Raw genomic sequence first — 72,089 nt, 5'->3', positions numbered from 1 at the left:
GGCATTGATCGCGTCCCTACTGAAGGAAATGATCTTTCCCCTCACTCTTGTTTGGTAATGAAATGTCACTCCCTCCTCCAACTGAAGAGCATTGGCGTAGAATTCACGCATAATGTCATAGTTGATCTCTAGCTCCGGTTCACAAATTTTGTTCCACTTTCTTCTTTCAAAGTTTGCCACCAGCTTCCTATAAGTTCCACCCGGTGACAAACGAATGAATCTTTCCGGTTGAATGGTCCTTTTAATCAATTTTTCAAATTGTTCCTTGTGCTCATCACTAGTGAATCGTCGCACGGATCTTGAAGGACCGGAGCTCGTTGTTTTGGTACGTTTTGACATCTGTAATAAAATCAGAAACAACCACACAATAGCCATGAGTGAAGTTAGCATCGATAATTCAAAAAGAAATAAAACTGAAATTTTCTAGTTCGCGGCGCGATGGCCCGTTTGCAGCGTGAACCCTGCGAACCAGAAAATCTCAGCAGCCTCTAGGGTTCCTTCTGCTCAAAAAATTTATCAACAATGATACCACAAACCCTTACCCAATCCTAATTCGAATCCTCTCTAAACATGCAAGGTGATATTCAGCAATTAAATCATTATCTAACAAAACCTAGTTCACCTTAATGAGGAACAAAAAAGGAAAAGGAAGAGAGATTACACATACCTTTGTTAAGAAAAGGAGATTGACTTGATTCTTGTTAAAAAGTTTGGGATTTTTCAAATGGAGAGGGTTAATTTTGAATTTGGAAGTGGGATAGTGACAATGGTGAAGAGAATTGTGAAGTTGCAAAATATGGGGAAATAGAAATAACACAAAAACAGAACTTAAAAGGGACTGCCATGCTCAGTTCGTGGGGAGAACTTTGTTCGCGGCGCCAACGTGATTTTTCCATTCAGTTCGCGAGGCGAAGGCTGTTCGCGGGGCGAACTGAAGGAAGTTTTCTTCTTCTTTTTTAAATTGTTTGGGCATTGGACAGAACTCCTTTTTCACAAGAAAACCCAGAACAGAATAAAATTAACAACTGAATTGACAAAAATTTAAATGCAAACTTACAACGTTGGGTTGCCTCCCAATAAGCGCTTTGTTTAACATCGTTTTGAGCTCGACGGTTCAATGATCTTCACGGTCCGGTTAGGGAAATGACACAGACATCTCTATTCACTTCTCCACTGTGGTAGACTTTTAGTCTTTTCCCATTCACTGTCCAACTTTCCTGTGACTTTGGGTCCTCAACCACGATGGCTCCATAGTTTCGCACCTCCTTTACAACAAACGGTCCCGACCACTTGGGCTTTAGCTTACCGGGAAACAACTTCAATCTTGAATAAGAAGCATCATTTGTCCAACTTTGAACTCTTTGTGACGGACCTTTCCATCATGGTACGTTTTCACTTTCTCCTTGTACAGTTTATTTGAGTGGTAAGCAGTGTTCCGTGATTTCTCCAATTCATGGAGCTGTCCTTTTCTTTTCTCTCCAGCTAGAGTGGAGTCAAAGTTCAAGAATTTGAGAGCCCATAGTGCTCTATGCTCCATTTCCACCGGGAGATGACAAGTCTTCCCATAAACCATTTGAAATGGAGTTAGTCCAATAGGAGCTTTGTATGCGGTACGATACGCCCACAAAGCTTCATCCAATTTTGATGACCAATCTTTTCTTGAACTCGAAACCGTTTTTTCAAGGATCCTCTTCACTTCTCTATTAGAAACTTCCGTTTGACCATTCGCTTGTGGATGGTAAGGAGTAGTCACCTTATGCTTTACACCATAATGTTCTAAAACTTTTTCCAAAGGTGTATTGCAAAAATGTGATCCCCCATCGCTTATCAACACCCGAGGCACACCAAAACGTGAAAATATGTTTTTCTTTAAAAAAATTATCACCGTTTTGGAATCGGCCTTAGGTGAAGTGATTGCTTCCATCCATTTTGACACATAGTCAATGGCTACGAGGATATATTCATTAGAGAAGGAAGAGGGGAATGGGCCAACGAAATCAATGCCCCAACAATCAAAAACTTCTACTTCCAACATGTTGGTTAGAGGCATTTCATCCCGTTTGCCTATCCATCCACTTCGTTGGCATGTGTCACAACTCTTTGCGTGTTTATGTGCGTCTTTAAACAAAGACGGCCAATAAAAGCCCGCTTGGAGGACTTTAGTGGCTGTTCGCAAACCGCTATAATAACCTCCATACGGAGAGTTATGACAATGCCAAAGGATGTCTTTTGACTCTTCAAGTGTCACACACCTTCTTAAAATACTGTCCACACCCACTTTGAACAAATACGGATCATCCCACACATAGTACTTTGCATCCGCTAAGAATTTCTTTCTTTGATTACTAGTGAGGTCTTCCGGTGTCAAACCGGTTGCCTTATAATTAGCAAAATCGGCAAACCAAGGCCTCACTTGAATCGCATAAAGCTTTTCGTTCGGAAATTCTTCCCTTACTTCTTCTTCTTTATTTGTAATTTCCACATTAACCAAACGGGACAAATGATCCGCTACCAAGTTTTTGGAACCTTTTTTATCCCGGATTTCCAAATCAAATTCTTGTAATAACAAAATCCAACGAATTAATCTTTGTTTTGGAATCCGGCTTGGTTAGCAAATACTTGATTGTCGAGTGGTCGGTGTAAACTATAACTTTGGACCCGATCAAATAAGCTCTAAACTTTTCCAATGCATACACAATAGCTAGTAACTCCTTTTCGGTTGTCGCATAATTGACTTGCGCCTCATTTAAAACTTTACTAGCATAGTGGATGGCATGAAAAAAATTTGCTCTTCTTTGACCCAAAACCGCACCAACCGCATAATCGCTTGCATCACACATAAATTCAAAATCAAGTGTCCAATTTGGTGCAACGATTATGGGTGCGGTGACTAACTTTTCTTTCAACTCAAGGAATGCTTTTAGACACGACTCATCGAAAAGAAATTGCGTACCTTTGTTGAGCAAATTACTCAAGGGCTTTGCTATCTTTGAGAAGTCCTTGATGAATCTTCGATAAAATCTGGCATGTCCAAGAAAGCTTCTTATTCCTTTTATGTTTGTTGGAGGTGGTAACTTTTCAATGACTTCCACCTTTGCTCTATCAACTTCTAGCCCTTCGGAAGAGATTTTGTGACCAAGAACAACACCTTCGGTGACCATAAAATTGCATTTCTCCCAATTGAGCACTAAGTTTGTTTCCACACATCTTTCCAAAACCACATCAAGATTTTTCAAGCACAAATCAAAGGACGACCCATAAACGGAGAAGTCATCCATAAACACCTCAATGCATTCTTCGATCAAATTCGAGAATATTGCTTGCATACACCATTGAAATGTTGCCGGTGCATTACATAATCCAAAAGGCATTCTTCGGTAAGCAAAAATCCCGAAAGGACATGTAAAAGTCGTCTTCTCATGATCCTCCGGATTGACCGAAATTTGGTTGTAACCCGAATAACCATCCAAGAAACAATAGAATTTTTTGCCGGCCAACCTTTCCAACATTTAGTCCATGAAAGGTAGCGGGAAGTGATCTTTCCTTGTAGCTTGATTTAGCCTCCTATAGTCAATACACATCCTCCACCCGGTTACCGTTCTAGTTGGAATTAACTCATTTTTATCATTTTTGATAACCGTCATACCACCCTTTTTTGGAACTACTTGCATCGGACTCACCCATTCACTATCGGAGATAGGATAAATCATTTCGGCTTCCAAGAGTTTGACAACTTCTTTTCTCACCACTTCTTTCATTGATGGGTTTAAGCGCCTTTGAGGTTGTGCAACGGGTTTGAAATTTTCTTCCATCATGATCTTATGCATACAATAGGCCGTACTAATACCCTTTAAATCGGATAATACCCACCCTATTGCACCTTCATTCTTTTTCAGCACTTGTATCAATTTATGCTCCTCTTTTATGGACAAGGTATTGCTAATGATCACCGGTTTAGTATAATCATCACCAAGGAACACATATTTCAAGTGTGAAGGTAGCATTTTCAACTCTAATTTTGGCTCTTCCACTTTATTTTTCACATCCAAGTCTTCATTTGTCTCCTCATGATAAGCAATCTCTCCACAATATTCCAATTCATGCAAAATTGCTTCAATCTCTTTTTCTTCATTTTCAGTTAAAACATTGTAAGCTCCGATAAAAGATCTCTCTAATGGATTAGAAACATGAACTTGGTTTTCAACCTCCACTATTTCCTCCTCGGTGGCATCGATTCGGAAAGAATCATGCTTGTCATTAGGATGCTTCATGGCCTCAAAAAGATTGAAAGTTACCTCTTCATCTTGCACTCTTACTTTCATGAGTCCATCATCAATGCCAATCATCATTCAGGATGTTTTCATGAATGGTCTTCCAAGAATTAAAGGAACATCACGATCCTCATCCATGTCCACTATCACAAAATCTACCGGAAATAAGAATTTGTCCACCTTCACTAGCATATCTCGAGCAACTCCATATGGTGAAGTGGTAGACTTATCGGCTAGTTGTAAAGTCATCCTTGTAGATTTAATCTCAACATTCCCCAATCTTTTAACAATGGATAAGGGGATTAAATTGATGCCAGATCCCAAGTTGATCAAACCATTTCCAATGTAAGTGCCTCCAATGGTTACCGGTAAAACAACTCGGCCCGGATCGGATTCCTTCCTTGGGAGAGTTTTTTGGATTATGGCGCTACAACGTGCATCAAGCAAGATTGTCTCGTCTTCCACATATCTCCTTTTCTTTGTGAGAATATCCTTCATGAACTTTGCATATCTTGGCATTTTCTCTAATGCGTCGGCAAATGGAATATTTATTTGAAGTTGCTTAAATATATCCATAAACCGTGCATAGTGTCTAGCATTATCCTTCTTTGATGGTGCGTGCGGATAAGGTAGATGTTGAGTTGGAATGGCACTCACTCCTTTGTCTCCTTTTTTCTTCTTTCTTGGCTCTGCTTCTTTCTTCTCATCCACTTCACCCTCCTGTTCTGCTGATCCCTTTTATTTCTGCTCTTTTCGCGGCGCGAAAGGTGATCGCGACGCGAATTGAACAGTTTCTGTCTCTTTCTCCTTTTCACACTCCACGTCCTCATTTTCAGGTATAACATCCATATCATTCTCTAATGTAATCTCCTCACTTTTTCCACTTGTCAACTCTTTACCGCTTCTAGTACCAATTGCTTTACAATACTCCTTTGGATTGGTTTGAGTGTTAGCGGAAAAGGAAGAGCCCGCGTGTTGTTCCGACAATTGCTTCGTAAGTTGGCCTACTTGATTCTCTAAATTTTTGATAGTTGCCTCGTTACTCTTTTGGTTTGCCATGGAGGCTTGCATGAATTGTGTGATAGTGTCTTCTAGCTTTGAACTTCCGCCTTGCGATTGTTGTCCTTGAGAATTTGGATGTTGATAAGGACTTTGTTGCTGAAAATTTTGGTTGTTGAACCTTGATGGTTAATAGCCTTGATTGTTCCTTTGATATGAGTTGTTGTGGGGTGGAGGTTGCCTTTGATAACCTTGATTTTGGTTGTTCACATAACTCACTTCTTCTAATGGAGGACAATAACTGGTTGGATGATCTCCTTGACATAGTTCACAACATGCTACTTGATGTCTAGCTTGAGATCCTTGAATTTCCTTCATTTGTTGTGGAAGTTTGGACATTTGTTGAGTGAGAAACTCCACTTGTTGAGAAAGTAGCTTGTTTTGGGCAAGAATAGCATAATTGGTGTTTGATTCAAGAACTCCCGGTTTCCTTTGTGAAGGACTACGATCATGTTGACTTTGACGATCATTGAGTGCCATCCGGTAAATAATGACTTTCGCCTTTTCCGCATTCTTTGACATAAGAAAGCCACCCGCGGTAGCATCCAAAAGTGTCTTGTGAGTTTATTGGAGCCCATTTAGAAAAATATGGATTTGAGTGAGTTCATCAAAACCATGGCCTTTGCATTTTCTCAACATTGACTTGAATCTTTCCCAAGCCTCATTTAGAGACTCGTTGCTCCCTTGAGTGAATACCGCAATAGCCGTTTTGGCTTCCATGAATCGGGATTGAGGAAAATATCTTTCTAGAAACTTTTCTTCTAATAAATTCCAATCCGTCATCACTCTTGGTGCTTGATCAAGATACCACTCTTTTGCCTTTCCCACTAAGGAGTGTGGGAACATTCTCTTGAATAATGCTTCTTCACCCGCTTCCTCTATTCCCATAGAACCCGCAATCTCATAGAATTTGATGAGATGGGTATACGGATCTTCATGGTCCATTCCGGTGAATGGATTTACATAAAGGAGTTGTAGGATTCCGGTCTTCATCTCCGTGTTCCTTCCACCGCGAGCAAATTGGGAATTCCGCCTTGGACTATTAGCGGACATTTCGGTAGGAGTTTCATCCGCCATGTTTCCTTCACAAGTTTCTACACCCACTTCTTCGATTTGAACAAGTGAATAAGTAGATACCTCTTCTCTCTGGTTCCTCTCTTCGGCTAGTTTCCTTCTTCTTCGTGTTTTGCTATTGAGCTTTCGAAGTGTTCTTTCAATTTCGGGATCGAATTGAAATTGCTCCTCGATAGCCTTTCCTCGCATGCAGTAGAATCTGCAAAACTAACAAACCAAGTGAAACACAAGAGTGATAGTAATAAAAAAAAACTTAGAACAATAAATTATTGCAATGCTTGTAATATCGAACACCAATCCCCGGCAACGGCGCCAATTTGTTGAAAAGTATATTTCCAGCAAATATTTTAATATTGTATCCATAGAGATTGGTTGTTATTACCGCCGTTCTATAATTCAAATTGTTATAAGTTTAAAATGTAACCAAGTTATTTTGTTTGAATAGTTATCTTTTGAGTAAAATGACACTAAGACAATAAAAATAGTTTTAATCAAGTATAAAAGGCTTGGCAAGATTGGAGTTCACTATCCAAATTTCTTATGTTTCCTTAATGACAACTATATGGACTTAAAATTATTGATGATATTCAAGTATCCTCTTAATATCATTTATTTCTAAATGATATTGTGATAATTACTATATTAATAGTTAAATAATTCTCTACCTAACTATCAATATAGCAATCTTTAATGTTTGATACAAAAGAAGAGTAGTGTATAAATCTATTTCTACAACTCATTCACTACTTGAAAGCATATTTTAAGTCAAGACTTGAATAATCTTTCTCAACAACAACTCAAATCTGAATATTCAAAATAGGGCAAAAATATCATTCATTACATCAATAACCTTTTGTCACATGCAAGAGTCAAATGGAATACATAAACAAATAGGAATAGCTACTACCTCCAATCTTGACAAAGTGGGGTTTAGCTCCTCATCATCATTTTTTACAGCAAAGTGAAATACCAAAGTAAACTCTGTTTTTCTTCTACAACTTATGAATCACCCTTCCTTTTTTTCCATTCTGTTTTTTAAAGAGTTCATCATTTCCTTAAATGTTCATTTTGGTCTAAAACTGAAAAGCACTCTAAAAATGATACAAAACTGTCACACTAAAGTTGGGTTAAAAACAGAACAATTGGCCCAAACCAAATGCTTGCTGTTTTCGCAAGGTTCGCGGCGCCAACCCTGGTCGCGGTGCGAACTGAAGCAATTTCAGCTTCTTTGCCTTACAAGCTTCATTTAAACATTTCTCCCAAATTTTGTTCTTCAAATGCTTCCAAATTGCCATTGAAAGTTCTTCCAAATTATTCTTATACACTCCAATGCTCTCTTGTTCAAAAACTCTACAAAACTAATAAATACGTGAAATATCTACTCAAAACATAATCAATTAAACTTAATTGCATTTTTACTAAATTGTGAGGATAAAAGTGTGTAATTCAATAAGAAAATGGTAAAAGGGATCAATAAAAATATATGAAAAGTAGTGCTAATTGGTCCGTAACACACAACAAATAAAAAAAGGGTGAGAAATTGTTCATATAATAAATTGTGTATAATAATTAAGAGAGTAGTATCTATACACACAAATCACATTCATTCACAATCACATTCTCACCATAACAAATGCGTAAGCACAACATAATTACAATGCAATGAGGCCCGACAATATTACATGATGCATATGGTACCAATTCTCATCAATGGTTCATCATACGAACCTGGATCCCCCTTCGGAATCCCGAACTCCCCCTTCTCAGTTTCGGATAAGTCTTTCATCCCCCTTTGGACCTATAACTTATCTCATTCAACATATCAACAATGAATTCATGGCATGGTAATAATGCAATTAACATAATAATTATAATAATATTTAGTGATCCACAATCTACCACACAAATTCAACCATGCATAATGTAATCCACCCTTCTGGGCTACCATCAATATAATCAAACAAACCCTTCAATCATTCACAACACATCAAATAATTTGTCAATACGGATATCGTCCATATTCGTCACATCATACACTTTTTTCCCACCTACTACCGACCTCTGAGAAAATCGTTAGAAATATTTTACCCCTTGAACAAAGTTATAACTCTCTGTTTCAGATATCCAGTGTTTCAAACTCCATCCCAAAATAATTTACGGGTTGAAAGTTATGATCAAAATCGTGCAGGAATGCGTTACAAAAAAGTTGTTGTTTTTCTGAAATTTTCAGCATGATTTTTATCTTCTTCAACCCTAAAACGTCCATGAAACCATCATCAAAAATATTATATCACTGAAAAAAGCTATATCCTTCTATTTCATCTACCAAACACTTCAAACTTCGTCTCAAAATGATTTACGAGTTGAAAGTTATGATCAAAATATTGCAAAGAGGCGTTACTAAAAAGTGGTTATTTTTTTGAAATTTCCAACATGATTTTCATCTTCTCCAACCCCAAAACGTCCATGAAATCATTACCAAAAATACTTCATGGTTTTAAACTCAATCATAAATATACCAATATAAATCACTATTTATATTCTATAATCACACCAATAAATTCATAATTTCATATCATACCATCGTTATAATCATCATCTCAAACCCTTAACCTACAACAAACGTAAAATTCAGAAAAAATTCAAAATTCACCATCAAAAGATATGAATTGTTATAGCCACAACAATTATAATTTATTCCTCACAATTATGATCAAAAATCAACAACAATCATAACATGGCACATAAGACCAACCTAAGAGGGTAAGGACCTATCACTACCATCTCATGAATAGACACCCTTATTAGGCAAACTATCCAATAAAATAAAGATAAAAGCAATATTATCTCTATATTATTATTTTTATTTTAAATAAATATTAACTTATTTATTATTACTACTAAATTAATTTAATTAAATATAATAGTAATACTATTAATCTCATTGTATCCAACACCCCCTTACTTCTCGTTAATTACTACCACACCCCTCACTTAAAATTCTAATATTCTAGGGACACTACCCCATACCCAAGGCCTCCCTACTACCTCGATCATTCAAAACACATACAATATAATTAAATTATTCTATAGATTTTGATCATTAAAATGGGGTGTTACAGTATGTGCTGAAAGATGGACGTTGAATCTGGATATGCATTTCCAAACAAAGTTAAGTGTAGTTCAGATGTGCATATTCAAATTATACTATTGGTATGAATTTTAACATTATTAATTTGTTATTTGTTGTAATAGATTTTGGTGTAAACCCTATAGGCCAATACTTTTGGTACTTGTATCGAATTATTTATTAATAATAAAAGGTTTTTTCTTTATTATGTTTGTTTAATAAAGTCCCTAGAATAACTAGTCCGTTTAATGTATCAAGTGTGACTTAATCATGAGATCTCATTAAACATAAGGACATTGTTCTTAAAGTATCTGTAGTCGAGCTTTGTTCTGAAGTGGGATAACCTTAAAGCATTAAGACTATTATGTATATAGATTGATGATCACATCTCATGGGTCATGGATAAGGAGTTATCAAGTCTTAAACATAGGTATGAATATTAGGAGTAATATTTATACTGGATTGACCCACTATGAGAATACTACATAGAATATTATGCAAAGTGTCATAAGTTATTCTCATGGTGATAGTGGTGTATACCACCATTCGACTTGGAACCACTATGGACCCTAGATGTAGAGTCGAGTGTTTTATTATTGATCAAACATTGTGCGTAACTGGATGACTATAAAGATAGTTGATGGGTGTAACACCTCAAAATTTGCCCTCTTCTCTTGGGACTAGCTTAACATATTGCATATCATTTTTTAGGTCATTAGTCATTGCATCTTGGCATATCATGTGGCAACATCAATCAAGTCATCCTCCAAGTCTTGGTCAGAAGATAAGAGGTTGAGATTCAAGCTGAGGGTTTTCATTGGACTGATCACTAGCCATCTGAGGGTTGTGCATCAATTAGGGTTTCATGGTTCCTCAAGGAGATTGAGCTTCATCTTGGTAGAAATGGTACATCATCATCATCATGGTTTTGTCATCACCAGGAGATTCCTTATGCTTGATCAGATATCTTGGGATTAGGGTTTTGACCTCTGGTCAATCCTAATCATCTGCATTGTGCCAATCAGGACTTGGCAAGGAGATGAGGTTTTCAAGGGATATGGGGATCATCATGTGGTTATATTGAGCTTATGAAAGCTAGGGTTTCATGGTTGAGCCATTTCATCAGGAGTTTGAAGCTCAAGTTGATCAGTACACAACCAATTCATCTATCAGTCAGAAAAGTCAACTGTGCTTGAATTGATGGATTTGGAGGTGGGAGAGGGCAAGAGACACTTCATTCATGTCCAAACAAGTTTCATTTGACATTTCAAACATCAAGAATGAAGAAAATAAAGTCAGATGGAAACTTTCCAAAAATAGAAAGTGACTTGTAATTGAAAACTGCCAAAAATGGAAAGTTTTGCACCTCAAAATTACGTGTCCAAAAATGCTTCAAATGAAATTTTTTTCAACATGAAAGTTGTAGATCTTTCTCTCACCTTTCCAAAAAGTCCAAGAACACTCATTTCTCATGTGTGGTTGGCAAGTTATGATCAAATCATTTTCCAAAAATGTTGAAATTCAAAAGGTGCTATAACTTTTGAATGGAAAGGCAAAATTGGGTGATTCTTTTTTGAGCAAACCACATTTGACATGTACTATCACATTGCATCATCACATTTCATCAAAAATCATCATAGCAAAAGTCCATTTTTCAAGTGTTCATTTTAAAAATTGGTGGGAAAAAAGGTGATTTTCAAAAATACATGTGATTTCCATACAAAACCTTTTCCAACACGTCATAAACATCAAATATGACTTGCTCCAACTGGTTTTGTACTGTTGCATTGGCTGAATTAGAAAAGGGCATTTTGGCCAATTATGCATAAACCTCATTTTGCTAATTCACTTCCAATTTGCCTAATTGTGATTAACACTTGGATTAAGACATGGTATAAGATGATAATCATAACAGAAAATAATAATCACATTTCATTTCTCAGATCTAACAAACTTCTCATCCAAAATTCTCTCAATTCTCTCAAATCTTCTCAAAACTTTTTCTGATTTTTCCTCAAATTTCTTGATTGTTCTTGCTTGCTTCTTGTTCTAACATTCATATGCAAGCATTGTTGTGTTGAATTGCAGCGAAATTGTGCATAATCCAGGCCAAAGTTGCAGCTGTTGAAGCAAGTTCACTCACATGGCAGTTGGAAATCCAAGGAGAATCGTGCATTGCTGAGCCATTTCTTTGCATCCCTACACCTTCTTCATCCCTGTAGAAGTACTGTTTCACATTTTCAGACCTCAAGAAGCTCAATTACAGTTCTGCATAATCAACAAGGTGAAAATTCGATGATCCTAATTCCTGAAATAATGATATGGATCTTGTAGGTCTTAGTGTGTAGATCATGCAGAACTTTAGATCTTGAATTTCCATGTTGATTTGAGTGAGTTATTGCGATTTGAATTTTGCTATGCTAAACTGTTTTGGCTCGATCCATGAAGTATGCTTAGAATTAGGTTGAATGCTTGTTGGATTCATGATGTGTGTGGAACGCTGGTCGTTTTGGTATGCGGCACGATAATTTCTGGAACATTTTGTTCATATGCATGATGAACATGATGAGTTCATGAAGAACGTTAGGTTTTTGTGTTCCCAGGCCTGTTTGATCTTTCTCCCCGTGTTTTGCATGCGCGTTTGTGTTTATTTCACATGCATTCGTCCACATGTCCGTTTCTGGTTGGTGGCTGCGTTTCTTTAATGAAACGCAGCGTTTGGCTGTGGCGGTAACATTCAAATCTTCTCAGTATTTACAAAACTGCCACTGCGTTCATTTTAATTCATTTAATTATGGAATATTTATTTCATTTCATCACCAAACTTCAAAAATTCACAATTACTTCATGGATGATCCAATTTGAGTGAGGATTTTTGTGTTCATCTCCAAATTCTCTCTAGTTTTTTTTAGGTATGATAATCAAAGTTTTGCCTGATTGATTTTTGACTTTGCCTAATGCCTTTGATCATGTATGCTTCATGTATATGTTTTACCATTTCCTTCATGAAATAATGATGCCTTATCCGAAATGTGTGAAATTTTACATGCATGTTCTTGACTCTTTCCTGGTGATTTTGATGTATAGTTTGATAATTTTGAGTTTCTGGATTGATAGATATGATGTGATCAAGTTGAGTGTGACAATGTGTGTCACACTATGTTATGTCCACTTCTTGAATTTTGTTTCCATGCTTATTGAATTCCATTTGCCCTGAATTTTTGCATGTGATTCCATCTGTATGTTAGGTTTAACCATGATTTTTTGTAGGATTTGTTGATCCATTTCCTATTTGATTGGGATTTTTGTTTGCTGTTTAGTCATTTTTAGGTTTTTTCTTGAGTGATCAACTTACATGCCTTATGAAATTCCCATGCCTTATCACATGAAGCTGAAACTTTGTGGATTTATTCTTAACATGTTTAATTTCATTTTGGCTTTGGTGTGATTCATTTATCTTATGCCATTTCTGTTTTACACTTGCCTAAAGTTGACACATGATTTGTGGCCTTATTTGAAGTTGTATTTGCATACCATGACTTCATGATTTTAATTTCCCTACTTCCACTTGTCCAAATAGCATGAAATTTGATATGCTACTCATTCAATATGTTCTGTTTAGGCTTGAATTTTTGTGGAATTTATTGAGCTGTTTTGATATTGATTTGATTGTGATCATTCTGTTTGCTCTAATGTGTTTCCAAAGTGCATAGTTTGGCATGTTTTGTATATGAAATGGATTTGGTGCATAGTTTTGATGTGAAACCAATTGGATTCTATTCTTGTTTGATAAATCTTGATTTTGGATAATTTTCACTTGCTGTTTTGGATTTTTCACCTCCTTTTGACCCTAGGCTTGTCCTAGTGGTCTTGTATCTCATGTTTGAGTTTGCTTTTCAGGTTAGGAAGCAAATGCTTTAAGGAGATTAATGCAAGTTGATTGAGTTTGGTTGATTGTTATGAACTAACTTGTTCTATTTTGTAGGATGCTTAGCTCACTTGCTTTGGACTTGTGCTTTGCACATGTGATTGATTGTGTTGACTGTTGATTCTTATCTTGTCTGTTTTGACTCTGTGATTGGTATACTGACTGTATTTGATTGATTTCAGGTACTTTAGTCGCTAATAGTTCTTTGAGAACTTGCTGTGCTGCTGCTTGGTTGTATAAACCAATTGAGGTAGACTCTCTTGTCTCCATGTAGTCTGGAAGACCTGGCTTGTTATTTAGCCAGGCAACTGTCTGAAGTCCTCCTTAAGAGGCGATGTTTGTGATTGTTTAACTTTGTCCCCAAGCAGGAAAAGACCTTGATTAAGGCAATTGGCAGAACCCAAGGGATGTGCAATCCATCCCCTGCTATTCTTGTTGAGTCGTCCCTCTGCTCACACCACTGTGTTGATGCATTGGGACATTAACCCAAGATCCATGTACAGTTGTACAGTTGAGTCAGAGTCACGAGTGTAGAAGGGTTCCCACTTTCTGAATCCACACTCCTTTGTCTGAAGCTCTCCCTGGCCAGGGATAAGAGCTGTGAGGCACACCCCTCACTTCCATTTCATCTGGCTTCACCCTGACTCTCAATGTCAGGGTTAAGAGCTAATATCACCTGACACAATTGTGTTGCTTTTGCAACTTAACCCTTGATTGAGCCCACCTTGTCTGGATATAGTGTGTGCTAATTGCGAATGCTTGCTTTGTTTTGATTATGCTTGCATGTTTTGCTTTGCCTATTTAGGATTAGCTTGCTGCCTGTGCAAGTTAGGATAGAAACCATAACATAGGGCAATGATGCATGATAACATCTAGGCTCGAGTACAGCTCCCTAGTAGTGTGTCTCCCTTTGTATCTGGTTAGAATTTCTTTCCCTGTGAGGGGAACTACGTCGCCGTGATCCTCATACCAGATGAGGTACGTAGGCAGGAGACCGTGCGAGGTCTCTCCGGGCACTTTTTTTCTTTTTGTGTGTGTTTGCTTGACAGCTGCTAGGCTCGAGTTCCCGACTCCTTAGTAGCTTGTTGTTTGTTTCTTCTTGTGTGTCAGGATATGGATGTAAGCCCAGCGATTGGCTGTCCGTATCCTGAGTGTGTTTGTTTGGTTCGGAAGCCGATGTAAGTCCAGCAATTGGCGTTCGGGTTCCATGTTTGCCTTTTTGTGTGTGTTTTGTTCGGCGTGCGTGAGCAGAACTACGGCAGCTCTGATTCTCGTTCCAGACGAGATACGTAGGCATAGGATGCGATGTCCTAGAGAGCCCTCTCCCCTCTTCCTCCTCCTGTGTTGTATGTGTGTGTGATGTTTGTTTTAGTAACCTTAACCTATCTTTTAGAGTGTGGATCCCGTCGAGTACGACGGATGCGTAGGGGTGCTAACACCTTCCCTTCGCATAACCGACTCCCTTACCCTTTCTCTCTGGTCGCGAGACCATGCTTTTCCCAGGTTTACTCTGAGCATTTCCTTTCCCTCTTTGGGATAAATAACGCACGGTGGCGGCTCTGTGTTGTTTTTGTTTCAGCCCGCCGGTTGTTTTTCGCGGATGCGACAATGGGTACTCCACGAAGAATGCTAAGGGACATGACTGACCTAGATGGAATTTTCCCATTCTGCGTAACAGGATAAATGTCTAAGGATCCAATATTGAACTAGACAAGGATGACACAGTCTATGCCTTGTGTTCAATATAGACATAAGGGCAAAAAGGGTAATTATACACACAAGTATTATCACAAAAGGATTTTTCATATCACATGACATTTTCGTGTCTTGAGTAGCAGTGATGTGTTGCTAGATATTGTTCACTATTTATTATGTTAAATACGCGATTTAATATAATTTTCAATGTCGCGAAAACCTACACGATCACACACAAAAGGACGGATTGATGAGAGATATAATAAATAAGGAACACCGTAAGGTATGATGCACTTAAGTGAATTGTAGAACATCGTAAGGTACGGTGCACTTAAGTAGAATAGTGGTAAGGTACCACGCGCTTAAGTGATTTTTGGTATATCATAAGATATGGGTAACATACACTTGAGTGGGATTTTTAGCTTGTAGCCCACACAAGTGGTTCTATAAATAGAACCCTTGTGTAAAAGCATTTCATTAGATGAAATTTAGCATATATATATATATATATATATATATATATATATATATATATATATATATATATATATATATATATATATATATATATATATATATATATATATATATATATATATATTTAGCATATATATATATATATATATATATATATATATATATATATATATATATCACTTAAAGCTTTCATTCATAGCAGCTAGCACTGAGACTAAAGGAATTCGTTCGTGTGGACTGAGTAGAGGCGTTGTCACCATTCAACGCTCATGATCACTCCTAAGATTTGCATCAAAGGTTTCAATCACCACAAGAGGTAACGATTTCTATCACTGATCATGCCCATTTGTAAGGATCATTAAAGAAGAATTTTTTTAATTTCCATTGCATTTTGGATCGCAATTCTCCTTCAGTGGTATCAGAGCCACTTATGAAACCATGTATCTGATAGGGGTTTATTTTCTGTATTTTCTGTATTAATACGATTAAAAGACATAATAAATTAAATAATAAACGAGTAATTAAAGTTGGCATCATGTGTGTACAATTTGGATGATTGATGTTGACTATGCTTCATAACACGATGTTAGTATGGTGAAGCAGCGATACATCAATCGTCCATAGGTTACACAAATGAGATCGATCAATTTATATATATGATATAATTAATTCTAATGCAAAATATGGTATATATGATATATTATTTCTATTTCATTCATTCAAACACTTAATGAGTGTTTTCCTTTGAGCGGTCAATGGTCATTTGCTTCGGAATCCGATATTAGTATGGTGACACAATGACGTGTTGGTCAATCATACTGAATTAACAATAGAGGTGTGTTTGACGGTGTGAAATTGTTGCATTAGGGTTCATGACGGTACAAGGGTTGTATTGTCAAAGAGTTATACGATTAGGGTTGTGACTGCACAAGAGTTGTGCTTTAAACTATCAAGTGTTGATGTGAAAAACAGCGTCGGTTTCAAATGAATTGTTCATTAAAATTTTATGCTGGGGCGGTGCCCCTACAACCCTGCAGGGGGCGATGCCCCCTTGAGTCCGTTGACCGGGCAGCGGAACCCCCAGCTAACTCTGCGCAGTGTGATCAATCTTCGAAATTTAATTTGGTTTATTTAACTAATAGAATTTAAATTAATAATAATAATAATAATAATGTGTTTATTATTATTGTCTTATGGTGATCAGTTATGGCTTCAGTGTTCCTTTATTTTGTTTTTTGGGATTTTAAAATACGGCATGTGTGTCGTGCCTCTCTTTTAATCTCTTAATGTAACTTCTTTTCTCATCTCACTTCTTCGTATGTAAAACGAGTTTATTTTATGTAATGCAATGTTATGAAGAAAGAGAAGAATACAATATCAAAGGAGGACAACCTTGACGATCTTGCTTGGAGAAACTTATATTGTTATTAGGTTAGCTTAGGTTCTCTCATTGGCTTGGGAGAACAATTGTGTTAGGGGCCATAACTATTTCATTTTGTATGTATGTTGATGCATGTGAGAGACGATTTATATGAAAAATAAGCCGGTGAGATAAAAATAATTGCAAATTCCCTCAAATTAAATATTAAGTTTATGCTTTCCAAGTTTTAGCACTCATCAACATTAATATCGAATAATGTTGGTTTTGCCTACGCGGGGTGCATGTTCTATATTAGTAAGGTGCGATGGGATAATTGTAATATCCAATTTATAAAATAATGGGTCAAACTTAACTAAACAAATTATAATAAGATTATATATGTTTAGAAGCAAGAGTCAGAAATGATCCATATGATGGATTGGAATAAGGACTTATTTACCCAACTAAAATATTCGAGAGTTGTATTAGATACAATTGGAAGGAGTTCCTATCTAATTAAACTAGTTTTGTGTAATCCACCTACGCAGGCTTAAAACAAAGTGAAATGTGGATCTCGACCCACTAGAAAATCTTCCAACGGGATTTTCCGAGTCAAATGGTGAGGGTCATTTATTTTGAGTAAAATAGTGGGAGCATATTTAATTAAAGGCCTAATTAAATATGTTATTTTTATGATACTTATATTTTCATATTTTTTCATGTAGATTACCATGATAGAAAACACCTCTAACAACATTTTGCGATCAATCCTTGATAAGGAAAAATTGTCTGGGATAAATTTTCTGGATTGACACTGAAATATGAGGATTATCCTCAAGCATGATAAAAAGCTATATGTCTTGGAGGAACATGTTCCTAAAGAGGAACCTTCTAGTTCTGCACCTAAGGCAGAAATAGATGCTTATAAGAAGCATGTCGATGATGCCAGTGAAGTTGCTTGTCTCATGCTAGCTACCATGAACTCGAAGTTGCAAAAGCAACATGAGAACATGACAGTGTTCGATATGATTGGACACCTGGAGATGCTCTATCAAGAGAAGGCAAGGAATGAAAGGTTTGAAGTTTCAAAATCTATTTTTCAAGGAAAGTTAGATGTCGGAGCCTCTGTAGGTCCCCATGTGCTCAAGATGATTGGGTATGTGGAGAACCTTGAGAGGTTGGGTTTTCCCCTCGGAAAGGAACTTGCGATTGATTTAATTTTGCAATTGTTGCTAGAGAGCTTCAGTCAGTTTGTCCTTAATTTCAACATGAATAATATGGACAAAACTCTTCCTGAACTTCTAGGCATGTTAAGAACTGCTGAGTAGAACCTGAAGTCAAAAGGGAAGTCCATTTTGATGATCGGAAATGGAAAAAAGCAGAACAAAAGACCCACCAAGAAGGGTGGTAAAAGGAAAGGCAAGGAAGTTGCCAAACCCAAACCCATCGCTCCTTCTTTGAAGCCTAGTGGAGGCATAACAAAGGATGGCACCTGCTTCCATTGCGGTAAGACCGGACACTCTAAGAGAAACTGCCCAAAGTACCTAGAAGATGAGAAGAATGGAGTAGAGACTTCAACTTCAAGTATTTTTGTTATTGAAATTAATCTATCTACTTTTGTGTCATGGGTATTAGATACTAGATGCGGTTCTCACATTTGTAACAATGTGCAGGGGCTAAAAAGGAGTAGAGATTTGGCAAAAGGTGAAGTTGATCTACGAGTTGGCAATGGAGCAAAGGTTGCTTCTTTAGTCGTAGGAACTTATGTATTGACTTTACCTAGTGGTTTAATAATTCAGTTAGAGAACTGTTATTATGTACCTGTAATTAGCAGGAATATTATTTCCATTTCTTGTTTGGACAAGTTTGGTTTTTCATTCATAATAAAGAACAATTGTTGCTTCATTTATTTGAATGATATATTTTATGCTACTGCACAAATGAACAATGGACTATATGTCCTTGATCTTGAAATGCCTATTTATAACATTAATACTAAAAGGATAAAACCGAATGAGTTAAATCCAACTTGCCTTTGGTGTTGTCGATTAGGCCACATAAATGAGAAACGCATTTCCAAACTCCATAAAGATGGACTTTTGGACTCTTTTGATTATGAATCATATGAGACATGTAGATCTTGTTTAATTGGAAAGATGACAAAGTCTCCATTCGCGGGAAAAGGTGAAAGAGTTAATGATCTTTTGGCCCTCATACATACTAATGTATGTGGACCACTGAACATACCAGTCATAGGAGGTTTTCAGTACTTCATCACATTTACTAATGATTTCAATAGATATGGTTATGTGTATTTAATGAAACACAAATCAGAGTCCTTTGAAAAGTTCAAGGAATTCAAGAATGAAGTACAAAAGCCAACTAGGTAAGAATATTAAAACTCTTCGATCAGATCGAGGTGGTGAATATTTAAGCCTAGAGTTTGATGACAATCTGAAAGAGTGTGGGATTTTATCCCAACTTACTCCTCCTGGAACACCCCAATGGAACGGTGTATCTGAGAGAAGAAATCAAACCTTGTTAGAAATGGTCCGATCCATGATGAGTCACGCCTATCTTCCAAAGTCCTTTTGGGGACATGCACTATTGACAGCAGCTTACACATTTAACCGTGTTCCATCCAAAAAGGTTGAGAAGACACTATATGAGATATGGAGTGGTAAGAAACCACATATGTCTTATATGAAGATTTGGGGTTGCGAAGTTTATGTGAAATGACAAATTTCAACTAAGCTTGAGTCCAAATCTGATAAATGCTTATTTGTGGGGTATCCTAAAGAAACAAGAGGGTATTACTTCTACAATCTTTATTAGGGCAAAGTGTTTGTCACTCGAACTAGAGTCTTCCTAGAAAAGGATTTTATATCCAAAGGAATCAGTGGGAGGAAAGTAGAGCTTAAAGAAATTAAAGAATCACAAAGCATTGATACACCTATGGAGGAATTAGAACAGGAAACACAAGTAGTTGTGGAAGAGCGACCTGCTCAAGTATAACAAGACCAGCGTAGGTCAAGCAGGATACGTCACCTACCTAAGAGATATGGATATCTCATAACTGATCAAGGTTATGTATTACTCATGGATCAAGATGAGCCTGTGACCTACCAAGAGGCCATAACTGGTCCTGAGTCTGAGAAGTGGCTAGAAGCCATGAAATCTGAAATGGATTCCATGTACACAAACCAGGTTTGGACCTTGGTAGAGCCTCTTGTAGGAGTTAACCCTATAGGATGCAAGTGGGTCTTCAAAAAGAAGACTGACATGGATGGTAAGGTACATACCTATAAGGCAAGACTGGTTGCAAAAGGATATAAACAAATTCATGGGGTTGACTATGATGAAACCTTTTCACTAGTTGCAATGCTTAAATATGTTCGGATTTTACTTGATATTGTTGCATATCATGATTATGAAATATGGAAGATGGATGTCAAAATTGTTTTCCGTAATGGGAATCTTCTTGAGGATGTGTACATGACATAGCCTGAAGGATTTGACATACCAGGAGAAACTCAAAAGATATGCAAGTTATAAAGATCAATCTATGGATTGAAGCAAGCTTCCAGAAGCTGGAATCTTCGTTTTGATAAAACAGTAAAACAATATGGATTCATCAAGAATGAAGATGAGCCTTGTGTCTACAAGAAGGTTAATAGGAGCATAATCGTCTTCCTGGTATTATATGTATATGACATATTACTCATTGGAAACGATGTCCTTATTCTGTAACAAGTAAATACTTGGTTGGGGATATGCTTTTCTATGAAGGACCTAGGTGAAGCAGCCTATATATTAGGAATCAGAATCTATAGAGATAGATCACAAAAACTGCTTGGCCTAAGTCAGAGTACATGCATAGACAAAGTGATGAGACGCTTTAATATGTATGATTCCAAAAAAGGATTTATACCTATGCAACATGGCATGTGTCTATCAAAAACACAATCCTCTTCAACTAAGGAAGAAAGGGATCGCATGAATAAGATTCCATATGCATCTGAAATAGGATTTATCATGTATGTCATGTTATGTACTCGACCAGATGTCTCATATGCTTTAAGTGTAACGAGTAGGTACCAATATGATCCCGGTGATGCTCATTGGGTAGCTGTCAAGAATATCCTTAAGTATTCGAGAAGGACTAAGGACTAATTCTTGATATATGGAGGTCAGGAAGAGCTTGTTGTAATTAGATACACTGATGTTAGCTTCCAGACAAATAAGGATGACTTTAGATCGCAATCTGGTTATGTGTTCTGCTTAAACGGTGGAACTGTGAGCTGGAAAATTTCAAAGGAAGATACAGTTGCTAATTCTAAAACCGAGGACGAGTATATTGTTGCCTAAAGTGCAGCAAAGGAAGTTGTTTGGATCAAAAAGTTCATTAGTGAACTTGGCATAATTCCTAGCATTGTGTACCCCCATTGATCTCTATCTGATAACAATGGTGCTATCGCATAAGCTAAGGAGCCTAGATCTCACCAACGATCCAAACACATACTTAGGCGTTATCACCTCATTTGAGAGATAATAGATAGAGGAGATGTGAAAATATGCAAAGTACCTACACTTGACAATATTGTTGACCCACTGACAAAGCCTCTTGCACAACAAAAGCATGATGACCATACTAGATCTATGGGCATTAGGGGTATGCCTGATTGGATCTAGTGCTAGTGGGAGATTGATGGTGTAAGCCCTAGAGGCAAATACTTTTGGTACTTATATCGAATTATTCATTAATAATAAAAGGTTTTTTCTTTATTATGTTTGTTTAATAAAGTCCCTAGAATAGCTAGTCTGTTTAATGTATCAAGTGTGACTTAATCATGAGATCCCATTAAACATCAGGACATTGTTCTTAAAGTATCCGTAGTCGAGCTTTGTTGTGAAGTGGGATAACCTTAAAGCATTAAGACTATTATGTATATATAGTGATGATCACATCTCATGTATAATGGTTAAGGAGTTATCAAGTCTTAAACATAGGTATGAATATTAGGAGTAATATTTATACTGGATTGACACGCTATGAGAATACTGCATAAAATGTTATAAAACGTGTCATAAGTTATTATCATGGTGATAGTGGTGTATACCACCCTTCGACCTGAAACCACTATGGACCTTAGATGTAGAGTCAAGTGTTTTATTGTTGATCAAACATTGTTCGTAACTGGATGGCCATAAAGACAGTTGATGGGTACTCCACGAAGCATATTTAGGGGGACATGAGTGACCTAGATGGAATTTACCCATCTTGCGTAACAGGATAAATGTCTAACGGCCCAATATTGAACTGGATGAGGATGACACAGTTTATGCCTTGTGTTCAATATAGACATAAGGGCAAAAAGGGTAATTGTACACACAAGTATTATCACAAAAGGATTTGTCATATCACATGACATTTTCATGTCTTGGGTAGTAGTGATGTGTTGCTAGATACCGCTCACTATTTATTATGTTAAATACGTGATTTAATATAATTGTCAATATCGTGAAAACCTACAGGGTCACACACAAAAGGACGGATTTATGAGAGATATAGTAAATAAGGAATACCATAAGGTATGGTGCACTTAAGTGAATTGTAGAACATCGTAAGGTACGGTACACTTAAGTAGAATACGAAATATGGTAAGGTAACAGGCGCTTAAGTGATTTTTGGTATATCATAAGATATGGGCCATATACACTTAAGTGGATTTTTTAGCTTACAACCCACACAAGTGGTTCTATAAATAGAACCCTTGTGCAGAAGCATTTCATTAGATGAAATTCCGTCTCTCTCTCTCTCTCTCTCTCTCTCTCTCTCTCTCTCTCTCTCTCTCTCTCTCTCTCTCTCTCTCTCTCTCTCTCTCTCTCTCTCTCTCTTCTCTCTCTCTCTCTCTCACACACACGCACACACACACCGTAGCAGCTAGCACTGAGACTGAAGGAATCCAATCGTGTGGACTGAGTAGAGGCGTTGTCACCATTCAACGCTCGTGATCACTCCTAAGATTTGCATCAAAGGTTTCAATCGCCACAAGAGGTAACGATTTCTATCACTGATCATGCCCATTCTTAAGGATCACTAAAGGAAAAAAAAATCCCGTTGTGTTTTTTATCGCAATTCTCCTTTAATAGAATGATTCACCCGGATATGTTTCCCAAGACTATTGTGAATGTGGATGTTAAATCGGTCGAAGTGAAGTATGATGTTAAACCGGGTGAAGTGAATGATGATGTTCAACCGGATGAAGTGAATGATGATGTTAAACCGGATGCTCGACCGATTGTTGTCGAGGTAGATGTTCGTGCAAATTTTACAAATAATGAAGTGTTTATTGTTCATGAACATATGCTACAATGGGTCCGTAGGGAAGGCATAAAATTGGGCTTTGGAATTGTAATTGGAAGTTCCGACAATGGTTCGGATAGAAGACAGGCATTTGTAACAATGATATGTGAAAGAAGTGGCATGTACCAACCAAAGATTAGGCAGTTGAAACGAGATGACACTGGATCGAGGAAATGTGAGTGTCGATTTAAATTGCGCGAATATGGTATGGAGGATGAGACACAGAAATTTAATGTGATTTTCGATAAACATAATCATGCCTTGCATGATAAGTTAGTTTGTCATCCCATTGTATGTCGCCTTGTGCTAGAGGAGAGGGAACTTGTTTCGGACATGACATTAAACATGGTTATGCCGAAAAACTTACCCGCATATTTGAAACGGAAAAGACCTTTAAATGTTTCAAACATTTAGAAAATATACAACGTGCATGCTCGAGATAACAAGGTCGTAAGACGACCAAGATCTGATATGCACAAACTCTTGAAGCTTTAGGATGATGACCACTATGTTTTGAGATACAGATTTGTGAGGATAAAGTCACCATTCGATATATATTTTGGAGTCATCCTGTCTCCTTCAAGTTGTTCAATACATTTCCCTCCATGCTCATAATTGACTCAACATACAAAACAAACAAGTATAGACTTCCACTCCTAGAAATTGTTGGTGTTACTTCTACGGAGATGACTTATTCATTCGGTTTTGCATTTTTGGAATCCAAAAAAGAGGACAACGTTACATGGGCTTTGGAAATGTGCAAGACTATGTTAAAGGACCAAAAAACATGTCATAAGTCATAATCACTTATCACAACACCGCATTGATGAATTCGGTTACAACTGTGTTTCCTACATTGTCTGCATTACTTTGCAAGTATCACATAACCAAAAGTGTGAGAAGTCAATTAAAACCTCTGATTGGCACAAAACAAGTCAAACTTGAAGATGGAAAACTTGTCAAACCTCTGGTGTAGTGGTGGAAAATATAAAAAATGCATGGGATTCTATAATATATTCTTCCACGAAAGCATTATATGTCGACTCTGTTCTAAAGTTCATAAGTGTGTGTGTGTGTGTGTGTGTGTGTGTGTGTGTGTGTGTGTGTGTGTGTGTTTTTGTGTGATATAGATTTGCTTAAATATGTTGAGGGCATTATTATGGATCAGGTAAAAGAGAAGATTGTTTGTGCATGGACCGATCAGGGTTCGACACTTTGGAAATACAACAACAACCAGAGTTGAATCTGCACATACTAGACTGAAGAATTGGTTGCAAAATAGTAAAGGTGAATTTTATCGAGATTGGGACACCATGGACCAAATGATATGAAACCACCATGATGAGATACAAACATCTTTTATTCGTAGCATTACTATGTTAGAACACCGCTTTAAATATGGCATCCTTTATTCATAATTGGTTAGCAACGTATCTTGGGAGGCTTTGAATTTAATTTTTCACGAAGCCAAGCGAGTGGATAAAACATGTTCAGATAGTTCAAAGTGTGGATGTACATATAGGAAGACTTACGGTATTCCATGTGCTTGTTTAATTTCAAAGAAGCTGAAGCTTGAAAAATCAATTTGTATGGACGAAGTTTGCACTCACTGGATAAGGCTCTATTTTGATGATGATGGTGTGACAAAGGATGATAAATCAAACATATCTATCATGACCGAGTGGAAAGTGATCCAATGGAGATTCATAAAAACTGATGACATCATAAAACAACGAATTTGAAACCACCATCGAAACTGGTTAAAACAAAGGGTGCACCTAAAAAGGTAAAACTGACTCAAAGTGACAACTACATGATACGGACTCCTTCATATTTTGAATATGTTGACTCACATTTTTCAAATTCTTTGACTCCAAAATCCCAAAAAAAAGTGTTCTCATGGGTGCTCGCTTTAGCAAACCATCTCCTCCACCGCCGTTACCAAAAATCAAATTCATTGAAGAGATGTCATTTTTTATGCACAAATACATCGAGAGGATTGTAAATGTTGAAAGTGACAGCAATTGTGGTTTTCGAATTGTTTCGAGTTTACTTAGTGAAGGAGAGGAGGACCACCAATTTGTATGTCATCATCTTATACAAGAGATGACAATGCATATGGAACCATGCACACATTTATAAAGGAACAAAGAAAATTACGATACAATTCTCAATGCTCTTGTTCCTTGTCTTAGTGATCCATCTTTGTTTGACAAATGGATGTGCTTTTTAGATATGAGACATCTTATAACAGTTGCTTATGATAGGGTGTGCATTGATTTAACACAATATAGTTTCTTAAAAACATTCTTTACACTTCAGAGTAAGCCACCTCAAAATCCATCTAAACGCAATATGTGTTTTGTTTGGCTATCAACAAAATAACATTTTATTTAGGTTTATTTGAAACTGGGGTGTCCTATACCAAAGACATCACTGAAGTCAACGACACATGTCACACGAGATGCTGAAACATGGTTGAATCACTTTTTTGAAAGAATGGAAAAGTTCACCAAATTAAGCGACATTGAACGAGAAGCAAATAAGGAAAGATCGAAGAATGAGCCACCAATAAATTTAGATATTGACATATGTTTTGATGCACTTTAGTTGTAATCTAAAAATGTAACATGATTTTTTTTTAAATATCGCACTGCATAATATTATAAAATTGGATGGTATTTTTTGAACAATTTTTGTTTTTGAAATTCTTTTCTACATAATCAATTGGTTTTGTTCTACATAATTTTTGGATGGTTCCAGAGATGCATCTCCGAACACATTCTAATTATTAAAAAAACAAAAACAAAACAGAGGATCATGCGAAGTTGCATCTTCAGATAGACCCTTACTTTTTGAAAGAAAAAAAAAGACGGATCCGGATATGTATCTCTGAAGTATTTCATGCAGGTATGATCATGTTTGTAAAATTATTATTGCTCTAAAACTTTTATAAATAACGTCTCTCATTCCATTTTATTTACACAAACCATAATGACTACATATCCCGTCTTGAATTTGTGTTTTTCAATGGCACAAAATCCTTCATTTCAATTTCAGATCTACGAGGACATACTTCTCGTCGATCTGAAAACCAAAATGAATACTCTCTTGCGATATCCAGAACATCGGAGAGTCGTCAAACTCGAGTATCATTCATCCTTGATTGACAACGAAGAGAAGATACGGTTCACTGTGCTTGAACAGAAGACGAATGATGATTTAAAGGTTATGTGGAGTACCTTTTATCATTATTCAACAAAGGATCTGATTGAAGTGGATGCGACGATTCAAAGATCAGCTAAAGAAATTATAAAAATGTTGCAACATCCTGAATCACCTATTATTTTGATGTTAATTTATGTTGATTTTTCATTCTTCCATATTCTTTTCCTGTTTGAACTACCAGAATATATTCCGGAGATGTATCTCCAAAAAATATATAAACTAATGAACTAAAAGGGATTACAAAGATGCATCTCCAAATCAATCGTTTGTACATAGAGATATGCATCTCTGAATCAAATTTTAACAGAATTAAAGATTTCTCGCCATTTTTGTCTTAGTTGTGTATGAAAAATGTACGTCAGAAGATATCTCCAGACACTAAGGACATTTTAATCTTTTTACGGTGGTGGAGGAGAACCCCTAAGAATGGAAAGAGCAATTCCCTTAAAATTGGACGGCAAACCCGTGTGTTACGACATCTTATACGTTTGAGTGAAAAACTCCTATCATTTTCTTTCGATAGGTCTTTCCATTTATTTTCTCATGAATTAAATTAGGACAACATTGATTCTCCTACCATTTACCCTTATAATAGAAACTCTAAGACTTAAGATTACTTTATTTATTTCATGTTGCATCATGTCCTCATCACAACGTTATAAGAATCATCACCAACATTATAAGAATCATATAAGACATCTAGATGACTATAACAAACCTGACTTAACTTTAACACAAACTTGCTTAAACATATTTATCAACATCAGATTTAAAACATCTACATGAGCACTCAACCAACAACATCAAATTCCTTGTATATTGGATTGACAAAAACCGACTACACCATACATGCAGCCTTTACACACGTTAGAATCAAGTCTAGATTCTCTTTAGTGATTTTTTCACTGAAGACAGGAAAGAGATAATCTCCACCATTCAAATTTATTTTTAATAATTTGATTAATATAAAGTAAAAACAAAAAATAAATGGTTTAGATTTCCCTGTAACACATTTCCATGGTAGAGGATCCTTCTATTAGAATCTGGCCTGGCTAGCACCCTGGACTTGGGGACAGTCGACCCTCTTTCATTTGTGACTTTTTAAAAATGATTTTTTCAAAACCATTTGACCGAGTCAAACTATTTGACAACTCAACAAAATGATTTTTCTTTTCTCTATTATATTTGCTAGAAAGGCGATGGAAAATTTAATCTATCTTTCCAACATGTTGAAATCACAAAGCCAGTAATAAATGTGACTAAGAACTTGATGCATGTTTGATTCTATTATAATGAAATCCCATGTTAACATTAACACAACCAACTGGATAAGTTGCACAAAATAAACCCGTCAAACAAGAGAGTTGGTACATCAAAAGTGTTTGTTTGTTTCTCCAGTCTTCTGACCTGACCATCCATCCATATCAGCTGAACTTGACTACCCACTAAAACTCTGTACAAAATGCAAAAATGAGAAAAGAATGAAGGATTGATTGCTCGGGACTTCAACAGAAATCACTTACCCCAATCATCATTCTTCTCCCCCCATATTATATCATTCATTCACACCATAAACAAAAGCCAAGAATGATTTGCCGCTTGACATATATATTGCCAAGAATGTTCACTGATAACCAAGGTAAGCTATTCATTCACCAAATATATATCACTAGGATACAAAACCAACCTCAGCATCTATCTTCCCCTTGCAGGGGAGGGGTCTACTGAATAGCTAGGCGTCTCTGCGATGCCTCGTTCGAGGAGATGCTTCCGCGTAGTTGCCCCGAACAGTCCCCTTCATCAACTCTTTCACCTTGATATCTTGAAGATTGCATACCATTGTTGTTATTATGGTAGGAGACACCACCGTTTTCATTTGATCCTCTTGCATCTTGTCGCATGTTGGGAGAATTCCAGGTTTCCGCAGAGTCTGAAGGCAAGGGTTCTGAACCAGATGAACTAATTGACTGTGATGACAGGACTGGACCAGAGCCATTATCCTTTCCTGAGTTGTTTGAGCCTTCGCCATCAGTTTTCTTTGCAAACCGTCCTCCTGTGCCTCTTGCCCTTCTCATAGCATGCTGATGTCTAGATTCATGAAGATATGGCTGCAAATAATAGATGTCAGCATAACCTAGCTACAAGTAGAACCATGTTCTATGTCATTCGAAACATTTCTTGACACATGCAAGTTAAAAAACTGGTGAAAATAAGCAACTTAGCTTGATTTTCCTTTATCATTCTATATGAAGCTGACTATATATAACGACAAAATTGGAGCGGAATCCACCAAACGTTGATGTAGTAAAACCATTTTAGAAGCCTAATTTAAAATACCAGGTTTATTGACATTTGTGCACCAATATAATTTCCACAGCCTAATTCTAGCAGACAAGGATAAAATCCTAACTTCCTTGTGCCTCCAACAGCAGATCCGTCTAAACAATAAACTAGATGTTGTTGCTTGTTTTAAGTGGGCGATTGCTATTCATGAAGGTATTGACATAATTCTAATGGAATAGAGAGAACTGACACTGACTTTTGCTGTTGACAATTCAGCACAATGATGAATACAACAGACATCATCTCTTGTTTCTCTTCATAGACAACAGCGCATAGATCACACACAAAGACTTCTTAATGCATGCACACTGATTTATTTATAAAAAAAAATCCAGACTAAAGACTAAGCAACCATCAGATGGCATCATGTAAAAGGTGGAGAGAAGTCTTTCTCCATATAAAAAGATAAATAACCCAAAGGATAGAAAAATATCATAAAGAAGCATAAGAGTTTGCCTCTTGCGAATTTATACCTTTCTAGATTTTATGAGCTTCCTTTCAAGCTCTGCTTTAGCACGAGCTTGTCTTCGCCTCAGAATTCCTTGGTATTGCTTGGCATTCACATAAACAGGTTCCTGAGTCATCTCGAGGGGCAAAGGCATTCTGGGATGAGGCATTCCTATAAAAGGATGATATGCCTAATGGTAAAAAAAAAGTGGTTAATTATCACACTATCCTAATATCGAAATTGCTTTAATCAAGACAGAAGAACAACACGGTAAGAACCTTTAATCAAGTAACATATTAATGTCACGTACCAACTGCTGGTGACCATAAGCTGCCATCATCCCCCCATAATATGGATCCTGATAGGGATTCGTAGCACATGCCTGCATCAAAAGAATTGGAAAAATACTATTGAGTCTTATCCAGTCCAAATGCATACAACTACAGGTTATATAATAACATATTTTCTATAAAAAATGATATGCACGAATCAGCACAGATTTGTGCTCCAGAACAAAGTTACTGCTTTTGATATTTGCACAAAATGTTTATCTTAACAAATTGATAGCAAGTTGTCAAAAAAAGCAATAAATCTTAGGCAGAGACTTACAATTGAATGACCAACAAGCTCCATCGGAGGAGTCTGTGTGAGGCCTTCTTCGGGAACAGTAACAAGTGCAGATGATGCAGTGTGCTGTATTCCTTGTTGTTCTTGCCCATAATTTTCTACCAAGAAAAGAAAATATTGTATTTCAGTACCTCTAAGTCAAATATTTGATGGACTGGAAATTTTTCATCTATTTCAGTTTTAAAGTGTCAATCTGTTTATTTTCCCCCTATATAATTGTTTATTAATAGTTACTCCTTAGCGGAGTATATGATATCCTAGAGCACCTGATTGATTAGGAGCAGCAGGCTGCGAATCCTTAGCGGCATCATCATCTTCCTCATTCATCCCACTATTAGACATAGACTGGCCTTCCTCATTGGATTCTGAATCACCATTGGGGCAGTCAAGAGAAGATGAATTGGCACCAGACATTGTTTGCACTACAGGATTGTATCCAACACCACGCCACCAAGGTTCAGAGTAAACACCACCAACACCACCGGCCTGTAAGGAATGAGGATCCGACCTCACTTGATTTGCAGTTTCAGACTTGGGTTGCATATCCTCAGATCCCTACAAAAAAATTACAACTACAGTTTATATACATATCTTATTCCTTGTGCTAAAAGAAAGCTGACTGATCACACTCACGAGGGTATATACTGAATCAACGAACCCACATTCGATGGTGAAATTGATTATGATCACAGTAAAAAGAAACAAACAAATATTCTGATCCAACCAAAAATTACAATATACATTCGAGTCGTGACTCACTCTTGACACAAAACATCTCTCGACTACTAGCTACATCTATAGATATACATAAGCAAGAGAACAAGTGCTACAAATACTCAAGTCTTACTTGGTCAAACAGAACCACATGAAACCTTAGGACATACCAGCATATTCAGTCTAACCTTCACACATCACATCCATACATCACTACCTATGAAGCTCTGTATAACAGAATTTCAACAAATTCTTACTTAAATACCCAATTCAACCCCCTTTACCCACATTAAAAATCAACCTTGGCTCATAAAAGAAATCTCCTCCCCCTATTGAAAAAAAAAACAATCTTTTCCTGATTTCAAACAAGAATCCACATGCAGTCACAGAATTGCTCAACCCAGACTCAGAAAAACAAACGGAACCCAAAATTCTGCACGAAAAATAACAAACCTAAAAGCCCTAATCCTCAACAAGCCTCAGAAGGAAATGAATCACGCGATAAAAAATCCACCAAATTGATAAAGAGAAAAATGGAAGCTAAATCGAAGCATGCACTAACCTGAGGACGAACAAAAAAAAACCCTAGATTTTGAGTCTTTTGATTGTGATTGAAAATTCAAAGAGGCTAATCCGATTCCTCTCCCTCTCTCTCTCTTTCACACGCACACAGAAACACACTTCTCTGAATTTAGCATCAGAAATTAATAACGCCACCAATAATAATAGAGAAAATTAAAATTTAAAAAAAAAATTAAAAATTAAAAATATTTGTAACACAACACTCACTCAAAAAGTCTTGGTCTTTGTAAGTTCTGAGTAAGGTGTACTATTTTTTTCCTTTTATACTATTTAATACCTTTTTAGGTATTTATATTTTTTAAATACAAATGTTTAGAAATACATATTCACAAAATCAAAATTCAGAGAAGAGTTATAAATATACTTATGGATTATTCGCCAAAAGAATATCAAGCAGTAAAAATTAAACAATTATTTTTCTGTGTGTGACCCAACTTCTTAATGTATTTTTCACTTACAACAGCTAAGATAATGATGACGTCACCTTTATGTGTGTCCAACAATTTTTAAGGCCGGGACACGTGTGAAGCCGAGGGCGTGTGAATGAAGAATGGTGGGTGAGGTTATCATGGTCTTTTCATTGGAACCAAACAAAAGAAAAATTTGTGACCCACGTGACACGCATTTGACTAGTTGAAATTTGACGGAACACGTGGCTTTTATGTGGGGTCCGTGTCAGACTAGCTTCGACAGCAACTCTATCCACGTATCCTCCGTTTTGCCTTTTTCTTTTATAAACGTCCCTCTTCTTTTTTGTATTAATTATGGTTTTATGGTTTATTATTAGTATTATACTAGTAACTTGTAATTAAAGATTAATTTTAGTAGAGAAATTTGTTTGGGTTAGTATTTATTTTTCAATTGAATTTTTGTTTGTTATTTTTTCGTACTTCAGAAAAATGAAAACACAATTTTGCGAAGCGCAATTGCATGCTAATAAGATAGATTGAAAATAGTTGTCACCAAATTTTTTTTTATTCTTAAAAAAGAAAGGGAGAATATTTATATACCATAAGAAAGAACGGCAATGATATTGGTCGTCGCAACCAAATTAGGATTCGAGAGTTGATTACGCAAGGGAAATGTATTACCATCTCTCACGTTTGTTGTACTCAACGAAAATCCTTAGGTTAGTTGTGTGTGTTACTGTTAGCTTAGAGATGTTAGGCTTCTCGAGTTATTGGGAGGGGAAAGAAAATGATCCCAAAAAATGAGAAAATGTTTTTGGATTTTTTATTAATGTGTCTAAAAATATCTACAAATCCTGCTCCTACGAATCTCCTGGTGCAATAGAGAATTCAATGCTTACGTAGTTCTGGATATAAAATGTTTGTTTGTTCGTCGATTTTAGCGAAAGTTATTTTGTGTCAATCGACAAAAACATTGTTGGCTACCCAAAACAAATGGAGAAAGGAGTGTTTGCATCACGGTCGAATGGATTTACAAATCAACATTTGTGGGCAAAGTCGCAAGCTTACTCACACGTTCAAGTGGACGAAACATTGTTTTGCATCGTCTTGAGACAAAGTACCTTTCGTTTGTGAAAAGGATTTGAGGATCAATCGCACGACGGCGAGAAAAGAGTTTGATTGGTTTGAATATGTTTTAAGTAATGGCGAGAACTTGTATGAGTGAGATATCCATCTCGAATCCTAGCCTTAGGAGCTCGTGGTATCTATCATATTTCTTTTCCATCTTATTTGCAAAAGTGTTTGATATTTCTTAGATGTTTTGAGATTTGATTGAGAAAGAGTTTGAATAAACCGCATTGAAGGTTTTAAATGATGGCGAGAGCTAGGATGGGCGAGATGTCCATATCGAATCTTAGCCTCTGGAGTTTGTGGTATCCATCATATTCTGTTTCCATCTTTATTGAAAAGTGTTTGATAAGAATTACGTGTTTTGATTTTCATTGGAAAAGTGGCTTGACGTTGGATCAAGCATTTGATTAACGATTGCAAAAAAGATTTGAGAGAAAGGTTGGATAGTTTGAAAATGGTTGAAGATGAAAAGTTTGAGAAATCGGGAATGGTAAGGAATGGACTGAAAATAAAGGTTTGAAATGGTTGAATGGATTGGTCTTTGAGAAAATACTCGACGTTGGATCGAGTTTTTATTTTTGTTCTTTTTGGAAAATAATTGATTTTATTCTTCTGTTAGAAACTACCTAAACAAACAATAAAAAATAAAGCGATAAACTTATTACACGTCATGGAAGTGAGGGTACATTTGTCGAATGGGGATATGAGATAATGAAACAATTAAAGTAAAACTCAATCAGACAAATGATAACATGAAATAATATCACATTTCTGGACTCGATTTAATTGAATTATATTATTATTCGCTTCAATTTATTTCATTTTATTCGATACTACTGGGTATTTTTCCTTCTATTTATCTCAGGTAGCTTATTTGAAGCATAAGTGAAAAAGGAAGAAAAGGAGGTGCAAAAAGGAATGAAGAGAAGCAATTTCACTAAAGCCCAGCCCAAAACCACAAGCCATGGGCGCTGAGCCTGTGACGAGCGCCACACATGGTGTGACGAGCGTCACGCCCTGCTGCCTTGTGTTACGAGCGTAACACATGGTGTGACGGACGTCACACCATTCTCCTATATTTTTGGCTTCAGAAACGCAACAGAGGCACGTTGATGCTTATTCTTCCGCTTGACTCCGGAAACGTGAAGACCAATTACGCAAGGCACTTTTGGAAACGGTTAAACAAGTGGATTAGTATAAATAGGACCAATTATGGAACCCTAAAGAGTTCAAAAATTTTCCCAGTTTTTGGCATAGCTTTATTTTTACTACTTTCTATTTTTTTTCAGCATTCTACCTTCATTTGAAATTTTTATTTTCTTTTCCAGTCAATCTTTCAGCACTTAATTAATTTTTCACACAATAGTTTCTACACCGAAAACTATTGTGTATCTTTTGTTGGATCTAACCTTACGTTAGATCCTAGATTTTTATTCCTTCACCTTTTATTTTCTTGTCCGATTGAAGAATTCAAGAACAAATCCAACCGGTTTGTGGTGGAGTGTTCAAGATTTGTCATTAACTATTCAGATTCTTTAATTATTGTTTGAATTTATATATGCCCTGCATTATTGTTTATTTATATTGTTGGCCTGAGATGGATTTATTTAAGCATGATGATTGTTTAGATCTGTTTAGCATGTCCGGCTAATTTATTTAGGTATCGGTATGTAAAGTAAGCGGAATGAAGGAATCAAAACTAAGTTGGCTTAATTACGTTTAAAAATAAAATCACTCTTTTTATGGTCTCAATTTACAGGTTTAATACCAAGGTTTTTGTACGAGAGTAAAACACTAAAGAAGTTAAAATCAATAGAACGAAAGTTTGAGTTTTTAACTGGACAGTGTAAAGTGGACATTAATTCTAGATCAGGGCGAAAGCAATTTTTAGAGTTAATTAAATTCTAATCTTTTTCAAAAAGTATTTTTAAAAGTTAAATGTGAGGACGAGAGTTAAGCATTTGAATTTAATTATATAATCTAAGTCAACAGAGCGAGAGTTTGAGACGAGGGTGTTTAAACGATTAGTATTTTCTTAAAAAGAGTTTCTATAGATTCTATTGTTTTCAAAAAGTGATTTTGGACTTAACTAATAAGTGACAGCTACGTTAATTTAAAGTCATGGTCTATTCAACAGAGCGAGAGTTTGAGAGAAGACTTTTAATCAATGGTGTCCACTGAAAAGATTTATCTTAAAACCAAGAAACCAACGAAGACTTGATTCCCTAATTACGACGAACTACATACCGATATCCGCTTAATTGATATTTAACCTAGATCTTATTTTAGTTTTAACTTTTCCCCCAAACAATCAAAGTATCATCCGCCTTAGCTTTACGAAGTAACCTTAGAAAACGGTATATCGATTCATAAGTCCCTGTGGGATCGATATCTTTTAAAACTACGCGATAGAACTGTGCACTTGCAGTTAGTACCCCAATCGACTCATAAAGTCGCGATCAAGTTTTTGGCGCCGTTGCCGGGGACTTTTATTTAGTCGATATCGTAACTCTTCTGTTACGTTGTAGAGACTAAGGCAATTTTTATTTCTTCTTTTTTCGTTGATTTGTATGCCACACACTCGCTCACAAGGCGAGTCGTTTTACTTACGAATCAACGACATCGAACTATATCTCCGAGTCTTATGACGAATTCGGGAATATCGTGCTGCAAACAATCTCCCTCCTATCGAAATTTCTGATCTCAAAAATCTTTTTCCTTCACCAATACCCGAGATGGCAGAACCAGCTCGTGCGCTTCGAGATTACGTCGCTCCATCGCAAGATGAGCCGCATTCGAGTATTGCTCCACCCGCAATCGAAGCAAACAACTTCGAACTTAAGCCTTCGCTGCTACAGGCAGTGCAACAGAATCAATTCTCTGGAAATCCCACCGGGGATCCAAACCTTCATTTATCCGTATTTGTCCAATACGCTGATACTGTTAAAGCTAATGGTGTCACTACAAAGGCAATTCGACTTCGTCTTTTTCCTTTCTCGTTAAGAGATAAAGCTAGAATATGGCTTCAGTCTCTTCCTTCCAACTCAGTCACAACATGGAATGAGTTGAAGAAAGTCTTCCTTGCCCGATATTTTCCTCCGAGCAAAACAGCTATGTTGAGAGCCCAGATAAATGGATTTAAACAGAAAGATAACGAGTCTCTTTTTGAAGCATGGGAAAGATACAAAGACATGATGAGACTTTGTCCACACCATGGTTTAGAGGACTGGTTAGTGATTCATACCTTCTATAATGGTCTCTTGTACAACACAAGGTTAACAATAGACGCCGCAGCTGTAACACCCTTCTAAAATACCCCAAATATTTAATTAAAATAACAACAACAAATATCAGAGTAATTATACACCAAGGGTGTCACACAACACTTAACAACATAATAACTGTCATGCTCATTATTTAATCAAAATAACATTTTTGCACAATTCGCAGCGGATATAAATCAACTCAACCATTCTACAAACATATAACGTATTCCATGAAAAATGGTTCAACAACCGACAATAAACAATTAAAACATCCCGTCCCGATGTTACATCTATCAGAGCATGACCCACTACGGTGACTACACTAGACTCCAAGCACTAGCTTCTACTCAACTCATTGCTCGTTACCTGAAAAGTAATTGTAAGGGTGAGTCTCTCAATCAATATAATAAGCATTATAATTCATCATGTAATGCTAAGTAATTTAACACGTTTCATCACCCAAATCAGATTACACATACAGCAACGGCAGTTATCAACTCAATATCATACTCAAGCACAACATAAAATGCAACTCAAATGAGACTCGACTCGTCATGCATGTGGTACCATTCGGAGTAAAACTCCCAACTTAAAATCATTGCCATTTTAGTGGGCATCAAGGCATAAGCCTTCAACTTTCAACTTAAAATTTGCCAATCCAGGCCAACGTGGTGTGAGCAAAGCTCTGACTTAATGCATATGAATGTACATGGCATACACAACTTTAAACTGTCAACAACATAATAATAATATCAACACAACAACGTATTCAACAAAAATCAACTTATAATCAACTTTGGCTCATCAGGCCTACAACTCAGTATTTTCAACAACTTTAACACAACTGATCAACATAATTGGATCAACATTTCATAACATAAACCCAACAACTTATTCCTCACAATCAACTAAAATAGGCCAATCACCAATTATGTTCACAACATTAAAATACCAAATTTTCTAATTTCCAACAGTGTTAACCGGTTAACGCCCTGGGTTAACCGGTTAACGCAGGCAAAAATACATTTTCTGGCAAAACGCAACAGTGTTAACCGGTTAACGCCCTGGGTTAACCGGTTAACGCAGGCAAAACAGCACATTTTCACAAAATATAACAGTGTTAACCGGTTAACGCCCTGGGTTAACCGGTTAACGCAGACAAAACAGCAGTTCCTGCGCTAACACAAGGCAGAATGCAGAGTTTCCGCATTTTCCGCCGTTGGAGGACTTCCGGACCTCCGATTCAATTTCCGTAAAAAGCTACACGTTCGGGAAAATACGACTCACACAATTACGGACTCAATTACAGCTTAAACTCAGTTTATTCATCACAATCTTTCAGCATTCAACAATCCCAATTAGGGTCAATTCAACGGTTTCTCACTACCCATGACATGTTAATCTATAATACCCATTAAGCGACGATAAACCCCCCTTACCTGAGATAATTCGGCAATCTCTAAGCGTCAAGCTTTTCCGTTCTTCAACCTTTGCTCTTTCTCCACTTTTCACCTTTCAGCCGCTTTCTCTGTTTCACGTGAAAACTCTTTACCAACAATGAACCCTTTTTTCCATATTCCAACTTATATATTTTCCACTATAATTATTATTCCAAATAATAATAACAATAATAATCCAGTAATTCAATTTATTTTAATTAAATTAATAAATATATTATTAACTTAATTTAAATAATTCTCTTATTTTATTCGGGGTGTTACAACTCTCCCCTACTAAAAGAGTTTTCGTCCTCGAAAACATACCTCAAGCAAATAACTCTGGATAAGACTCCTTCATCCGACTCTCAAGTTCCCATGTCATGCTTTCGCCCGTAGCTCCCAACCAAACGACTTTAACCAACACAATCTCTTTTCCTCGAAGAGTCTTTGTTTCCCGATCTTCAACTCGTACAGGCTTTGTCTCTACTGTTAAATTATCTCGCACTTGCACATCATCCATACTAACCACATGAGACGGATCTGAGATATACTTCCGAAGCTGCGACACATGGAATACATCATGCAAATTCGAAAGATTAGGTGGTAATGCCATCCGATAAGCAACTTTTCCAACTCGTTCTAAGATTTGATACGGACCAATGAAGCGAGGAGTGAGCTTTTTAGACTTCAAAGCCCTCCCAACACCGGTCACAGGCGTGACTCTCAAAAACACATGGTCACCAGCTTGAAATTCTAAATCCTTCTTCCGCTTGTCATGGTAACTCTTCTGCCTACTCTGAGAAGCTTTCATCTTCTCCCGGATAAACTTCACTTTCTCGGTAGTTTCTCGAACTAACTCTGGTCCAAGTACTACACCCTCACCAGATTCGTGCCAACACAACGGAGTTCTACATCTACGACCATATAATGCTTCAAAAGGCGCCATTCCGATACTAGAATGGTAACTATTATTGTATGTGAACTCGATCAATGGAAGATAAGTGTCCCACGAACCTCCTTGTTCAAGAACACAAGCTCTCAGTAAATCTTCCAATGACTGAATAGTTCTCTCAGTTTGGCCATCAGTCTGAGGATGATATGCCGAACTCAACCTCAACTTAGATCCCAACGAATCTTGCAAACTTTTCCAAAATCCCGATGTAAACCTCGGATCTCTGTCCGACACGATACACAGAGGAACACCATGCAACTTTACAACTACTCGGATGTAAATCTCTGCCAATTTCGCAATTGGGTAAGTGATGTTAATAGGTATGAAGTGAGCTGACTTCGTGAGCCTATCAACGATCACCCAAATCGAATCATGCCCTCGCAAGGTAGCAGGCAGCCCTGTTACAAAGTCCATAGAAATGCTATCCCATTTCCATTCTGGAACTTCCAACGGTTGCATCAACCCAGCAGGCTTCTGATGCTCAATCTTCGACTTCTGACAAGTTAAGCACGTATACACAAAACGAGCCACATCTTCTTTCATTCCGGGCCACCAAAATAATTTCTTTAAATCCTGATACATTTTAGTAGCTCCTGGATGAATACTCAAACTGCTTCTATGACCCTCCTCTAAAATACCTCTCTTCAAAATCTCATCATCAGGAATACAAATTCTTTCCCCTAATTTCAACACACCTCTCGCATCAACCTTAAAGTCACTTTTCTCTGATTGACCACAACGATTAAGGATATCTACTAATTTCACATCCAATTTCTGTGCCTCTCGGATACTATCCATAAAATCATTATTAATCTTTAGCATTCCTAGCATCACACTCTGCGGTGTTACTTCGCAAACCAAACTCATATCCCGAAATTGCTCAATTAATTCCAACTCCTTAATCATCATTGCTGACACATGCAAGGTCTTTCTACTTAAAGCATCGGCCACAACATTTGCTTTTCCTGGATGATAATTCAAACCGAAATCATAATCCTTAAGCAATTCGAACCACCTACGTTGTCTCATGTTCAGCTCTTTCTGATCAAATAGATACTTTAAACTTTTATGATCGCTGAAAACTTCGAATCTGGAACCATAAAGGTAATGCCTCCAAAGTTTTAGCGCAAACACTACAGCAGCAAGTTCAAGATCATGCGTAGGATAGTTCTTTTCATGAATTCTCAACTGTCGCGACGCATAAGCAATTACTTTATTATTTTGCATGAGCACACCTCCCAAACCCATCAACGAAGCATCACAGTAAATTATAAACGGTTCCCCCGGATTTGGCAAAGTCAAAACCGGCGCCGACGTCAATCTCCTCTTTAATTCATTAAAACTCTCTTCGCACTGAACATCCCACACGAAAGCTTTACCTTTGCAAGTTAATTTAGTCAACGGAAGTGCTAACTTAGAAAATCCTTCAATAAATCTTCTATAATATCCAGCTAATCCCAAAAAGCTTCTAATCTCGGTAACCGACTTAGGAGTTTCCCATTGCAATACAGCTTCTACCTTGGAAGGATCTACAGCAATACCTTTTCCTGAAATTACATGGCCGAGAAAACTGACTTCTCTTAACCAAAACTCACACTTGGACAACTTCGCATACAATTTCTTATCTTTCAAAACCTCCAATACTAATCTCAAATGTTCTTGGTGCTCTCCTTCGGACTTAGAGTAAATCAAAATATCATCAATAAATACCACCACAAAATGATCCAGATAAGTATGGAAAATACGATTCATGTATTCCATAAATACTCCCGGCGCATTAGTCACACCGAAAGGCATCACAGAATACTCATAATGTCCATACCGAGTTCTGAACGCTGTCTTCTGGATGTCTTCATCTTTCACTCTGATCTGATGATAGCCCGATCTCAAATCAATTTTACTGAACACACAAGCACCCACTAATTGGTCCATCAAATCATTTATCCTCGGTAGTGGATACTTATTCTTGATCGTTACTTTATTCAATTGTCTATAATCAATACAAAGCCTCATACTACCCTCTTTCTTCTTTACTAGCAACACTGGAGCTCCCCACGGCGACACACTTGGTCTTATAAACTTCTTCCCAAGTAAGTCTTCCAATTGCTTCTTTAATTCATACAATTCCGATGCCGACATTCTATACGGTGCCATCGAAACAGGCCTAGTACCAGGTACCAGATCAATAGTAAATTCAACTTCCCTCTCTGGCGGCACACTAGGAATTTCATCAGGAAAAACTTCAGGGAATTCTTTCACCACTAACAGTTCCTCTATCTTAGCTTTACTTTCAACCGACAACGTCGCCATCAAAGAAAACATCTGAGCTCCCTCTTTCATCAATTTTCGCAATTCTCTGAAAGGTAATAAGTCAACTCCTTCCTCTTCAGGAGTGGAAAACCTCACCGACTTATGATGACAATTTATATGAACATAATTATACTCTAACCAGTTCATACCAAGAATTACATCCATCCCATCCAACTGCAAACATACTAAATCAACACAGAAATCTTTATCGAAGATCGACAAAGAACATTTTAAACATACCAAAGAAGTAGTTACTGATCCCTTAGCTGGGGTCTCAACAATCAATTCACCATCCAAAGCGGACAATTTAAAACCCAGTCTTCGAGCACAGTTAGCAGAAATAAAACAGTGGGTAGCACCGGTATCAATAATAGTAATTAAAGGAGTACCATATATGAAACATGTACCTCGGATAAGTCTGTCCTCACAGGAGGTTTGAGTTCCGGTCAATGCGAACACTTTCCCAGTCTGAGATTTCTTTGGTTTCTGACACTGACTTCCAATATGCCCTTCCTCGCCACAATTAAAACAAATCATTTCCTTGTGCTTGCAATCAGCCATTGCGTGACCAGTCTTACCACAGCGAAAACACCTTTTTACTTCAGCAGTGCATACATTACTCTTATGACCAGCCTGACCACATTTGAAGCAAACTATACCAGCAGGATCACCTCCCCTACTAGTCCTCTGAGCCGGAGCAGCTCCTTGTTTCCCTTTTCCAGCTGGAGCATCATACGGCTTTCCACGGTTTTGATGTTGCTTGCCCCTGCGGTCACTGACAATCTTGTAATGAGCATTATTGTCTTCTTCAAATATCCTGCAGCTATCAACCAATTCAGTAAAAACGCGTATCTTCTGATACCCAACAGCCTTCTTAATTTCAGAGCGCAGTCCATTTTCAAACTTGATGCACTTTGAGAATTCAGCACCAGCACTAGTGTAATGAGGATAAATTTGGACAGCTCCACAAATTTTGCAGCATAATCAGTGACAGACATGTTTCCTTGCTTTAGCTCAAGGAACTCAATTTCCTTCTTACCACGGACATCCTCCGGATAATACTTTCTCATGAATTCCCTACGGAATACATCCCAAGTAATGACTTCACCTGCCACGGTCAACCTCTCGTGAGTCTCTAGCCACCAGTCATCAGCTTCGACTGCTAGCATGTGAGTACCATACCGAACCTTCTGAGCTGGAGTGCAATCCATAACACGGAAGATCCTCTCAATTTCTTTCAACCATCCCAAGGCTGCATCTGGATCATGCTTCCCTTTAAACACCGGCGGATTCTCTCTTTGAAAAGTCGCCAAGCTACGTGATCCAGCATCTCCACCAGCATTTGGCAAGTTCTGCACAGCTTGTGCCATCGCTTGCATTGCGGCAGCCATTGCAGCGTCATTCCTTCCAGCCATTTCAACTTATCACTACAACACAACTTAAAAGTTAGACTAGTAACAATTACATAATTGTTAGACAGTAACGACACGACAACTGGTCGGACAGACCGACCTGCTCTGATACCACTAATGTAACACCCTTCTAAAATACCCCAAATATTTAATTAAAATAACAACAACAAATATCAGAGTAATTATACACCAAGGGTGTCACACAACACTTAACAACATAATAACTGTCATGCTCATTATTTAATCAAAATAACATTTTTGCACAATTCGCAGCGGATATAAATCAACTCAACCATTCTACAAACATATAACGTATTCCATGAAAAATGGTTCAACAACCGACAATAAACAATTAAAACATCCCGTCCCGATGTTACATCTATCAGAGCATGACCCACTACGGTGACTACACTAGACTCCAAGCACTAGCTTCTACTCAACTCATTGCTCGTTACCTGAAAAGTAATTGTAAGGGTGAGTCTCTCAATCAATATAATAAGCATTATAATTCATCATGTAATGCTAAGTAATTTAACACGTTTCATCACCCAAATCAGATTACACATACAACAACGGCAGTTATCAACTCAATATCATACTCAAGCACAACATAAAATGCAACTCAAATGAGACTCGACTCGTCATGCATGTGGTACCATTCGGAGTAAAACTCCCAACTTAAAATCATTGCCATTTTAGTGGGCATCAAGGCATAAGCCTTCAACTTTCAACTTAAAATTTGCCAATCCAGGCCAACGTGGTGTGAGCAAAGCTCCGACTTAATGCATATGAATGTACATGGCATACACAACTTTAAACTGTCAACAACATAATAATAATATCAACACAACAACGTATTCAACAAAAATCAACTTATAATCAACTTTGGCTCATCAGGCCTACAACTCAGTATTTTCAACAACTTTAACACAACTGATCAACATAATTGGATCAACATTTCATAACATAAACCCAACAACTTATTCCTCACAATCAACTAAAATAGGCCAATCACCAATTATGTTCACAACATTAAAATACCAATTTTTCTAATTTCCAACAGTGTTAACCGGTTAACGCCCTGGGTTAACCGGTTAACGCAGGCAAAAATACATTTTCTGGCAAAACGCAACAGTGTTAACCGGTTAACGCCCTGGGTTAACCGGTTAACGCAGGCAAAACAGCACATTTTCACAAAATATAACAGTGTTAACCGGTTAACGCACTGGGTTAACCGGTTAACGCAGACAAAACAGCAGTTCCTGCGCTAACACAAGGCAGAATGCAGAGTTTCCGCATTTTCCGCCGTTGGAGGACTTCCGGACCTCCGATTCAATTTCCGTAAAAAGCTACACGTTCGGGAAAATACGACTCACACAATTACGGACTCAATTACAGCTTAAACTCAGTTTATTCATCACAATCTTTCAGCATTCAACAATCCCAATTAGGGTCAATTCAACGGTTTCTCACTACCCATGACATGTTAATCTATAATACCCATTAAGCGACGATAAACCCCCCTTACCTGAGATAATTCGGCAATCTCTAAGCGTCAAGCTTTTCCGTTCTTCAACCTTTGCTCTTTCTCCACTTTTCACCTTTCAGCCGCTTTCTCTGTTTCACGTGAAAACTCTTTACCAACAATGAACCCTTTTTTTCATATTCCAACTTATATATTTTCCACTATAATTATTATTCCAAATAATAATAACAATAATAATCCAGTAATTCAATTTATTTTAATTAAATTAATAAATATATTATTAACTTAATTTAAATAATTCTCTTATTTTATTCGGGGTGTTACAGCAGCAGGTGGTGCACTTATGGATAAACCTTATGCCGATGCTTATCAACTTATCGAAGGCATGGCCCAAAACCATTATCAGTGGGGAAGCGACCGAGCAATGGTAGAGAAACCTCAAACGAAAAGTGGCATGTACGAGATAAGTAGCCTTGATCATGTTAATACAAAAGTGGAAGCCCTTGCCCAGAAAATTGAAAGTTTGAATGTATCACCTCCAACCACCGTGGTTGCCGCAACTCAGAATTGCGAAGTCTGTGGAATCCAAGGTCACACTCCTGCAGATTGTCAACTCCTAACAGGAATCCAAGCAGAACAAGTGAATTATGCTCAAGGAAATCCCTACTCGCATACCTATAACTCTAACTGGAAGAACCATCCTAATTTTTCATATAAGAGTAATAATGCTTTATACGCACCAGGACAAGCTCCAAATCAAGCCCCAGCTATACCTCCTGGATATCAAAAGCCGACCCCATCTACACCTAACAATAATATTCCTAGGAAATCCAACTTGGAAATAATGATGGAGAACTTCATAGATTCTCAACAGCAAACCAATAAAGATTTCTTAAACCAGAATATACACACTAGCGAACAAATCAAACAACTAGCAAGTAAAGTAGATGCCTTGGCTACCCATAACAAAATGCTGGAAACACAAATATCACAAGTAGCTCAACAACAAGCGCCTACTGCTGCCCCAACTGGTACATTTCCTGGACAGCCCCAACCTAACCCGAAAAGCCACGCTCATGCAATCATACTAAGAAGTGGAACGGAAGTGGAAGGACCAGTAGATCTAAGAACTAAAAACCAAAACTCTAAAAAGTCAACTGAGGAAGAAAATACACCTAAGGAAAAGGAAGAGAGTAATAAGGAAACCGTAGAAAAGAAAGAACCTTATGTACCTCCACCACCTTATAAACCACCTATCCCTTACCCTCAAAGGCTTATTAAAACCAAAGATGCGGGCCAATTTAAAAAATTTGTTGACCTACTGAAACAATTAAACGTCACAATTCCGTTTACAGAAGCTATTACGCAGATGCCCTCATATGCTAAGTTCTTAAAATAAATTCTTTCTAATAAAAGGAAACTTGAAGATAGCGAAACTGTTACACTCACTGCTGAATGTAGCGCTATAATCCAGAATATGCCTCCTAAACTTAAAGATCCAGGTAGTTTCTCTATACCCTGTCACATAGGAAAATTTGTCATAGATAAAGCCTTATGCGATTTAGGAGCCGGTATCAGTGTTATGCCTTTATCCATATGCAAGAAACTGGAAATGGGAGAATTAAGACCAACTAAAATGTCTGTGCAACTAGCAGATCGTTCTGTTAGATATCCTGTAGGAATTCTTGAAAACGTTCCCGTGCGCATAGGTCAATTCTACATTCCAACCGATTTTATAATTATGGACATAAGAAAAGATGAAGTTACACCCATTATATTGGGAAGACCATTCTTAGCAACCGCCGGTGCGATCATAGACGTAAAACGAGGACGACTCACTTTCGAAGTAGGAGAAGAGAAAATTGAGTTCATTCTTTCCCAATTTTTGAAAGCACCTGCAATAGATGACACATGTTACTTTATGGATATCATCGATGAATGCATAAAAGAAACAGAGTTAGAAAATGACAAATTGTTTGACTATCGTGTAGAAGACGAACTTAACCAATGTTTAGCAATGACATCGGATCCTGCGCAATGCCTTAAGAAACCAAACCTCGACTTGAAAACACTTCCCAAAAATCTGAGATATGAATTCCTAGACTTAGAACTTGAACGACCAATAATAGTTAATGCAGACCTAGGAAAACTCGAAATCGAAAAACTCCTACATATCTTAAGAAAATATCCAACCGCACTAGGATACAACATCACCGATCTTAAAGGAATAAGTCCTTCTATTTGTATGCACCGCATCATGCTAGAAGAAGACTGTAAAACCTCTAGGGAACATCAGAGGAGACTAAACCCGATCCTGAGTGAGGTAGTGAAGAAGGAAGTAACCAAGTTATTAGAGGCAGGTATCATATATCCTATATCTGATAGCAAATGGGTTAGTCCTGTACACGTAGTACCAAAGAAAGGAGGTATAACAGTTATCGAAAATGAAAAAGGAGAAACTATAACCAAACGAATCGAATCGGGATGGAGAATGTGCATTGACTATAGGAAACTAAACAAAGCAACCCGAAAAGATCATTTTCCTTTACCATTCATTGACCAGATGTTAGAACGATTAGCAAAACATTCTCATTTCTGCTATCTAGACGGTTACTCAGGCTTCTTTCAAATACCAATTCATCCTGATGACCAAGAAAAGACAACATTCACGTGTCCTTTTGGTACCTTCGCTTATCAACGAATGCTGTTTGGCTTGTGCAATGCTCCCGCAACCTTCCAAAGGTGCATGATGGCAATATTCGCCGATTTTCTCGAAAATATCATGGAAGTATTTATGGACGATTTTTCCGTATGCGGACAAAGCTTTGAAGAATGTCTTGAAAACCTAGAAAGAGTTCTAGAGCGATGTGTAAAAGTAAACCTAGTACTTAATTGGGAAAAATGTCACTTTATGGTACAAGAAGGAATTGTTTTAGGACACATCATATCAAATAGAGGAATTGAAGTAGACAAAGCCAAAATAGAAGTAATCGAAAACCTTCAACCTCCGAAAACTGTGAGAGAAGTACGAAGCTTCTTAGGACACGCCGGTTTTTACCGACGATTCATTAAAGATTTCTCTAAAATAACTAAACCTTTGACCGGATTATTAATGAAAGATGTTGAATTCATCTTTGACAATAAATGTTTAGAAGCATTTCAAACGCTTAAACAAGCATTGATCTCCGCACCCATAATGCAGACACCAAATTGGAATGAACCATTCGAAATAATGTGTGATGCCAGTGATTACGCCGTGGGCGCTGTTTTAGGACAACGAAAGGATAAAAAGCTTCACGTCATATATTACGCAAGTAGAACTCTAGATGAAGCACAAATGAATTACGCCACGACCGAGAAAGAACTTTTAGCAGTAGTATTTGCACTAGATAAATTTCGTTCTTACTTGGTCGGAGCTAAAATAATCGTTTACACTTACCACGCCGCCATTAAGTACCTCTTAACAAAAAAGGACGCTAAACCTAGACTCCTAAGGTGGATCTTGTTGCTACAAGAATTCGATCTGGAAATCAAAGATAAAAAAGGAACTGAAAACGTAGTAGCAGATCACCTCTCTAGACTCAAAAACCTGGAACCGAAAAGAAAATCGATCAACGATGATTTCTCGTACGATAAACTTATAGCTACTTTGGAAGAAAATAAAGCTGATAAACAGGTAGAGACCACCTTAGCTATATGTGTTACACCATGGTACGCTGACTTCGTCAATTATTTAGCTGCCGGAATAGTTCCACCTAATTTATCTTACCAACAAAAGAAACGATTCTTCTATGACATAAAACATTATTACTGGGATGACCCTTTACTTTTAAAAATAGGCCCCGATGGTATTTTCCGTCGGTGTATACCTGAAGAAGAGATAGAAAATATAATCCAACACTGTCACTCCGCTCCTTATGGTGGACATACAAGTACATCCAAGACCTGCTCCAAAATCCTACAAGCCGGTCTTTATTGGCCAAACATATGGAAGGATGTGCATGCTGTAACACCCTTCTAAAATACCCCAATAATTTAATTAAAATAATAAAAATATCAATCAGAGTAATTATGTCCCGAAGGGTGTCACACAATCATTTCACAAACAATCATCAAAATATCCTGTCATGCTCATTTATTTAATCAAATAAAACATTTGCATAATTCGCAGCGGAATAAAATCCAACATCAATACAAAACATGTAAGCTTATTCAACAATTATCAATGAAAACAAGTCAAACATCCCGTCCCGATGTTACATCTATCAGAGCATGACCCACTAAGGAACTACTCTAGACTCCAAGTACTAGCTCCTACTCAATCACTGCTCGTTACCTGAAAAACAATTGTAAGGGTGAGTTCCTCAATCGATATAATAAGTATTATCAAATATCATGTCATGTTAAGTAATTTTAACACACTTCATCACCCTAATCCAACCATATATTCAGTAACAGCACATCAACTCAACGTAATACTCAACACCAACACAAACACACGTATAATATTGGAATACATCCATTCATATTATACGCCATACATATATTATGCAATGAGACTCCATGCATGCGGTACCGACTATTTGTGAACATATAGTTCAACCTCACCGTCCAAATCCAGGCACGGCTACCAAGCTCACTAGTCCCACTCATTTGAGACATAGTGACTCACTCACTAATTCCTCACCATGGGAATTAGCTACCACCCCAAGGGCCATGCTATGCACGCTAATCACCTAGCATGCAAACATCAACAACAATCAAAATGATTTACTCACTAATTCCTCACCATGGGAATTAGCTACCACCATCAAGGCCACAAGATGCATGCTAATCACCTAGCAATGCTACATCATCAACAACAATTCAAGAATAGACATATGCTCACACTCTAAGCCATACAACAGTCTATTCACAAATGCACACATAACTTATACATTCACAGTGTCATGCATATCATCACACATCCTCAAGATTTTATCACACAAGCATATCATATCATGCCGCATACTCAAACACAGTACTAGCACACTCTACTAATACCTATACTACTCAAAACAACGGGAAATGATCCCTACTACATCATACATCAGCTAAGTTACATCACTCAGCCTAAACAACCAAAACTGCACAACAACAGTTCAGAAAAACCACAAGTCTGCCCATACGCGTATTGCCTATGCCCATACGCGTATTGCCCATACCTGACCAAGTCCATACGCGTATTGCCCATACCCATACGCGTATGCTACGCGTACCACATCCTCATACGCGTACCAACAGAGATAATTTCACGTTCAAAACATCATCTTCTTCACTCATACGCGTATGGTATACCCCATACGCGTACCACTCATGGGATACGCGTATCACACGCGTATGGCGCGTACCAGCGCCAAAACTCCCTTTTCTATGCCATCCCATACGCGTATTGCCTAGTGCCATACGCGTATGACCAGAATCCAGTTTTCCAGATCTGCTATGGGTTTTCTCTGCTACGAGATCTCTACAATCCCAACCTTCTACAGTTCAATTTTCATACATGTTCGTTCGTTTTATCAATTACAGATCATACACATTCGGCTTCCCAAATCGCTAACCTTACTACCTCTAATTCCTACGAATTTTCGTCAATTATCATCCAAATTCGTTCATCAAATATTTCACACGTTCAGCATTGTATCATTCAAATCAGAGTCAAAATCCATGGTTTATCGCTACCCATTACATGTTATCCCATAATACCCATTAATCGATGATAAACCCCCCTTACCTGAGTTAATCCGGCAATCTCTGAGCTTCAAGCTTTTCCTTCCTTCAGCCTTCGTTCTCTGGCTCTTTGCCCTTTTTCCTTTTCCACTTTTCTGTCTCTTTTCCCTTTTCACGTGAAAAATACTCTTTTTACCAAATGAAACCTTTTTACTGATTTCTACTTTTATTCCAATAATAATAATAAAAATAATCCAATAATAATAATAATCCCAATAATATTCCAATAATTATTATTCCAATAATAATAATTCCAATTATTTAAGTAAATTAATAAATATATTATTAACTCAATTTAAATAATTATCTCATTTTATCGGGGTGTTACAACTCTCCCCCACTAAAAGAGTTTTCGTCCTCGAAAACATACCTCAAGCGAATAATTCCGGATAAGACTCCTTCATCTGACTCTCAAGTTCCCAAGTCACATTGCCACCTGCTGGTCCTCCCCAAGCTACCTTTACCAAAGCAATCTCTTTACCCCGCAACTGCTTCAACTCTCGATCCTCAATCCTCATAGGTGATGTTTCAACAGTCAGGTTATCTCTCACCTGGACATCATCTACTTGGACTACATGCGACGGATCAGGAATGTACCTCCTCAACTGAGACACATGAAAAACCTCATGCAAATTCGCAAGTGACGGCGGTAAAGCGATACGATAGGCTACCTCCCCTATCCTCTCCAAAATCTGATAAGGACCAATAAATCGAGGTGTCAACTTCTTCGACTTCAAAGCTCGACCAACCCCAGTTATCGGAGTAACACGAAGAAACACATGATCTCCCTCTTGGAACTCAAGTGACTTCCTCCTCTTGTCGTGATAACTCTTCTGACGACTCTGAGCAATCCTCATCTTCTCCTGAATCATCTTAATCTTTTCCGTAGTTTGTTGAACAATCTCCGGTCCAACCACAGCACTCTCACCGGACTCATACCAACATAACGGTGTCCGACATCTCCTACCATACAAAGCTTCAAACGGTGTCATACCAATGCTCGAATGAAAACTATTGTTGTAGGTAAACTCAATCAAAGGTAAATAACAATCCCAAGCGCCTCCCTTTTCCAAAACACAAGCCCTCAAAAGATCCTCTAGTGACTGAATCGTCCTCTCAGTCTGACCATCAGTCTGCGGATGATATGCAGAACTCAATCTCAGCTTAGTTCCCAAAGCCCTCTGCAAACCTTCCCAGAACTTCGATGTAAATCTAGGATCTCTGTCTGAAACAATACTCGACGGAATACCATGCAAACTTACAATCTTCTCAATATACAACTCAGCTAATCTCTCTAACGGATAATCCATTCTGATCGGAATGAAATGAGCCGACTTCGTCAATCTATCCACAATCACCCAAATAGCTTCAAAATTCTTACTTGTCCTCGGTAAACCAGAAACAAAATCCATACTGATACTATCCCACTTCCACTCTGGAATAGCCAACGGTTGCATTAGCCCAGACGGCTTCTGATGCTCAATCTTTGACTTCTGACAAGTCAAACAGGAATAAACAAAACTTGCAATCTCTCTTTTCATTCCCGGCCACCAAAATAACTTCTTCAAGTCATGATACATCTTCGTAGATCCAGGATGAATACTCAGGCCACTACGATGTCCTTCCTCCAGAATACTCTTCTTAAGTTCGGTAACATCCGGAATGCACACCCGATTACCAAATCTCAAAACACCATTCTCATCAACTCTGAATTCACCACCTTGACCTTGATTCACTAGAGTCAACTTATCAACCAAAAGCACATCGGATTTCTGACCTTCTCTGATCTCATCCAAAATACCACTCGTTAACTTCAACATTCCCAGTTTAACACTATTGTGAGTACTCTCACACACCAAACTCAAGTCTCTAAACTGCTCAATTAAATCCAATTCCTTAACCATTAACATAGACATATGCAATGATTTCCGACTCAATGCATCAGCCACTACATTTGCTTTACCCGGATGGTAATTCAACCCAAAGTCATAGTCCTTCAGAAATTCTAACCATCTCCTCTGTCTCATATTCAGCTCTTTCTGATCAAACAAATACTTTAAACTTTTATGGTCACTGAAAACCTCAAATCTTGACCCGTACAAGTAATGCCTCCACAACTTCAGAACAAATACCACAGCTGCCAACTCTAAATCGTGTGTCGGATAGTTCCTCTCATGAACCCTCAATTGTCTCGAAGCATAAGCTATAACCTGCTTATTCTGCATCAACACACCACCCAAGCCCAACAATGAAGCATCACAGTAAACCTCAAATGGTTCCGACGAACTCGGTAATATCAAAATAGGAGCAGTAGTTAACCTTCTCTTTAACTCTTGGAAACCCTTTTCACATTTTGAGTCCCAAACAAACGCTTGTCCTTTTCTAGTCAACATCGTCAACGGTAACGCCAACTTAGAAAATCCTTCAATGAACTTCCTATAATAACCTGCAAGTCCAAGAAAACTTCTTATCTCAGAAACTGACTTCGGGGCTTCCCACTTAGATACCGCTTCTATCTTAGAAGGATCAACAGCAACACCACCTCTTGAAATCACATGACCAAGAAAACTAACCTCTTCTAACCAAAATTCACACTTTGACAGTTTAGCAAATAACTTCTTTTCTCGTAGAACTCCTAAAACCACTCTCAAATGCTCAGCATGCTCTTCTTCAGATTTCGAATATACCAAAATGTCGTCAATAAACACCACAACAAACTGATCTAGGTACGGATGGAAAATCCTATTCATATACTCCATAAATACTCCAGGCGCATTAGTCACACCAAAAGGCATTACAGAATACTCATAATGTCCATACCTTGTTCTGAAAGCAGTCTTCTGAATATCCTCGGTTTTCACACGTATCTGATGATACCCCGACCTCAAATCTATTTTGCTGAACACACTCGCACCAACCAACTGATCCATCAAATCATCAATCCTCGGCAAAGGATACCGATTCTTGATCGTCACTTTATTCAGTTGCCTGTAGTCCACACACAACCTCATAGTACCTTCTTTCTTCTTAACCAATAACACTGGTGCACCCCACGGTGACACACTCGGACGAATAAATTTCTTATCCAACAGATCTTCCAACTGACTCTTCAATTCAGTTAACTCAACAGCAGACATACGGTACGGAGCCATCGATATCGGCCTAGTACCCGGTACCAAATCAATCGAGAACTCAACTTCACGCTCTGGCGGCAATTCATTCACTTCTTCAGGAAACACATCAGGAAAATCACACACCACGGCCAGGTCGCAAATCACCAGTTTATCTTTAGCTTCCAAAGTCGCTAACAGCATAAACAACTCTGCCCCATCTACTACTGCCTCATTCACCTGCCTTGCTGATAGAAACAAACTCTTTCCTTCCTCACTCTCAGGAAAGATCACAGTCTTATCAAAACAATTGATAGAAACTCGGTTAAACACCAACCAGTTCATACCCAGAATAACATCAATCTGCACTAGTGGAAGACACACGAGGTCTATCCCAAAGTCTCTACCAAAAATACTCAAAGGACAATTCAAACAAACGGAAGTAGTAGTCACTGAACCCTTCGCAGGAGTATCAATCACCATACTACCCAACATCTCAGATATCTCTAACTTAAGTTTCACAGCACAATCCGAAGATATAAAGGAATGAGTAGCACCGGTGTCTATAATAGCTACAAGAGGAAAGCCATTAATATAACACGTACCTCGGATCAAACGATCGTCTGCGGAAGTCTCAGAACCTGATAAAGCAAAGACCTTGCCTCCTGACTGGTTCTCTCTCTTCGGCTTAGGACACTGTGGACTGATATGACCCACTTCTCCACAGTTGAAACAAGTCACAGTCTTCAACCGGCAATCTGCAGCCAAATGACCACCTTTTCCACACTTGAAACACTTCTTCTCATTACTGGTACACTCATGGATACGATGTCCAGCCTGACCACATCTGTAACACTTAGCAGGGGCACTGGAGTCTCCCCCACTAGGCCTCTTCATCCCACTCTGTCTCTGGAAACCTTTGCCAGCTGCATACGGTTTCCCACGATCATTCTGATTCTTGCCTTTCCTATCAACCCTTTGCTGATAGCTCTCCGCTCTGGCTTTGGAATCCTGTTCAAAAATCCTGCAACAGTCAACCAAGTCAGAAAACACTCTGATCCGCTGATATCCAATAGCCTGCTTGATCTCGGGACGTAACCCGTTCTCAAACTTCACACATTTCGAAAATTCCCCAGTAGCCTCATTATAGGGAGTGTAATACTTCGACAGCTCTGTGAACTTAGCAGCATACTCAGTAACAGACCGGTTACCCTGCTTCAATTCCAAGAACTCTATCTCCTTCTTTCCTCTGACATCCTCTGGAAAGTACTTCCTCAGAAATCTCTCTCTGAACACAGCCCAAGTTATCTCAGCATTCCCAGCAGCTTCCAACTCAGTGCGGGTAGCAACCCACCAATCATCTGCTTCCTCTGACAGCATATGCGTACCGAACCTGACCTTCTGATTATCGGCACACTCAGTCACTCGGAAGATTCTCTCGATCTCCTTCAACCACTTCTGAGCACCATCTGGATCGTATGCTCCCTTGAACATTGGAGGATTGTTCTTCTGGAACTCACTCAGTTGACGAGCATCTCCCATTCCCACAACATTCGGATTTCCCCCAAGTACTCCAGCTAGCATACCCAGAGCCTCAGCAATTGCAGCATCATCTCTACCTCTTCCAGCCATCTCTATTCTGAAAACCCAACAAACTAAAACAATAAGTACTGATAGGGTTACACAACACCTATCCCGTACAGGGGAAACAGAATAATTACGACTCGACTCGACCGACTATGCTCTGATACCACTAATGTAACACCCTTCTAAAATACCCCAATAATTTAATTAAAATAATAAAAATATCAATCAGAGTAATTATGCCCCGAAGGGTGTCACACAATCATTTCACAAACAATCATCAAAATATCCTGTCATGCTCATTTATTTAATCAAATAAAACATTTGCATAATTCGCAGCGGAATAAAATCCAACATCAATACAAAACATGTAAGCTTATTCAACAGTTATCAATGAAAACAAGTCAAACATCCTGTCCCGATGTTACATCTATCAGAGCATGACCCACTAAGGAACTACTCTAGACTCCAAGTACTAGCTCCTACTCAATCACTGCTCGTTACCTGAAAAACAATTGTAAGGGTGAGTTCCTCAATCGATATAATAAGTATTATCAAATATCATGTCATGTTAAGTAATTTTAACACACTTCATCACCCTAATCCAACCATATATTCAGTAACAGCACATCAACTCAACGTAATACTCAACACCAACACAAACACATGTATAATATTGGAATACATCCATTCATATTATACGCCATACATATATTATGCAATGAGACTCCATGCATGCGGTACCGACTATTTGTGAACATATAGTTCAACCTCACCGTCCAAATCCAGGCACGGCTACCAAGCTCACTAGTCCCACTCATTTGAGACATAGTGACTCACTCACTAATTCCTCACCATGGGAATTAGCTACCACCCCAAGGGCTATGCTATGCACGCTAATCACCTAGCATGCAAACATCAACAACAATCAAAATGATTTACTCACTAATTCCTCACCATGGGAATTAGCTACCACCATCAAGGCCACAAGATGCATGCTAATCACCTAGCAATGCTACATCATCAACAACAATTCAAGAATAGACATATGCTCACACTCTAAGCCATACAACAGTCTATTCACAAATGCACACATAACTGATACATTCACAGTATCATGCATATCATCACACATCCTCAATATTTTATCACACAAGCATATCATATCATGCCGCATACTCAAACACAGTACTAGCACACTCTACTAATACCTATACTACTCAAAACAACGGGAAATGATCCCTACTACATCATACATCAGCTAAGTTACATCACTCAGCCTAAACAACCAAAACTGCACAACAACAGTTCAGAAAAACCACAAGTCTGCCCATACGCGTATTGCCTATGCCCATACGCGTATTGCCCATACCTGACCAAGTCCATACGCGTATTGCCCATACCCATACGCGTATGCTACGCGTACCACATCCTCATACGCGTACCAACAGAGACAATTTCACGTTCAAAACATCATCTTCTTCACTCATACGCATATGGTATACCCCATACGCGTACCACTCATGGGATACGCGTATCACACGCGTATGGCGCGTACCAGCGCCAAAACTCCCTTTTCTATGCCATCCCATACGAGTATTGCCTAGTGCCATACGCGTATGACCAGAATCCAGTTTTCCAGATCTGCTATGGGTTTTCTCTGCTACGAGATCTCTACAATCCCAACCTTCTACAGTTCAATTTTCATACATGTTCGTTCGTTTTATCAATTACAGATCATACACATTCGGCTTCCCAAATCGCTAACCTTACTACCTCTAATTCCTACGAATTTTCGTCAATTATCATCCAAATTCGTTCATCAAATATTTCACACGTTCAGCATTGTATCATTCAAATCAGAGTCAAAATCCATGGTTTATCGCTACCCATTACATGTTATCCCATAATACCCATTAATCGATGATAAACCCCCCTTACCTGAGTTAATCCGGCAATCTCTGAGTTTCAAGCTTTTCCTTCCTTCAACCTTCGTTCTCTGGCTCTTTGCCCTTTTTCCTTTTCCACTTTCCTGTCTCTTTTCCCTTTTCACGTGAAAAATACTCTTTTTACCAAATGAAACCTTTTTACTGATTTCTACTTTTATTCCAATAATAATAATAAAAATAATCCAATAATAATAATAATCCCAATAATATTCCAATAATTATTATTCCAATAATAATAATTCCAATTATTTAAGTAAATTAATAAATATATTATTAACTCAATTTAAATAATTATCTCATTTTATCGGGGTGTTACACATGCGGCTATCAAGAAATGTGATAGATGTCAACGCACAGGAAACATATCTAGACGTGACGAGATGCCATAAAAGGGCATTTTGGAAGTAGAGATTTTCGACGTGTGGGGAATAGATTTCATGGGACCTTTTCCACCTTCTTTCGGTAACAAGTACATACTCGTAGCGGTTGACTACGTATCAAAATGGATTGAAGCTATAGCTTCTCCAACAAACGACACACGAGTAGTAACTAGACTCTTTAAGAATATAATTTTTCCAAGATTTGGTGTCCCAAGAATAGTAGTCAGTGATGGTGGATCGCATTTCATATCTAAGATACTCGAAAAACTACTGTTTAAGTATGGTGTAAGACATAGAGTAGCGACACCTTACCATCCTCAAACCAGTGGACAAGTGGAGGTGTCTAACAGAGAAATCAAACAAATATTGGAAAAAACAGTCGCCACCTCAAGGAAAGACTGGTCATCGAAACTACCGGAAGCTTTATGGGCATATCGAACCGCTTACAAAACTCCCATAGGGACAACCCCATTTAAGCTTATTTATGGAAAATCTTGCCACCTCCCGGTAGAATTAGAACATAAGGCCTACTGGGCTATTAAAAATCTAAATTTAAACTATAAGGCCGTTGGTGAAAAGCGAATTCTTGACATAAACGAATTAGAGGAACTTCGACAAGACGCCTACGAAAATGCCAGAATCTACAAAGAAAGAACGAAGAAATGGCATGATAAACGTATATCAAGAAAAATCTTCAAACAAGGCGATATAGTCCTTTTGTTCAACTCTAGACTTAAGTTATTCCCAGGAAAACTACGTTCTAGATGGTCAAGCCCTTTCCAAATCACCAATGTCTTTCCAAGTGGAGCTGTGGAAATTAAAGGCAAATCTATGGAACCATTTATCGTAAACGGGCAGCGTCTAAAACATTATCACTATGCAGAGAACAATGAAGATTTGCAAGTCCTGCACTTAGATGTAATGCCTCCAGAATTTATAGATTATATTTGATAGTTTTTATGTCGAGCTTGCGACATTAAACAAAGCGCTTTGTGGGAGACAACCCACAAATATTTTTATTTTTATTTCTTCTTTAATTATTCTTTTAAATTTTATTTAGTATTCATTCTTAATTTATTTTAACTTATAAAATTTTTTCTTCTTTTCTTCTTTCGGCATTTGGCCAAATCCTGACTAAAACTCTTGTTTTTCTTTTCTCTAGCTAACACTAACCTGATGGGACAAATTGATCGTATGGGTATCAAATTCAGAGGGAAAGCTCAGAAACAAAAGTTTGAGGAACTAGCAGAGAGAGAGATGTTTCCTAGCTTGTATGCTGATGATTGGGCAATGACTGCCCTTGGACTAAGAGAGAGTGTCCTGTATTTGCTGAGTCAAATAGGGTGGGAAACCACTCCTATCCGAAGACAATTCGTCACTTACCGAAGACTAACGCTAGAATTCCTTAGCTCCCTGATCTATCTACCCAGCCATGGAAAAGGAATAAGCAGAGGTTTCATTCAGTTCAGAATGTTCAACATGGAGTATCAATTTAACATTCAAGATTTTACCAACCTTTTAGGTTTCCCTACCTCTTTTGATACATTCATAGTGAGCCAAGAAGACCTTTTTGAATATAGAGAACTTGAACATTTTTGGGGAAATTTGACTGGAAATGACGATCCCGAGGAACATGAGTTTCTTTCTGGAAACATACATAACCCGGCCTTTCGTTATTTCCATAAGATCCTGGCCCACACCTTATTTGGGAAGAAGTCAAACAATACCTCAGTTTCACGTGATGAACTCTTCATCATATTTTGTGCTTCCCAAAACCGTCCAGTAAACGGTGCCACTTTTATGTTGGCAAATTTTGACCGCCTTATCCAAGATGAACGAGCACCAATTCAAATAGGCGGCTTGATAACCATGATTGGTAATACTATCGGATTACGTCAACCTATGCTTGACTTAAGCCCTTTCTGTGGCATTGCGACTATGAGTATACCCTTCCTCTTCAACACTATGTTTATAGCAAACCTAGGGTCTGAAGAGTTTAAGCTTATAATTAACAACCAAGTTCTTTGCCTATTTACCTTGCCTAGTCCAAGGACTAGTGTTCATAACCGCAATAACTGGCTCTACAACCTGAACAGAATACCCTCTCCTGCTAGATCTACTGAATCCATCCAGGACTATGAGATTTGTGACGACCAGATCCCTTATGCTGAATTTGACCCTCAGACACCATCTGGTTATTATGATATTGATCCTCCTCCTCAACCTGTCCCGACCGAAGAATCGGCAATACCCGATCTTAGACATCATATGCCCGGAGCAAATTATAACACCACCATTCAGGCTTTGATGTCAGAACAGGACGCCCTCAGAGAAGAGTTAGCTAACATGGGACAAGAATTTCTGGGATACATGAACAGTATGACAAATCAGTTCCACGAGTTGCTAAACCGTGTTAACTCCTTTGCTCCTCCGGCCAGAGATCATGCAGATGGATAAATGTTGTTTTTCTTAGTTACTTAGTTTTAGTTTAGGTTATTCATTAATTTTGTTTCAAATTATTTTAGTATTTGTTTTTCTTTCGCATGTTTGCTTTTGTCTTCCAATGTTACATTGTGATTATTTTATGAAGATATTGATTTATTTTACTTTATTATGACTTATGCAAATATCTATCAATAATGCTCTCTACTGTTGCTACCTACATGACTTATTAAAGATATATATATATATATATATATATATATATATATATATATATATATATATATATATATATATATATATATATATATATATATATATATATATATATATATATATATATATATATATATATATATATATATATATATATATATATATATATATATATATATATATATATATATATATATATATATATATATATATATTATGAAAGTAGAATAGCATGCAAGGCAATTTAAAAGTATCACAATAGCAAAATAAAATAAACATATGCATAACAAAATAACAACAATAAAGTATAATGATAAAAACAAGGTACGTTGCAAGAATGATTGTGTGACGAGCGTCACACAATCCATTACGGTCGTCACACCAAGTGCCTGTGACGCCCGTAACACCCCTGTCACGAGCGTGACACCTACAGGCTATGTGAATGTTACTAACCGTTGGAGAGACGACCGTTACACCACCCACTTTTTACCTTCCCCATTTATTCACATTTACCCACATTTATTTACTTTTCAACCACTCCCTTTCCAACTTCCAAATCTTTTCCTATAAATACCCACCATACCTTTCTTCATACACCACAAACCATTCTATAAAATCAATTTCATTTCCCTTCTCTCCTTATTACCTCTTTCAAACCACTTATCGGTATGGCGGGAAACCAAGATTTCGGAAATATCATCTTCCGATCCGAAGATGAAAATTATCAAAGGGAGCAGTTTGAGCGTTTCCAACAGCGAGGCGTCCAATCCACCAGGTATCCTGATTTACATTGTTTACAAGAATTAGGATTACTTCAAGGTATAGAATGGATGCTCCGCCTTGCTGATTTAACTTTTCTTTGCACTCATAATCAACCTACCTACCCCGCTCTCACCTTAGAATTTTTAAGTTCTTATTCGTACAACACTCCTACCGGTGAAGACGAGTACTTAACCGGTACCGCAACCTTCCGCATGTTCAACACCGAGTACTCCATATCCCAAAACCAATTGAGCACCATGCTACAATTCCCTGTAGACGGTCAAGTCCACCCTAGGATACCTCCGAACTCCCAGTGGCATATAAACGTCTTCGACCTCTTTAGAAAAATATCCGGTGTGGAAACCAACAACTGGGATGTATTACTTGCTTCGCATATACATAACCCAACCATCCGGTACTTCATCCGCATCCTGCAAAACACTATTTTTGGTCGACCGAACAACAGTAAAGTCAACGCCAAGGAATTATTTTTCCTCCACTGCGTCTTTGCAGCAGATACACAGGTAAACGCTGCCTCCTTCCTATTTCATCATATCCGCACCCTATGTGCTAGAGGTCGTCAACCTTTTGTAATTGGTGGATTAATCACCACCATAGCACTTGGCTTAAATCTTGGGGATCGACTTCAGAATTTACAATCTCTCCCACCCCTATTGATGGATATAAGTTACTGTCGGTCCAGCCGCCTAATCAAAAACAGGGTAGGCGGAGGGTATTACCTTATGGTGAACAACCAGGAAGTCCCAAGTGTTGTTTTACCCAACATTGCCCTAACAGATGTCACCAATCCCAACCGCCACATCTATGATCTGAATGCTCCCGAAGCTACCGAACTTACACAAGCAAACCCGCCTTCAGACGAGTTTGCAGAAATGGAGCAAGGTGATCAGGTTCCTGCCCAACAATCAGTCCCGCTCAACCCTTCCGATAATGCAGCTGGTCCATCCTCACGACGTCGTCGATGAAGAAGGCCAGCAACCAACGACGACATCATGGATGCTATCGATGGTATGCAAGCGCAGAATCTCGAAGTGATGCAGATGATGCGCCAGATGCAACAACAACAGGAAGCGAGGAATGCAATAACCGATCAGCGGTTCGCTGAGTTGCTCAGCAGGTTTGACGACTTAGAAGTACGTCAACGATCACCAGGTCCAAGAACCAGAGGAGGCAGGCAACATTGATTTTAGTTTCCTTTTCTTTTTCTATTTCTTTTGTTTTCTTTGAAACATTGGGGACAATGTTTCATTTAAGTGTGGGGGGGAAAAACCTTGTTCTTTAAATCTTCCCTTTTCAAGTATGTTATCTTTCCCTTGTCATTGTTATTTCTCTTTCTTTAATATATAAAATAAAATATATATATATATATATATATATATATATATATATATATATATATATATATATATATATATATATATATATATATATATATATATTTATTCTAAATTAAGTCCCTAGTGTGAAAATTTTCTATTATCTATTCCCCTCAATTTTCTTGAGCCATAACAAAAATTTAACACAATCAATAAATATAAAGGTTGCTTATTTTATCAAACTTGAGTGAAATCAAGACAAAATTATTACCATACCAACGCTCTAAACAAACCTTAACATGTTAGATCAGAAAGGTACATGTTATACAAGTCCTTGGACTTTTAACTTTATCGTAACCCCGAGTAGTTTATACAAGAAGTCAGCACCATCTTAATAGCAAACTACGTGGAGGACCGATGAATATAGGTGAATGATTCCCAAAATAAATAAATAAAAATATATATATCAGGAAATGCACTAACTAAGTTAGGTGATCCTTACCAGATCATTTAATCTAAAGGTTGCAGATCATACAAAAACATAATACGAAAGATCCATTATGAGTTGGTTCAGCAGGTATCTGGTGCTGAACTTGGTAGGACTGACTACGGTTCGATCCCCCGCAATTTGCAATGGACCGAGAAACGAAGTTATCCGACTAATGTACCAGAGCTTCAAGCTAAAAAGGGGATCAGAATCACTAACCGGTCGCTCCACTATGTGCGCGAAACGATAAAGGGCTTAATGTGATTTCGCTAGAATGAAAATGGGTGAAATAAGAGAAAAAGAACTAGGCTGGTTATAATAGCATGACTCGAACTGGTTTGTATGAGGTAAAGTTACCAGATGCTGTAACGGTAGTTCTTGATGTCAAGATTAAACTCAAGTTATTTCTAAACAAGATTTACTTGCAACCTAGTACGAATTGATGTGTGTTTTGAAATTTCATCTGGCTAGATTTTTAAACGATTTCTATACTTTATCTTGCTTGAGGACAAGCAAAGGTCTAAGTATGGGGGAGTTTGATAACATGAAATAATATCACATTTCTGGACTCGATTTAATTGAATTATATTATTATTCGCTTCAATTTATTTCATTTTATTCGATACTACTGGGTATTTTTCCTTCTATTTATCTCAGGTAGCTTATTTAAAGCATAAGTGAAAAAGGAAGAAAAGGAGGTGCAAAAAGGAATGAAGAGAAGCAATTTCACTAAAGCCCAGCCCAAAACCACAAGCCATGGGCGCTGAGCCTGTGACGAGCGCCACACATGGTGTGACGAGCGTCACGCCCTGCTGCCTTGTGTTACGAGCGTAACACATGGTGTGACGGACGTCACACCATTCTCCTATATTTTTGGCTTCAGAAACGCAACAGAGGCACGTTGATGCCTATTCTTCCGCTTGACTCCGGAAACGTGAAGACCAATTACGCAAGGCACTTTTGGAAACGGTTAAACAAGTGGATTAGTATAAATAGGACCAATTATGGAACCCTAAAGAGTTCAAAAATTTTCCCAGTTTTTGGCATAGCTTTATTTTTACTACTTTCTATTTTTTTTCAGCATTCTACCTTCATTTGAAATTTTTATTTTCTTTTCCAGTCAATCTTTCAGCACTTAATTAATTTTTCACACAATAGTTTCTACACCGGAAACTATTGTGTATCTTTTGCTGGATCTAACCTTACGTTAGATCCTAGATTTTTATTCCTTCACCTTTTATTTTCTTGTCCGATTGAAGAATTCAAGAACAAATCCAACCGGTTTGTGGTGGAGTGTTCAAGATTTGTCATTAACTATTCAGGTTCTTTAATTATTGTTTGAATTTATATATGCCCTGCATTATTGTTTATTTATATTGTTGGTCTGAGATGGATTTATTTAAGCATGATGATTGTTTAGATCTGTTTAGCATGTCCGGCTAATTTATTTAGGTATCGGTATGTAAAGTAAGCGGAATGAAGGAATCAAAACTAAGTTGGCTTAATTATGTTTAAAAATAAAATCACTCTTTTTATGGTCTCAATTTACAGGTTTAATACCAAGGTTTTTGTACGAGAGTAAAAGACTAAAAAAGTTAAAATCAATAGAACGAAAGTTTGAGTTTTTAACTGGACAGTGTAAAGTGGACATTAATTCTAGATCAGGGCGAAAGCAATTTTTAGAGTTAATTAAATTCTAATCTTTTTCAAAAAGTATTTTTAAAAGTTAAATAAGAGGACGAGAGTTAAGCATTTGAATTTAATTATATAATCTAAGTCAACAGAGCGAGAGTTTGAGACGAGGGTGTTTAAACGATTAGTACTTTCTTAAAAAGAGTTTCTATAGATTCTATTGTTTTCAAAAAGTGATTTTGGACTTAACTAATAAGTGACAGCTACGTTAATTTAAAGTCATGGTCTATTCAACAGAGCGAGAGTTTGAGAGAAGACTTTTAATCAATGGTGTCCACTGAAAAGATTTATCTTAAAACCAAGAAACCAACGAAGACTTGATTCCCTACTTACGACGAACTACATACCGATATCCGCTTAATTGATATTTAACCTAGATCTTATTTTAGTTTTAACTTTTCCCCCAAAACAATCAAAGTATCATCCGCCTTAGCTTTACGAAGTAACCTTAGAAAACGGTATATCGATTCATAAGTCCCTGTGGGATCGATATCTTTTAAAACTACGCGATAGAACTGTGCACTTGCAGTTAGTACCCCAATTGACTCATAAAGTCGCGATCAACAAACGCAAGCAAGTGAGTGTACATGCACAAAAAAGGTCTCATTGTAAGAAGGCTCAAAAGTAAGCCAAAAGATAGGAGATAGCAACACACGCGTCAAAGGCACAACACACGTTTATCTTAATTAAATCGAAAGAAGTAAAAACAAAAATAAAACGTGCACGAATCAAGATCATGATGCGAGGATGTGAATCAATGTCACATAACGCAAGAACGTGTAAGGCAAACAGAAGTTGAGTTCAAACTCGATATAAATGCAACGAAGTTGGATCGTTGTTTGTTATCATGAATCGAAATAAATTCCAATGTAACATATCATTGCAAGATGGCATGGAATGAGAATGAACTCAAACGGTAAATAAAGGAAAATGCAAAGTGTGGCTTAATATACAATGGCAAAGCAAACAGTATCAAAACCGCTATTAAGTAAAACTCACAATCGAAATCCAAAATAAGCAAAAAGTCAAGAAATGCACGCAAAATTTTAAGTGATATTCTCAAAGTCGGCTTGTGTGTATCGACAAAAAATGAGATGTCGTATGCAAAGGTCATAACGCGGCGAAATACAATTAGTATATCGATGAAAAATCCAACAACATAACGACATAAAAATATCGAATCTACGGATTAAAAATTCGATTAAAATGCAATGAAGTAGAAACCAGCTACCACAAATATTATTTATAAAAAAATAAATAATTATTTTATAATTTAGATCACTAATTATCATGAATATGTAGTATAAACGAAGATTTATCATAACAATACTACTTTCATATGGATAACAACAGTAATAAAACAATACAAGATAGAAAAAGTTACTAGAGTTTTCAAATTAAAATTTAAAGTTGCCGAAACATATGAAAAAAAAGTTAAAGGCACTAGACTAATCTTTAAAAAAATAAAAATAGAAACAATAATGAATAAAGAAAAGTAGCAAAATTCTGGTGTGCAAAGCATTAAAGGTTAATGTGTGGTTATATTTTTTCTTTCATCACCTGCCATTTCTAAATGAACTCAGAAAAAATTAATTTATGAATGAAGGATCTCTTGTGAATGGAGGTAGCATACTCTTTTTCTTGCCTGCGTCTGTGCCTTATTGTATGATGGGGATGGTGTCTACAAGTATAAGAGGAAAAAATACGTAGTGTGAGTGACGTTGGGGAGATCAATTGAACAAGAAAGTTTTGATTTTTATTTCAATTCTGTCTTGCTCCAAGTGTGCGTCGCGGATAGTTTTTGGATAGATATCTCTTGCTTTTTCAAACAACTTGGTATATATACATGAGTGCTCATTAGGTTTTTTCAAATTTAAAATGACAAAAAGACTCACTTTTATAATTTTAGTGATTAAAAATAGTTTAGAAACAAAACTTTAAATATAATTCAGACTAATTTAAATAGCCAAAATAAAATGAAAACAAAAATATAGAGTTATATTTAATTATTACGAATATTTTGACAAAGATATAAAAATAAACAGACTCAAAATGAATAAAAATTGAGCGTAAAAGTGCTCGAAAAATTAAAATAAATGCACTAAAATGATCAGCGTAAAATAAACTTTTCAAAAACATACATGTTTTATTCAAATTTTGGAGTAAAAAAATCTCGGTTAAAAAGCTCAGGCGGGTCAAAGTGTGGTCGAAAAAGTAGTCGAAAAATAAAACGAGCACACCAATTTAAACTAAGTGAACCGTAGATTAATAAAACCGATGTCTGCAAACTCAATTTTGAATTTTTTCATCCGCTAATTCGACACACATTTGAAAACTGATTCAACCGGTCTGTCTGTAGATCTGAAAATTTATTTTGACTGATATTTTAGGCATTATGTGGCATAGAATGCATGTTGTTATGCAGGTGATGCGGATATTATGATGAATGTATCGATTCAGAGATTCAGTGTCAAAATTGGGGTGTGACAGTTGCCCCTATTTAACTATCTTCAAACAGAGAATATGAAGAATAGTTTTCATATGATTGCAGTGGGAGATAGTTAAATATTAAAAAGACCAAAATTTTGATCCTGAATGCATATGACATGATATGATATGTTATGCATGTATGTTTGACTCTTCTTTTTTTCATTTTGGTTTGCTATGGATATGGTATGATGAAGAACAAAAGACTGACTTGGGGGAATGATGGAGATATATGGTAATGATGGCCTACAGGAAACAAAAATGAGGGTGAAAACTCACTGGAGATAAAAATTCTACTGGAGAAAAATACCGGAGAATATTTATAGAGAGTTTTATCAACAGGTTCAGACATGATCTGACGACACTTTAGAATATATCTGACAGTTCTGGAGATTTCTCATAAGAAATTCATCCAATAAAAGATTTTGGAGATTACTAGCAGGGAATTTATTCGAGACAAAAAAAAATGGGAGTCTTCTTACGAGAAGATCATCCACACAAATATTTGGAGATTCTTTTAAAGAATTTAACCAAGAAAACAATCGGGAGTCTTCTTACGAGAAGATCATCCACACAAAAATATTGAAATTTTCTTACGAGAAAATCATCCAAACAAACAGGATTGAGAGTCTTCTTACGAGAAGATCATCCATACAAAAATAAATTGGATGTTTCATACGAAAAAATCATCCAATCTTCTTGGGATTTCCTTTTAATGAAAGAGTCAAACCAACAACTTTCTAGGAAACATTAGGATAAACAAAACAATAACTCTGGATGTACCAGACAAAGGTTGGACTTTAAAAATGCCAATAATTTTTTTTATGTCAAGTGATATAAAATCAACAAAAAGACTTGGGTCAATGCAAAATAAGCGCGAATAACTTTTCACTTATGCAATGATTTGAATTTGCTTCTATGCATGATATGTGAATGATCATGATATGCAAATGCTGACATTCATGGAGTGTCATGGAATGAGGTTTGGAGAAGTGTCTTTGTTGGTGAACAAAAATACAAGGTGAAAACAATGGGGAGAGAAATGATCAACTACTTTAACTGCTTGTATGTTCTTCTAGAATAATCTTCTAAAGAAGTTCCACCGGGAAAGATCACTGCCGAGATTTCTTAGGGAAGATTCAAAAGAAACTCACTAGGGATTTTACTGTCGAGAGTCACTATGAGATACCTATTGTCGAGGTTTTGTTGAGAAGATACATGTTGTCAAGGTCTACTGGGAAATCTTCTGTCGAGATCAACCAGGAAAGTCTACTGCCGAGATTTTGCTTGAGGAAATGTACCTTATGTCGAGATCAAACAATCAAAAATAAAGTGATAAACTTATTACACATCATGGGAATGGGGGTACATTTTTCAAATGAGGATATGAGATAACGAAGCAATTAAAGTAAAACCCAATCAAGGGAGTGTATGTGCACAAAAAGGTCTCATTGTAAGAATGCACAAGAATAAGCCAAAAGATAGGAGATAACAACACACGCGTCAATGGCACAACACACATTCATCTTAATTAAATCGAAAGAAGTAAAAACAAAAATGAAGCGTACATGAATCAAGATCATAATGCGAGGATGTGAATCAATGTCACATAACACAAGAACATGCAAGGCAAATGGAAGTTGAGTTCAAACTCGATCTAAACACAACGACGTTGGATCGTTGTTTGTTATCATGAACCGAAATAAATGTTAACGTAACGCATCATTGAAACATGGCATGGAATGGGAATAAACTCAAACGCTCAATAAAAGAAAACATAAAGTGTAGCCTACTATACAATGGCAAAGCAAATAGTATCAAAACCGCTATTAAGTAAAACTCACAATCGAGAATAAGCAAAAATTTGATAAATGCATGTAAAAGTCTAAGTGATGTGCTCAAAGTCGGTTTGTGCGTATCGACAACAAATGAGATGTCGTATGCAAAGGTCATAACATAGTGAAATATAATCAATATATCGATGAAAAACCCGGCAGCATAAAGACATGAAAATATCGAATATACAGATTAAAAATCCGATTAAAATGCACTAAAGTAGAAACCAGTTACCACACATATTATTTTTTAAAAAATTATTTTATAGTTTAGATCATTAATTGTCATGAATATGTAGTATAAACAAAGATTTATCATAACAATACTACTTATTACTACTTTCATATGGATAACAACAATAATAAAATAATACAAGATGGAAAAGTTACTAGAGTTTTCAAATTAAAATTTAAAGCTACGAAACATATGAATAAAAAGTTAAAGGCATTAGACTAATGTTAAAATAAACAAACAAAAATGAATAAAGAAGAGTAGCAAAATTTTGGTGTGCAAAGCAGTAAAGGTTAATGTGTGGTTAGAGGTTTTCTTTCATCACCTGCCATTTCTAAATGAACTCAAAAAAAATTAATTTATGAATGAAGGATCTCTTGTGAATGGAGGTAACATACTCCTTTTCTTGCCTGTGTGTGTGCCTTGTTGTATGGTGGGGATGGTGTCTGCAAGTATGAGAGGAAAAAATGGGTAGCGTGAGTGACATTGGGGAGTTCAATTGAACAATAAAGTTTTGATTTTTATTTTAATTTCGTCTTGCTCCAAGTGTGCATCGCAGATAGTTTTTGGATAGACCTCTCTTGCTTTTTCTAGCTACTTGGTATATATACATGAGTGCTCATTAGTTTTTTTTTTTAATTTAAAAATGACAAAAAGACCCTCTTTTGTAATTTTAATGATTAAAAATAGTTTGGAAACAAAACTTTAGATATAATTCAAACCAATTTAAATAGCCAAAATAAAATCAAAACAAAAATATAGATAATTCTATTTAATTATTACGAACATTGACAAATATAGAAAAATAAATGGACTTAAAATGAATAAAAATCGAACGCAAAAATGCTTAAAAATTAAAATGAATGCACTAAAATGATCAGCGCAAAATAAACTTCTCGGAAACATATAAGTTTTATTCAAATTTTGAAGTAAAAAATATTTGGTTAAAAGGCTCAGGCGGATCAAAATTGATCGAAAGAGTAGTCAAAAAAATAAAACAAGCACACCAGGTTAAACTACGCGAACCGTAGATTAATAAAACTGGTGTCTGCAAGCCCGACTTTGAAATTTTTGGCCTACTAATTTGGCACATATTTGAAAACTCATTCAACTGGTTTGTGTGTAGATCCGAAATTTTATTTCGACTGACATTTTAGGTATTATGCGGCATGTAATGCATGTTATATTATGCATGTGTTACGGACGTTATGATGAATGTATCGATTCGGCGATTCAAGATCAAAATTGGGGTGTGACAGTTACCAATTTGCTTGATATATTTAATTTTTTTATCACTTTTAAATTATTGATATGATTTATTTTAAATTTTTGAAAAAAGTAAATATTTTGTGTTTTAATATATTGAATACTCATATTTCTTAAATGTATATTATTTTAAAAAATTAATGAGTTATTTTAAAACATTTATAAACATTTTCTTCATTTTTTTTTAATTTTCACCACCAATATTTTGCCTACTGGATCGATTAATCTGATTTGGGGTTGAAGGTGTGAAAAACATAAGAAAGAGGGGTTTTGAATTGGGTTTTAAGAAACAAAAGTTTTTTACCAACTCAAGAACACCATATAAATACTAAGAACAAAGTGATAGAAGACACGGGTATTTTTATCCTGGTTCGCTTGAGACTCAAAGCTACTTCCGTCCAGTCGCCAAGGTGATTTTGCCTTATACACAAGGGCTTAATCCACTATAATCTACTGATTACAATAATCATAAAGAATAACCTTCTTTGTCTTCTCAAGGATCCGATTATACCCTAATCTCCTCAAGGAATCATAAACAACAAGTTCAAATCAAAGCTTTTGTGTTTACAATATACTTCTACACAAGTAGATATTACACAAATGAAATAAAAACACTTAAAGAAAAACTGTGTACAAAAATAATAGTTTTTCACGAAGAAACAGACTTGTCAAATATTGTAGTGTATCTCAGCTTTTTCTTCAAGTCTCCAAGTCACACTTATATTGAAGGAGAAGAGCGATCCAAAACGCAACAGAATTTAAAAATTTCTCCTTTAGTGATCCTTACGAATGAGCATGATCAGTGATAAAATCGTTACCTCTTGTGGTGATTGAAACCTTTGATGCAGATCAACAGAGCGATCACGAATTTGAATGGTGACAACGCCTCTACTTAGTCCACACAAATGAATTCTTTCAATCTCAATGCTAGCTGCTACGAATGAAGACTTTGAGTGAGTGAGTGAGAGAGAGAGAGAGAGAGAGAGAGAGAGAGAGAGAGAGAGAGAGAGAGAGAGAACGAAATTACAACTGCATAAATGCTTTTGCACAAGGGTTCTATTTAGAAAACCACTTGTGTGGGCTGCAAGCTAAAAAGCCCACTTAAGTGTATATGGCTCATATCTTATGATATGCCAAAATCACTTACGCGTGTGGTACCTTACCATATTTCGTATTCTACTTAAGTACATCGTACCTTACGATGTTCTACAATTCACTTAAGTGCACCATACCTTACGGTGTTCCTTAGTTACTCTATCTCTCATCAATCCATCCTTTTGTGTGTGACCCTGTAGGTTTTCGCGACATTAGCAATTATATTAAATCACGTATTTAACATAATAAATAGTGAGCGGTATCTGGCAACACATCACTATTACCCAAGACACGAAAATGTCATGTGATCTGACAAATCCTTTTGTGATAATACTTATGTGTACAACTACCCTTTTGCCCCTATGTCTATATTGGACACAAGGCATAGACTGTATCATCCTTGTCCAGTTCAATATTGGGCTCGTAGACATTTATCCTGTTACGCAAGATGGGCAAATTCCATCTAGGTCACTCACGACCCTCAGCATGCTTCGTGGAGTACCCATCAACTGTCTTTATGGTCATCCAGTTACGGACAATGTTTGATCAGCAATAAGGCATTCGACTCTACACCTAGGGTCTATAGTGGTTTCAGGTCGAAGGGTGGTATACACCACTATCACCATGAGAATAACTTATGACATTTTGCATAACATTCTATATAGTATTCTCATAGTGGGTCAATCCAGTATAACTATTATTCTTAATATTCATACCTATGTTTAAGACTTGATAACTCCTTATCCATGATCTATGAGATGTGATCATCAGTCTATATATATAATAGTCTTAATGCTTTAATATTATCCCACTTTATAACAAAGCTCGACTATGGATACTTTAAGAATAGTATCCTTATGTTTAATGGGATCTCATGATTAAGTCACACTTGATACATTAAACGGACTAACTATTCTAGGGAATTTATTAAACAAACATAATAAAGAAAAAGCCTTTTATTATTAATAAATAATTCGATACAAGTACCAGAAGTATTGCCCTCTAGGGCTTACACCAACATATATAGCATAAGAAAAGAGACTGTTGGGGGGGGGGGGGGGGGGGGGGAAATGGGGATACCAAATAGCGCGGTTGCGCACTGTTGGATTGGTGAAAGGAGTGATACATAGTATTGTCCTTCACCTATAATATCAGTGACAAGTGTGATGTATAGTATTGTCTTTTGCCCAAGATATCAGGTAGTGGAAAAAATATTTGATTTGTATCATGTACTATTTAATCATGTATTCATTTTGATCTTATCTTCAAATTCATTGGCTTCTGGTGAATATTTGATGAAGCATGAAATGAAGAAACATAAAGTTGGATTCAGAAACTTCAGTCAGAACTTTGACAGCGTCAACAGTCTGACTTGAGATCTTCAGTATCTTTAGAATCTTTAAAATCTTCATACTCTTTAGTCAGAACCTTTATAACTTCAACGTCTGGCTTGGGATCTTCAAAATCTTCAACTAAGTAACAAAACTTCAGAAGCTTTACATTCTTCAGAAGCTTGATAATCGGAGTCACATCAAGAAGCATAAAGGGAGAGAATATTGCAGCAACAACATAACGTCTCTTCAGAAACTTCTCAAAAGTGAATCATCACAGAAGCATAAAGATCATTGCAGCAACAACTTGAGATCTTTCAGAACTTCTCATGATTAGCGCAGAAGCGGAATTTGGAACAATGTTCAGAAACTGATGATGTTGCATGTCATATACTGAGAATCAAAA

General features: G+C 37.1%; 2 protein-coding genes and 1 non-coding gene across 5 annotated transcripts; 1 reads left to right on the top strand and 2 right to left on the bottom strand.

The window, feature by feature from the left end:
• Window positions 1-23,148: 23,148 nt before the first annotated feature.
• On the top strand, window positions 23,149-23,775 carry LOC127080659 (uncharacterized). The gene has a single exon (XM_051020969.1). It carries the CDS (start codon window positions 23,149-23,151, stop codon window positions 23,773-23,775), a length of 627 nt encoding a protein of 208 aa, XP_050876926.1.
• A 4,070-nt stretch (window positions 23,776-27,845) lies between these two features.
• LOC127084655 (nuclear transcription factor Y subunit A-1) lies at window positions 27,846-31,464 on the bottom strand. 3 transcript variants are annotated; one of them, XR_007788762.1, is made up of 7 exons: window positions 31,284-31,464; window positions 30,274-30,562; window positions 29,990-30,105; window positions 29,691-29,762; window positions 29,406-29,570; window positions 28,113-28,697; window positions 27,846-28,042 (listed from the first exon to the last, which is right to left on the bottom strand). XR_007788762.1 is itself a non-coding variant. In XM_051025149.1 (7 exons), the coding sequence occupies exons 2-6, from the start codon at window positions 30,548-30,550 to the stop codon at window positions 28,311-28,313; spliced, it is 1,017 nt and encodes a 338-aa protein (XP_050881106.1). In that variant the 5' UTR covers window positions 30,551-30,562; window positions 31,284-31,464; the 3' UTR covers window positions 27,846-28,042; window positions 28,277-28,310. The 3 variants fall into 3 exon arrangements, 2 of the variants coding, with proteins under 2 accessions (XP_050881106.1, XP_050881105.1); XM_051025149.1 differs by having other exon boundaries at window positions 28,277-28,697; XM_051025148.1 differs by having other exon boundaries at window positions 27,846-28,697.
• Window positions 31,465-35,957: 4,493 nt separating this feature from the next.
• LOC127090149 (small nucleolar RNA R71) lies at window positions 35,958-36,064 on the bottom strand. The gene has a single exon (XR_007791679.1). It is a non-coding gene; the product is annotated as a small nucleolar RNA R71 (small nucleolar RNA).
• Window positions 36,065-72,089: the final 36,025 nt, after the last annotated feature.

This window comes from Lathyrus oleraceus, chromosome 5 (genome assembly GCF_024323335.1).
Source record: "Lathyrus oleraceus cultivar Zhongwan6 chromosome 5, CAAS_Psat_ZW6_1.0, whole genome shotgun sequence".
Lineage (NCBI taxonomy): Eukaryota > Viridiplantae > Streptophyta > Magnoliopsida > Fabales > Fabaceae > Lathyrus > Lathyrus oleraceus.
The sequence above is the reverse complement of the archived record's forward strand: the minus strand, read 5'-3'. Positions and strand labels throughout refer to the sequence as shown.

What these genes read in the sequence shown, in the direction of transcription:
- LOC127080659 (XM_051020969.1), top strand. Translation starts at nt 23,149, where the DNA reads ATGATTCACCCGGATATGTTTCCCAAGACTATTGTGAATGTGGATGTT.
- LOC127084655 (XM_051025148.1), bottom strand. Translation starts at nt 30,550, where the DNA reads ATGCAACCCAAGTCTGAAACTGCAAATCAAGTGAGGTCGGATCCTCAT. An exon ending in CTTATGGTCACCAGCAGTTG is followed by an intron (nt 29,571 to 29,690) that starts GTACGTGACATT and finishes TTTTACCATTAG; the next exon opens with GCATATCATCCTTTTATAGG. An exon ending in AGCTCATAAAATCTAGAAAG is followed by an intron (nt 28,698 to 29,405) that starts GTATAAATTCGC and finishes TATTATTTGCAG; the next exon opens with CCATATCTTCATGAATCTAG.